At 51.0% G+C, this 55636-nt stretch overlaps 1 protein-coding gene across 4 annotated transcripts; it reads right to left on the reverse strand.

The window, feature by feature from the left end:
* Positions 1–9490: 9490 nt before the first annotated feature.
* Positions 9491–49467, reverse strand: Crhr2 (corticotropin releasing hormone receptor 2). Of its 4 annotated transcripts, none has more exons than XM_075955394.1 (13): positions 49171–49467; positions 41595–41688; positions 35374–35499; positions 22996–23081; positions 21076–21185; positions 20674–20791; positions 18489–18642; positions 17998–18058; positions 16881–16953; positions 12713–12798; positions 12381–12516; positions 11913–11954; positions 9491–10928 (listed from the first exon to the last, which is right to left on the reverse strand). In XM_075955394.1, the coding sequence occupies exons 1-13, from the start codon at positions 49237–49239 to the stop codon at positions 10788–10790; spliced, it is 1296 nt and encodes a 431-aa protein (XP_075811509.1). In that variant the 5' UTR covers positions 49240–49467; the 3' UTR covers positions 9491–10787. The 4 variants fall into 4 exon arrangements, with proteins under 4 accessions (XP_075811509.1, XP_075811512.1, XP_075811510.1 ...); XM_075955395.1 differs by having other exon boundaries at positions 10664–10928; positions 21076–21182; positions 49171–49323; XM_075955397.1 differs by lacking the exons at positions 41595–41688; positions 49171–49467 and adding an exon at positions 35641–35911.
* Between the last annotated feature and the right edge of the window lie 6169 nt (positions 49468–55636).

Here is a 55636-nt window from a genome sequence, read left to right on the forward strand (position 1 = left end):
TCCCCAGTGTTCTCTCACCACCCTTGCTATGATGCTGCAGGTGGCAGGGACTCAGCAAAGATCTTGGGTTAGTATTAGTTTTCTGAGCTGGGACTGGAGCTGGTGATTGTGTACTGAGCTGTACCCACAGCCCCAGCCCGCCCTCAGCATTGAAGTCATGAGCAGACCTTGCTGGGAAGAAACCTTTCACCAAGGTTGATTTGTCTTCTGTCTGCTTTTGTGAGCTCCTGTTATTACACTAGAATGAACTATACTCCAACTACTCATTCTCCAAGATCCCTCTTGCCTCATGGTCTTTATCCTCCAGCATCTCCCCTTCCTTCTTCCCGTGTACTTCTCTTCAGCAGATTTCACCATAACAAAACAGCTCAGACTGATGAGCTCATTAATACACGAAGATATATTAACTGCATTGTAGGATTTGCCTCCCTTGCACCATAAAGGGATTCCAGCTGAAGTTTTCTTCTCCGCTGGACCCTAGAGTTAGTCTGCACGTGATCGGCAAGCCCACCATTCCCCCGCTCTACCTCTAGTTGTCGCTGTACCATCCTCCCCAGAGAAGGTGTGCCTTCTCCAAGAAGATGGGTGTCCCCCCCCAGCCCCTCATGAGCACCATGGGCAACAGCACAAGTGTGCAGAGAGCTGTGTTCTAAGTGAAAAGGCCTTTTGCACGCTCATTTCTGCTCATACTTAGTGGTAGGTTAAAGCTCACATATTTCTGCCTTGATGCCCTGTAAGTCTTTTTTAGATTTGAAGAAAAATATTTTATTTAAAATCTGTGTATCAAGTGGCAAGCTGTACTTAGTTAAATTAGTCTGGCTCAGAAGTCCTCCCTCCCATGATGAGGTGGCTCAGACTGAGTGCTTCCAGGAAACTTAAAGAACATGGAGAAGGGTTCTTTACAGCTTAGGTTAGGCTTCAGGATGCTTGACCAGGCATGACGTAGAGTTATGTCTAGAGCGTGTGTCCTGCAGAAGGAGGGACACCTTAACTTCTAAAAACCACAGTAGCAAAGCATTGAATATAGAGGGGCATTCCAGAAATGGACTCGCCAGCAAGTTAGAAAAACAGGCGGATCTCAGTACCATTGGTGTTCTGTTCTCAATGAGAACAAGGTCACTCCAGCATGTTTCATTGGCCAGTGTGATCTCAGTGAGTAGGGCTTTGTAGAACATGCCTGAGGATCGGATGCCCAGGAGAAAAGTCCCAGTTACCTTTGCTGTATTAGTAGCTGCCTGGGATGAGCTTATTGTGATCAGGTTTCCCTGGTCATGGGGGTGATGGTGGAGCTAGCGTGCAGCCGTTTTGAAAGCATTGCTTACCACATAGCTTGCACCCTCATTGTTGAAAATCTATGTTTCAAGCAGGTGTTTGTGACATTTGGCCCACATGGACATGAAATTGAATTGAAGATTCAGTAAATGAATGAATAATCGTGCTCTGTCTCAAAATCCACCTCCTGTTGCTTACGCAATAAGTCTTGGTTATGGGGCTGCCTCTAGGCTGTAATCGTGTTAGGAGCATGTGGATGGACTAATGTCTCCTCTGGAAATTAGGATGCTAGCTTCAGAGCTTTGCCAGTGTTTGCCCGAGATGAGCACCCTGCAGCCCCACCCTCCTACCCACAAGCCCCTTCCCCAGGTGGACACGCTAAAGAATGTGTCTTTTTAACTCCATTGTCTCTGGTTGCAGTGCTCAACCCCTGCTGAGGATTGAACACCTTGAACTTGAAACATACTCCCTTCTGAGCCCCACCTCTCCCCACTAGGAAGTTTCTCTAGGGTGGGTTTTGGGTGTCAGTATTTGAGGACATTCTTAGGAGAGCTACTTCATATTACTGTTGTTGCTCTGGGGAAGCTTGCATTGGGAAGGAAAGGCTTCCTGGCAAGGGTCTTTGACACTAAACTTTAAAAGGACCTAGTGGGCTGAGGGGGTGGAATAAACAGTGGGGTTTTAGATTCCCTGAGAGCCTTTTGGAGCCTCATCCTTGCTGCGTTGGAATGGTGGAGTCAAAGAAGAGTGCTGGAAGGAGATCTGGGCCCCAAGCCTCAAGCACAGCAGCTCCCCTTAAAAAGTCTCATGCCTGTCACAGACCGGGAAGAGGAGCCCAGTTCTCAACACCGGACTTGGCGCTGAAGGGAGTTAGGTCTTAAAACTCAATCACTGACAATTAGCTGTACAGCAGTTATGCTAACTAAAACAATTTAGGCTAATTAAAACAGTTTTTGGCTCATCAGAACTCTCCGCTCTGCATCCAAGTGCATCAATTGATAGTGAGATTAAAGTAGAATGAAATTGTAGCAGGGCGGGGGCAGACCTTCACTGAAAAGCATTAAAAATGAAGAAATTTGGGGGCCTGCCATTCTGACACAAGTTTGCGAAACTCATGCGTTCCAGCAACCCGTTCTCAGTAATGACTCTCCTGCCTCAAGACCTTTGACCCACCTGTACCCCAGATACAGAACTAGGTCCCTTCTCACTGCCTCAGCCACCAATTTGTCTTGCTACCATCAGGTGTGCGCATTGGTGTTTGGGAGCAAGAGTTGTGTGAAATTCTTGCCCCTTTACGGTCTGTGTCACACCCAGTAGCTGAAGTGGTCCCATTCTACCCTTAAACTCGGTGGTTTTTGTGTCCCTCTGGGAGGAACACTGCAGACTTCACCCTCCCTAGCCCACCACCGCTCTCCCACCGGCCCTTTCCTACTGCCCCAGCACCCCACACCTTTTTTCTGCTGTCACCACTACTGGGGATTGCAACTCACCCAAAGGACCAAAGAAATCAAAAGGAGAAGTAATACACCGTAAGTCTGACACTAAATCACACACCTCAACCTTGCTTAGAATTCAATTTTCCACCCAGCAGAAGGCCAGAAGCCACTAGACAGATTATCAAACTTAGTGGAGACGACTTTTAAGGAAAATGAAATCTCAACTCCTCTGAAATCCCTAGCTGGAGAAACTTCAGCTGATATTATGAACTGTAAACCATCTTTCGGCTGATGTCAAGTACATTATGGTACTAGCAAGCCATTTTTAAAAATCAGCTCAAAATTAGGGCAGTAAATGTAAGAACCTCTAAAATGTGTACTCTGAGAAGAGAAAGTCGTGTGCTCAGAAGAGGCAGATTAATCTGTAACCAGGTCTGGCTGCTCACACCTGGACCAGATGTGGTCCTGTCCCCAAGCCCTTGCCAGGTGGGGGAAATGGTCACAGTACAGTGTGAGTATGGCCCTGAGTGTGCTCGCTCTAACCTGGGAAAGTAGGGCCACCTGGTGCAGTTGATATTGGCAGGTAATTGGGGGTTAGTGGGTGTCTCCAGAGATGTTCAGGTTCTTGTGGCAAGGAACAACTGGACAGTCGACTTGAGCCTCACCCCAAAAAATGCCAGGATGCCCACCTGGGTTAAAGATTCCACAGGACAGACAGACGGACTGACCTTAGTGACTGTGGACAGCTGGATGTTGGAGGTCTGAAACCAGATTGCTGTGATCAGTGTTTAGCTCCCTGGGGAGGCATTTATAAGCAGCGATGAGTCAGGATTATTCTGCCTTCCTGGGCAAAGGATCGTCTGTGAGGATCCATGATGCGGATGTGTGGATGGGAGCTGAGTCTCGAGGAACCAGAGGGAGGCTTATTGGTTCCCTGCAAGGCTAGTTAAGAGCACAGTTTGTCACTATGCCATCTTCCCAGCAATGGTGAAGGGCAATTTTATTTCCAGATAGAGAATCATTAGCTTGTCTCTGCCTGTGCCTACTTGTGGATTTAACCGGCGGATTCTGAAACGGGACTCAGGACTCTGCCTAGGAAGGTCCCTCTTATTCCAGCACTGTTCCCGAACTGCAGGTGCGAACATGAAGGGTTTTCTGTAGATCTGACCTTTGCCACTCATTTCTCCCAGCAGCATCTGTGATGCTCTCCGGGGTAGTGAGACAGTTTGGAGTTAAGTAGGGTGATCATGTATTTTATTGTCCAAACCAGGACACATGTGTAAGCCATATCTGGTCCCATCTTTAGGAGCTGGTGAAGTGCAGACAACACCTTCTGCCATTGGGAAGTCACGTCCACCAGGATGTCCTCGGTTGAGATTATGATTATGATGGAGACAGGATCTTACTGTGTAACTATGGCCTTGAACTTGCTATGTAGCTAGGCTGGCCTTGATCTTGCTGTCCACCTGCCTCTTCCTCCAGAGTGCTGAGATTACAGGTTACTACATCCTCAGGAAGGGCTTACACCATTTATTTTGTGGTGTTGGAGATCAGCCTGGGGCCTTAGATATTAGGCAAAGCACTCTACCATTGAGCTACGCCCCAGCCTTCTGCTGAAGATTCTATAGGATGTGATAGAAATACCCCCAAGATCTTCATTTCTGTCATTCCTGTGAAATGGAAAAGAGGGGATGCCATGTTGGGAACTGTGCCTTGGCCCTTATGGGAGGTCAGGGTAGGGATGGAATGGGAAAAAGAGTTTTTCCCTTTGCCGATGCTGATTGCTTTCTTTGTGCCCTTGTTCTGTCTTACTGGCACTGGACTCCTGTGGGCTAGGCCAGCCTTGAGTGGAGCAAATGAGAAGGGATTAAAGGTTCAGTGAGTTCTAGGGACAGACAGGGACAGCACAGTGCCAGGGATAACCAGCAGGGGCTTCTGTCATACAAGCACTTTGGTGTACATGTCTGGCTGACGCTGGCAGCGAGGCTCTCTGGAAGAGGCTGTTGGTCAGGCCTCACCAGCTAGAGGCAGAGGCCACTGGTGGTTCTGTGATGAGCACCATTCACCAGCCCGGTGTGGAGGGCCTTACGCTGCCTCAGAAACCCCTCCCCAACGTGCAGGAAACATGGAAGGATCAGTCACCCAAAGGTGGAGACATCTGTCTATCCCTCCTGCTAATTCGCATCTTTAAGTAATGCTGACCCCCACAAGAGAATAAGGGGTGACCTTGGGGGCAGAGCTTAGAAACCATACTGGCGATACCAATGGGTAAAGAAATTTACTTGTTAAACAGTTCCCCTCCTGCCCTGCCACAGCTGCCTTCTCTTAGAGGTTTCCAGAGACAGGTCTCACCTTGGCTTTCTACAGCATCCCAGCACACGCACTGGAAATAGGACTTGGTACGACTCCCTTGCCAGTTAGCCCACGCACAGGGCTCACAGCTGCCAAAGACGCTTAATGCCTTCCGGTTCTGCATCCCCTGAACCTTGAAACACTCCACTCTGGAGAGGCCTGTATCCCCATCTCTGGACGAGTGAATGTCAGGTCAGTTTTCGTACTGCCTCAGCTCCACCAGAGTCCAGTTTCTCCATGACTTGTCCACACCTTCCACAGGGTCCTGGTGCTCTAGAGGCTTCAGTAGCTTTCCTACCTGGACTCTCGCCACAGCACAGCATCCTGGGAAATGCTGTCCCCATCCCTGACTTCTGCCCCACGCCTGCCTTTATCAAAGCCACACTTAATATACCAGCTCTTACACCAGCAGGGACTTTCTGACCCCACTTTACGAAGGGACCTCTGGGCTTGGAACCAGACTATGGCTCGGTCTGCAGTATCATTGTGAGTGGGACCCTTGAATTAGGGAGAGAAGTTTCCCATGTACTCATCTTCCCCAGCTTTACAGGGCAGCGTGGGTGGAGGGTTAAACGAGAGCCCGAGGGCCAGCCTGAGTGCCAGCCCGAGGGCCCGCAGTGTCTGGGCGCTGGAAGCTGTTCCTACAGAGTCCACTAATGAGGCCTCTTTCTAGGAAGGCCGATGACGCTAATGAGGACTGACTGTGCTGTGGGGACAGCTGCTGAGTGAGGTTAACTAGTGGGGACCCAGAGAAATGGCCTAATGGCTCCGGTGGCATTTCATGGGCACCACTCAGCCAGCGCCATGACCAGGAGCTCAGGGAGCGGGGCAATGCGGGGCTGGGGTGGAATCTCTACCCAGCTGGTCTGTAACTTAATGCTTCTCATAGTGCTGGCATGGGTAGTACTGTCCCAGCCAGCAGAGATCACAGACCTGTGAGCCCTCCAGGTAACTCATACAGGAGAAATAATAAGCGCTACTGAGGGAGGTGGGCGTTTGAGGAGCACTCATGGGTGGACTGGGGGAGGTGGGCGTTTGAGGAGCACTCATGGGTGGCACTGGGGGAGGTGGGCATTTGAGGAGCACTCATGGGTGGACTGGGGGAGGTGGGCGTTTGAGGAGCACTCATGGGTGGCACTGGGGGAGGTGGGCGTTTGAGGAGCACTCATGGGTGGCACTGGGGGAAGTGGGCGTTTGAGGAGCACTCATGGGTGGACTGGGGGAGGTGGGCGTTTGAGGAGCACTGGTGGGTGGACTGAGGGAGGTGGGCGTTTGAGGAGCACTGGTGGGTGGACTGGGGGAGGTGGGCGTTTGAGGAGCACTGGTGGGTGGACTGGGGGAGGTGGGCGTTTGAGGAGCACTCATGGGTGGCACTGGGGGAGGTGGGCGTTTGAGGAGCACTCATGGGTGGTACTGGGGGAAGTGGGCGTTTGAGGAGCACTCATGGGTGGACTGGGGGAGGTGGGCATTTGAGGAGCACTCATGGGTGGACTGGGGGAGGTGGGCATTTGAGGAGCACTCATGGGTGGACTGGGGGAGGTGGGCGTTTGAGGAGCACTCATGGGTGGACTGGGGGAGGTGGGCGTTTGAGGAGCACTCATGGGTGGACTGGGGGAGGTGGGCGTTTGAGGAGCACTCATGGGTGGACTGGGGGAGGTGGGTGTTTGAGGAGCACTCATGGGTGGCACTGGGGGAGGTGGGCGTTTGAGGAGCACTCATGGGTGGACTGGGGGAGGTGGGTGTTTGAGGAGCACTCATGGGTGGACTGGGGGAGGTGGGCATTTGAGGAGCACTGGTCGGTGGACTGGGGGAGGTGGGTGTTTGAGGAGCACTGGTGGGTGGCACTGGGGGAGGTGGGCGTTTGAGGAGCACTGGTGGGTGGCACTGGGGGAGGTGGGCGTTTGAGGAGCACTCATGGGTGGACTGGGGGAGGTGGGCGTTTGAGGAGCACTCATGGGTGGACTGGGGGAGGTGGGCGTTTGAGGAGCACTCATGGGTGGACTGGGGGAGGTGGGCGTTTGAGGAGCACTCATGGGTGGACTGGGGGAGGTGGGCGTTTGAGGAGCACTCATGGGTGGACTGGGGGAGGTGGGCGTTTGAGGAGCACTCATGGGTGGACTGGGGGAGGTGGGCGTTTGAGGAGCACTCATGGGTGGACTGGGGGAGGTGGGCGTTTGAGGAGCACTCATGGGTGGACTGGGGGAGGTGGGCGTTTGAGGAGCACTGGTGGGTGGACTGGGGGAGGTGGGCGTTTGAGGAGCACTCATGGGTGGACTGGGGGAGGTGGGCGTTTGAGGAGCACTCATGGGTAGACTGGGGGAGGTGGGCGTTTGAGGAGCACTCATGGGTGGACTGGGGGAGGTGGGCGTTTGAGGAGCACTCATGGGTGGACTGGGGGAGGTAGGCGTTTGAGGAGCACTCATGGGTGGACTGGGGGAGGTGGGTGTTTGAGGAGCACTCATGGGTGGCACTGGGGGAGGTGGGCGTTTGAGGAGCACTCATGGGTGGACTGGGGGAGGTGGGTGTTTGAGGAGCACTCATGGGTGGACTGGGGGAGGTGGGCGTTTGAGGAGCACTGGTCGGTGGACTGGGGGAGGTGGGTGTTTGAGGAGCACTGGTGGGTGGCACTGGGGGAGGTGGGCGTTTGAGGAGCACTGGTGGGTGGCACTGGGGGAGGTGGGCGTTTGAGGAGCACTCATGGGTGGACTGGGGGAGGTGGGCGTTTGAGGAGCACTCATGGGTGGACTGGGGGAGGTGGGTGTTTGAGGAGCACTCATGGGTGGCACCAAGGTTCTGTGACATCAGCTCTGATCAGTCCCGCTGTCTCTTCTAATCTCGACAATCTTCACATGATCTCTTGGGCCAAGCCATTTATACCTCTTTGCTCTACAAGAGCATCTACAGTGCTAATCACTTCAGCCATTTACCTTCCCGTGGCCAGGCAGGAAGACTTTGCATGTCGGACATCTGTCCCTTGAGAAAGCCAAGCCTAGGCACTCTTGTCACCTACCTCCCCAACGACAAGAGACGCAGAGCCAAACAAAGCCTTGCCCATACCATTCTCCAGGGCATCGCCAAGTGTGAAGTTCCCCTTCCCCAGCCCCTGCCAGTACTGTCTGGTCCACTGAGCGGGGAGCAGACACTGAGCACACGCTAACTAAGGCCACAAAGCTCATGGCAGAATGATTTCCAGCTCTTTTTTTTTTTTCAGTCAGATATAAAGAGGGCTTAAGAGCAGTTCTGGTGACAGATTGCCTTGCAATCTGGGACGTACACCTCAGAAGCAGTACAGGAAGTGAGTGGCCTGGAAGTGAGTGACATGCCTACAGCTTCTTATTTATCTGAAAAACCTTAGCATATGCAGCTGTAGAAAAGGGGGGGGGGAGGAAGGAAACTAATGCTGAAATCTGACTCATTCTTGCTGCAAGATGTATCCAAGGATTTCTGAACAATCAAATTTCTATTCTTTTGTTTAAGGTGTGGCTTCAGTATCCTTTCCATTTTAGGTTTAACAATTACTCATAAAAACTGTCTATAAATGTCCATATCTAGGGCTAGCAAGATGGGTCAGCAGGTTAACGCCCCAAAGCCAGATAACCTGAATTTAATCCCGAGGACCCACATGGTAGAAAGAGAAAACTGACTCCCCAAAATTTTCCTCTGACAAACAATGGAACACATGCACTCCCCACAAGGAAGTAAGTATAAAAGAAAACCTTTCAATATCTAATGTGGCTTTAATAAATTGTTTATATTTAAAAATAGACTTAAGTATGTCTCTATAATCCTAGCACTCCGAATGCTGAGGCAGAATTGTAAATTCAAGGTGAGCCTGAATTACTCAGCAAGTTTGAGTTCAGCCTGAGCTAAATAGTGAGGCCTTGTCCAACAAATCCAGCAAAATAAAAAGCTGTGATATCCCAATCTAGAGAACTCTAAAAAAAATCCCAAGAGTCAGGCAGAGAAGTTCCATAAGGGCCAAAAAGTGTCTCTAAAAATAGAATCTTCTAGGGATAGTGGGATGAAGGCAGGGGCTGGGGAAAAGGGGGCAACAGAAGCCACCTGCTAACAAAGGGTTTTTTTTCTTTCTTTTTTTTTCTTTTTGAGTTTTTTTGAGACAGGGTTTCTCTGTAGCTTTGGAACCTGTCCTGGAACTAGCTCTTGTAGACCAGGCCAGCCTTGAACTCATGGAGATCTGCCAGCTTCTGCCTCCCAAGTGCTGGGATTAAAGGCATGTGCCACCACTGCCCGGCTTGACAAAGTGCTTGAAGACAGGTAACAGCAGCCCTGGAAGCATGCACTATCTACGTGTGTTTTGGTGTGCTTTAAGGTGCTGTGACAGTTTTCTTCTAAAATTCAGATATTTACCAAAATGTCAGAAATCACATTTTCCATGCTTGAAATGTATTCAATGCCAAACTAAATATGTATAAAAGTGAATAATTTTTCAAAGTTTATTTTTGTGGGGTACTTAGACAAGGGGCTCTTTTCAAGCCTATAATCTGTTGGCTTCTCCCTCCTCTTCTGCTGTGGGGGTGAGGGAGGCAGAGGAATAGAGGTGGAGCCTGAAGCCAAGCTCTGTTTCCTCTTGTTTGTGGCCCCTGAGGGGTCTTGCCTCCCCTCCCTCCCAGTTCCAGAATCTCAGTCCCTGACACAAGCGGTGTCTGCATTGGGGATGGGGCAGATGTCATCCGCGGGGATAATAAAAGGTCCGGCCCTTTGAACCCGAAGACTCCAAACCCCCACACACACCAGAGGAAGGCCTGCTTGAGTCCAGGCCATCACCTCTAAGGAGAGGGACATGGCTCTGGCCTATAGACATTCTGCCTTCATCATTGGCCCACTTCATCTCTCCAGTGTCCAGCTGTTCAACTTGAAGTTTGCCACCCCCACAGGTACCTGGCTGATGTCGCAAAGAGCGATTTCCGCAGCAGAGGCTGAAGCAGTCTGAGGAGAGATGCTCGGATTTGGGTGAGCCTCCTCACCGACTCCCTCTGGCTCTGGTGTTCTCCTCTTCTGTCCAGCATTGTGTGTCTGATTGGCCCGAGAGTGTGGCTTTCCGTCTGTCTCATCTCCTGATCCCCAGACTGAGCCCAGGCTGAACGGGGGGGGGGGGGTCCCAGGAAGGACGGCAGACTGAGCATTCTCCTAGAGACACAGGGGCAGGAGGACTGGGAAAGGAGCGGAGCGGCAGCTTGGTGAAGGGTTGCTTCTGAGGAGGGAGGCTTCTCTGCTAGACAGTCTCTGTGATGAAGCCAGATAAGTTAATTCTTGTCTCCCCCACCTCCAGAGGGCACCCTCAAGGGAGGGCACCATAAGTGTGGAACCAGAAAGCAAGAAGCAGAGCCAACTGTAGGTGCTGAGGGTGGTCCAAGTAACTGGGTGACTTGGCCAGCCCTTGCCTGCTCCGCACCTCGGTTTTTTTCCTATATAAATGGTGCTTCAGTGAGGATCCGCAGGAGAGGCCAGGTATGCAAAGATGTGATGAAGTGAGAGCCCGCCATGTCCCTCTGCTCCCTCTTGCTTGTAGACTTGTGGCTGCCCCGGGCCCTAATCCTTCAGAGCCCCCTTCCATAGCTTTCCTTTCCTTCCAGACTGGAGAGTTGATCTCTCCCCTCCTTCTCCTGCACCCCAAGGGCCAGTGGAGCAAGGAGGACCCAGGGGAAGGCTGTAGAGGATGGGGAAGCTGCCTCAGTGGTGCAGTGACGCCAGAGAGACGACAGAGGGTCACACGGCAGCTGTCTGCTTGATGCTGTGGAAGCTGATCCTGGTGGGGGATGTGGGGATGGACATGGCCCGGGCCACAGGCACTCGGAGGGAGTGATGGTCCTGCCAGCGGTGCCATCTCTTCCTCAGGGCTGAGCGCACCTGCAGGGAGGGAGAGGCTCAGTCACCTGCTGGGCCAAGCCTCTGCCAGTCCCCCAGCTCCACCTCAAGAACCATTAAAGGAGTCTGGGGTGGCCCTCGGCCTGCCACCTCACTCCAAGAGGCTGATGAGGTCCCAAACTGCGGTCCTCCCCTGAACACCGTTGCCTGCCCTGCAGTTTCTGAGGGAGCCATTCTCCCTCTCCTGGAGAGGCCGTCAGCCTGCTTAAGGTTTCAGTTTCCTGTGGCTACCCCTGCCACCATGACTTAGGCCTCTCTAGCTTTGTAAATCAGCCCCTCAGCTCAGTTCAGCCCCTGCTGGACCCGGCATCAGGCCCAGCTTCCTCCTCATCAGGAAGGGCCTCTCCTTGTCCCCTCTGCAGACCAGTCTTCCCTACCATTGTCTGAGAGGAAGCTCCTGGCTCGTTCTCTACACCCCACTCCCTTCTGTTTGTATGGTAATGGCAAACATCAGCTTCTTTCTGTGTTTCCAGTGAACACTATGGTGTATGTGTGGAGGTCAGTTTTCATTCAGGAGTTGATTCTCTCTTCCACCGTGTGAGTTTCCGGGGTTGAACTTGGGTGGTCGGGTTTGGCATCCAAATGCCTTTATTCACTGAGCCATTTCACCAATTCTGCTGAGTTGGTAAAGAACTGCTTGAATGACATTTTTTTTTATTTCTGGAACCTTCCATCTGTCATCCCCTCTGTGTGGCTTTTACAGGCCCTGCTATCTGGGCATTTTGCTCCCTGGCTCAGAGAGCATGCACAAGGTGCTGACATGTTACTTCTGGCTTGTGTAGTGAGCTACACTGATTCCACAGATTTGCCCAAAGCTGAATGCTTTCTCAGCTCCCCTACCGCCTGGAGCTGAGCAGAGCCGGCAATGGAGCTCGTCTGAAAGGCTTATTAGCAGCTTGACCAGATCAGGCACGAGTACAGTGTAAAAGCTGAGCCCCTAGACTACAAGGGAGGCCCGTCTCCTACCTCTCCATTGAAGAAGCAATAGAAGACAGACACAAAGAAACCCTAGAAAGGAAGGAAAGATGTCAGATATCGGCTGGGGAGTCATACCCGCTGGAGGTGTGGGAGAACACAGAATGGCTGGAGGCACACCTCCCAGGACTTAGGGCTCAGGGCTGGGTGGGACCTCGGAAGTTCTGGGCCCAGACAAGGGATGCAGTTACAATAAGGTATGTAACTACGTGGCTGCGGTTTCCAGCCTGGCCTTGGCATCCTAAGCTCATCCTAGGTATTCTCAGAAGTGTTAATAAAACTGAACGCTGGGATGAGAAGGTGGGTGACAAGACCAAGGCAACCTTGTCAGCATCTGGGGCCCAGTGGGGTTCCAAGTGCGCCAGCACTTGGGTTCCGGTGCTCATATAACTGATCCTAGTGCGCAGGCCCATTGTGAGCATCCGGAGCTGGGAAGTGTCCTGCCGCTGGGGTGCCTACCTGGAAAGACTGCAGGAAAGAGTTGAAATAGATGAACACAATCTGTGACAGGTCGTCCTCCCCAGGGTTGACAAAGAAGAGCATGTAGGTGATGCCCAGCAGGGGGAGGAGGACCAGCGTGGCCTTCACTGCCTTCCTGCATGGGGAAGCAAGAGGGCAACGGCAAAGTTGAGTTCACCTACTGTAGGCAGCACTCACTCAGGTGGGGAAAGGGGCTGCCCTGCTTGGCTTCTGGGAGCTGGAGCAAACTCTGGGGTGAGGACTTCCAGAGCTCTGATGAGAGAACCTTCTTGCCTCTTTGCTGCCTGTCAGGGCTCTAGGCATTCCCATACCTGTACTGGATTGTCTCGGATGTGGTTGATGCTCGTAATTTTGTCATCAGGATCCTGACGATGTTGAAGAGGAATATAAAATTGATCTGGAAGAAAGCAGAGAGGGACAAAGGGAGGTCTGTGGGGGTGACTCAGAAGCAAACCTCCTCCCCGGATCCCTGACATCTGCCCCCGACACATGCCCCAGCACCAAGCACCTGCTGTGACTGCCCAACTTCTGCTCTTCCCTAGCCTGGGCAGGAGGCATCCATTGACCCCAGGTCCCAATCTCCACCAGTGGCCCAGGCAGTTTGTAAAAGCGGTGGGTGGGAGAAGTGACCACTCCTCTGGGGTCACTTCTGAGAGCCTCAATTCTTGCCCTCCTCTGAGACTACACAGAACCACACCCCAGATCTAGGATCCATCTGTCTTCTCTCGGTCACAGGGTTCCTACTTATTGATGGAAGATCTCAGAGGCCCTCAAACTGTCACCAGCTCTAGGTTGGTCAAAGGTCCTTTCTGCTCAGCTCTGGGGGGAGAGGCACACAGTCCAGGTGGAGTGGTTAATCTCTACCCTGGCTCCTAGGCGCTCCTAAGCCTTCAGACACCCACAGGCGTGGAAGATGAATGGGCTCTGGGAAGGGACTAATTTATCTTCATTAGTGCTTTCCCTTAACATCAAAGACACGCCCACCTCTCACTGCCGTGGGCCTGCTGGCTCCTGACTCAGCTTCGTGCTGCGTGGGTCTCTGTGGATCCCCAGGGTCTCTTGGTCTCTGAGGGACTCTTAAGGGTCAGTGAATGGGTCAGCTGGTCCCCGAGCTGTGTTATCACTCTGTGTGTGTCGCCCTGTATGTGTGTCCCCCGTGTGCTTGTCTCAGAGTGGGTCTTGTGCGACCATGCGTGTGTGTCTATCTGGGAACACCGTGTGCCTGCATTTCTCTTCATGTACTGCCAAGCACAAGCAAACAGGAATGGGACTGTGTACAAGCCTGCTGGGACTCCTTCCTCAGAAAATGTTCACAGGCTGGGAGGCATGTAATTAGCCTAGGGATGTCTGCTGGCCCGTAGGTGGAGACACACACATGCCCCCCACTCCAGTCTCTGTCTAGAAAAATCCATTGCTTCTACAAATGGAGGCAGCCCTTCTCATCCTCCTATATGATAGATTCCAGGCAGGGTGTGAGGGGCATGGTCAGCCTTGCTGCCCCTGTCTCCCAAGCTGTAGAGGGACAGGAGGATTCGAACTCTCACCTCCCTGTCGCCTCACCACTCTCTCCCACGTATACAGTATACAGTCTAGTGAGCCCACAGCTGAGGGGGAAGCCTTCCAGGAGGCTGTGCACGGCCTGCTGCCTGCTTTCTCTAAAGGCTCACCTATCCTGAAATAACACAAACTCCTTGGTCTTTTTCCAGTTCTTTCTGACTTCTCTGAGAGCAGAGACTATTGGAATAAAAAAATACTCAAATTTCTATATCGTTTTCTTGCATTAAATATTTAGTTCACTAATTAGTTCATCCAATTATCTACCCAATGTTTCATCTATCCATTAATTTACCAAACATTCATCCATTTATCCATCCACTCTCCCACAAAATACTTCATTCAATTGTCCACCTATTGTTTTTGCCCATCCATCCACCCACCCACCCACCCACCCACCCACCCATCCATCCATCCATCTATTCATCCACCCACCCACCCATCCATCCATCTACCCATCCATCCATCTATCCACCCACCCACCTACCCACCCACCCACCCATCCATCCACACACCCAGAGGTCGGTGAGTAGGCAGGAAAGGTGGCCGATATGGAGCATCTAGGAGACCTGGCCTTCTCCTTTGACTAACAAGCTACCCCCACCTGGATTTCTGCCTCCAGGAAGCTACCCTTTTCTTCCCAGTTTATTTCCCAGGCTCCTCCTTTATGGTGTCTACATCAGACACCTTCCTTCCTCTCTAGGGAGCCTGCTGACCACTCCAGCCCACACAGACCTCTTCAGGTCTCCACCTTAGACGCTACCCTGCATGCCAAAGCAAAACATACCATCTCCTCCATGAGCTATCATACCCAGACACGGTCCAACCTGGATCTTAGTTGTATTTAACCATTCTTGCACTCAACCAATCATCTTGCCATGCCAGCCTCTGTGCTGGGTACCAGTGAAAGGTATGTGGACAGGCAGACACAGCGCCTGCTCCCAGAGAGCTATGGCCTAGTTGCAGATGGGGAGGGACTGCATTTTTCCTACAGACTCACTAGAAAGGTCTGGAGAAATGGCAAAACAGTAAGCTGAGAACCAATGACAGCATTAGCTGTGAAAGTACAAAGCCAGATCACCGCCCTGCACCCCCAGAGCTCCCAAGCCTGCTGGAGGGGAAGTACTTCTTAGTACGGCATGCTGCTTGCTCACGGAGCCACGTTGTTGCCAGATCCTCACTGAGAGGGAGGCAGGGGTTGACGTGGCAGGTAGGGGAGAAGACAAGATAACAGAACAGGTGACTTGGTTCATCTCTCTGTGGTCTTCAGATTTGCCTTTTGCCGTCTTTAAGCTGGCCGCCTTAGACCTAGGGGACATCTCTACTCTGCCCTAGCTTGGTTCTGAGCAGGCCTCTCCAGGCTTTTTGCATTTGCCTCATCATTTTGACTCTCACCCATCTTGTAACCCCCTGCACCACACCTACGTCAGGACCACACCTCTCTGCTCTCCATGGGTCTACACAGCCCAGGAACCCCTCAAGATAGACTCAGTTAGCAGCTACAGCCCCTGGGAGATTGGTCCCCACTAGATGCATCACTACATGCACGGAGCTGATTAGCACAGGGAGGAAGTTCTGATAGCACAGGTCCCCTGCCAGCAGCTGTGCACACCCGACTTGACATTCAAGACCTGTAGAAGGGCTCAACTCAGATCCTGGAAGCCTCTGCTAGTATATAACTAACTGGCTCCAAAGGAAAGGTGTTCACAGCAGGAGACGTGGGCAGACTTGGGCAGTAGGAAACCGGACTCCAAACTCCCCCTCCTTCCTTCTTTATGGTTCCCCTCACTACCTGAACAGCAGCGTTAGGCAGGAGCTCATTCCCAAGCTTTTGGTTCCCGTCCAGGCCAGCCTCCTTGGCTGGGTCCCAGGTTTCTCAAAAGCCCCATCCCTTTACACGAGCTCCTGGCAGCTGGCTGGGAGGTTTTTGTTCACACTGAGGGGTGAGTGAGTCACTGCAGCTGCCAGTCCAAGGACAATCCTTCCCTCACAGCTGACAAAGACCAGCCTCTGCCTCTTCAGTGAGTGGTGCCCTGAAGGTGGGTGGAAGACCTTTCCAGTCAGCTTCGGCTGATGTCCATCAAGGACACTCCAAAGATGGGCTCCAATGACTCCAACCGTCACAGGAAGGAGAGAGTCAGGAAAAGGAAGAGATAAATGGTACTTGTCGCCATGGTAGACAAAGGTAGGCCCCACTAGGCACCTGCTGTGTGCAAGAGGAGGGCATCCTCTGAGTTTGCCAGAAGGCGCCATGACCCTTTAAGAGAGCTGGTATACACAGAAGCCTGAAATAAATCTTATGTAAATGCTAATTTCTTATGGGGCTTTTTTTGTATATATATATATTTAATGTATGATATATAATGGACTCTTTTTTTCCCCCTAGAATGCAGCCCCTACTTAAACTCTATCTTAATTAAAGCTTGTTGTGGATTAAAGATGTGGTGGCAATTATATCCTAGATGCGAATACGCTTGGCAAAGGGCGGGGAGGAGCTGGCCTAGGAACAATCGCTCATTATGCTGTATTCTGGAACCTGCTGCCAGCCCGAGGGCGGGGGGCGGGGCCCTAGAGGGTGTTCCTGGGGGCCGAGGAACTCAGCTCTATGCTGAACCCACCTTTCCCTAGTACCAGCTGCTTGCCTACCTTCCCATTTAGGCATTGTACCTGGCACAGAGCTTACAACCCAGAAAGGCACTAGTACCGACCAGTCGGACCATTTCCAGAGAAGATGCCAAAGAAAGTCTGAGGCCATGTGCAGGTGGCCCCCTAGAGAACCCTTAGAGGATCAGTGGGATGGAAGCTGGGTGCCTTGTGCAGGGCACGGGAGCAGTACAGGGTGCTGCCCAGGCCAGGTCTTTGTCTGTGTCTCTGCCTGGGTGGATGCTCCTATTGCCCCAACCATTTAATCCCCCGAGGACGTACCAAGAGCACGAGGATGATGGGGCCCTGGTAGATGTAGTCCACCAAGTCACCAGGTTCCTTGCCAAACCAGCACCTGCAAAGACAGGGCAGCTGAGGTGACCTGCTGGGCGATGCCCAGAGGGCCATTCTCAATTCAGAGCTAGGCCCCTCTGGAGGGACCCTTCCTGAGCCCAACCTCCAGGGAAGTTCTTGGTAGACGCTGCCCTTGCAAGGCCCTTCCCCGTCTTTTGTTGTATCTGGAGGGACTGCGGCTGACCTTCCGGGGGGGGGGCAGTCTCATGATTTGCCTGTGGTCTCCTCTGCAGTCTCTTACTCGGCTGCAGGCTGTGGGGACCCAGGATGGGGAATGCAGCAGGTATAGGAAGCAAGGAAGAGCTGAGCTCTCCTTCACTGGTCTAGGACCGAGTTGTCCTGTCCCATCTGTTGTTTATAGAACACGAATGCCAGACACTCTTGGCACAAAGCTGCAGGTGTCCAAGTGGGGTCTTCTCTAGTCCTGGGCTTCTTACTCTCAGTGAAAGCAACCTACTGCCTGGTCAGGCTCGCTGACTGCTGGAAACTCTTTGGGACCCAGAAGAAAGGCTAGGCTAAGTTCCTGACTCTGTCCGCAAGTGCCAACCTTCAGAGGTCACCCAGTGTACGGCAGTCTCAGACAGCCATCTCAGAGCACCCCAAATTTCTGTTCTGTTTGACAGCTCCTCTGAGTGAAAGCTTATCACCTACCAAGACAGCCCCCCCACTTTCTGAGCAGTGTTTGTCTTTATGAGCCTTTCCTAGTGCTAGGGTCCTTAAATGGGATCCTAGTCTCGTTCCACACCCTAAATGCCACTTGCTCCCTCTTGCCCTGTGATCTCATGGGGAGCTACTGTCGTAAGGGCTGTGGTCTGGTGTCTCAGCCTCGGATGGAAGGAAGGCTGAACTGAATTCCACAGAACCACTGTGGAAGCCTGGTGTATGCGGACTCACGGGGGAGGACTTATTTCTTTCTGCCTGAGGACCACGAAGGAGAGGTCTGCTCAGGTAAGGGTTGCGATTCCACCCCTCCCAGCGCTGGACCAGAGCTAAGGCTGACTGAATTATCTTAACTGAAACCCCCATGCTGGCCTGTCCCACTTACTGTTCATTCTCATAGTAGAGTTTGCCGAGTGCCCAGGCAATGATTATTGGGCAGGGGATGCCTGAAAGGAGAGACATGGGCTGCACAGGGTGAACAGACGCATAAAGATTCTCTTGTATCAAGGCAGGAGATCACAAGGGGCTTGGGAGTATGTGTTTGGTCTTCTAACTACAGGCCACCTGTGACACTATGGTGCCTGTCTCAGCTCCTGCCCCAAATCTCAGCCATTCTTCCCAAGCAGAGGAAGGCTTTCCGGAATGCCCTCTGGAGGGTTTTGGGGCAGAATGGAGAAAGCAGATGCATCCTAAGGGGGAGCAGGGGTGTGGCGGGCAGAGCTGTATGGGGCATGGGTCAGGACGGCATAGGGTAATGACAGGAGCTGCGGGAGTAGCAAGGCAGCTGGTTCGAGTCCTTGGTCTCAAGACAAAGGGGGGGGGGGTTATCAGCGGTGCCCCTTTCCCCAGGAGGTCCTCCTGCCCAGGGACCCTCACACCATCCAATGAAGAGGAAGAGCCACTTGCGCAGGTGCTCCGTGGAGTACGTCATGACGATGGCAGTGTGCAGGTAGCAGCCCTCCACAAACATCCAGAAGAAGTTGGTGACCACGAAGTAGTTAAAGATGGTGGTGATACAGCGGCACCAGACCTGCGTGTGGGGCGGGGTGGTGAGAGCTGCTGGGACAGCAGAGCGGGTCCCACAGAGAGGCAAGGGACCTCCCACTTTGGGGCTCACAGGCAGGGTTCCAAATAATACCAACTCTCAGTGGGGTAGCTCAGCCTCCCACCCTCATTTCTGGGCAGCTCTTCTCCCCCCACCCCCACCTCTTCAGTCTCTTTTTGCTTATGCGCTATAGGGGACAGAACCCAGGTCTCCCTCCTGCTTGGCAAGCATTCTGAGCTACAGTCCTACCCTTTTAAGACATCTGAAAAGACTTGTATTTTCTATCAGTACCTCACAAAATTGTCCAGGCTGGCCGTGGACTCACTATGTGACCCAGACAGGCCTTGAACTTTTAAAACTCTTTCTCAGTTTCCCAAGTAGCTGAGATTAGAGGCTGACATCACCATGCCTGATGTCTCTTTTCAGTCTAGAAAGGGAGACTGGTTGGCTTCCTGTAAACAGAGCTGGGTCAGAAGAGCCCTGTTCTCAATCAGAGTGTTCAGATCACTCTGGCTACACAGCTAGTCAAATTGGGTCCAATTAGGGATAGACTTTGAACTTTCCCTTAAAAAGAATGAAAACAAGCTGAGCAGTGATGGCGCACACCTTTAATCCCGGTACTTGGGAGGCAGCGGCAGGTGGATCTCTGAGTTTGTGGCCAGCCTGGTCTACAGAGTGAGTTATAGGACCACCAGGGACACACAGAGAAATCCTGTCTCGAAGAATCAAAAGAAACAAACAAAACCAAGAAATGAAAAGAATGTGCGGGAAACAAGTCCTCAGAACAAGAGTAGTGGGGGCCTGGCCACTGAGGTATTAGGTTGGCTCATGGGGGTGGGGGTAGTGCAAGGTCTTGCTGGTTTTGTGGCCTATACAAAGCTGGCACTTCTCTGAGGCTCGAGGCAACCACTTTGCCAGTGGTGAGGAGAAAGGAAGGCACTGAGACACGAGTGGGAGCTGTGGTCAGGGAGCTGTGGTGTGGCCTCTCAGCAGGGTAGCGTCCTTCCCTGTTCCTCTGAATGAGGAGATGCCCCTGAGAGCATATTTCATGGATGTAGGAAGGATGAGCACTGGCCCAGACTCACACAGTAGACCCCTCTGGGCCAGGGTCCCAGCCATGCGTTTCCATCCCTGTGGCTTCCTTTATCACAGGAGTCTCTTATGGGCAACGTGAGCAAGTGAAGAACGTGGGTGCAGCAGCTGACTGGGTGAGGGGAGCCCTGGGCAGCCTACTTCCTCCCTGCCTGGCCAGCCACCTGACTCCTGGGTACTGCTCCTAGGCTGAGCTGCCTGCTGACCCATGGCTCTATCCTATAACCCCAGCACTAATCCTGGATTCATGGAGCTGCTGGCTCCTTTGTTCTCGAGAGTGTTAGTGGGTGGGAGGCTATGAACCCCAAACAGTAAAGCGTCCCTTTTTTGCAGGTGAAGTGCGGTCTCAGTTCCAGCCAGCATTGGGCCGGGAACATACCTGACACCTCATGACACTGGCCCGGCTCTGAGGGCCCTGAGGCAGACTTCAGGCCAGGCAGAGTTCAGGATCAAACTAGTGTGTGTGTGTGTGTGTGTGTACATGCGTGCATGTGTATTTTCAGGATCAGACCAGCCAAAAAAATGTACCGAGATATGCCAAAGACTGGGGTTGGTCCTCTTTCAGTCTACAGTTGTACAGTGCCTTGGACACCATGAAGTAACAGTTGACACAAATCTTAATTGGGACCACGGTGTGGAGGTACCATACCAATGTGCAACCTTCACCTTTTTGGGCTTTGATTTCCATGTCTGTGGAAGGGGAATCAATCTCTCCAGCCCTATGTTAGAAGTTAGTAGCATCTCCTTTTCCTCTAAGCTACCTGGACATGCAAGATGGATAAGGGCAGCGGGTAGGGGCAGGGAATCGGAGATGGTTTTAGCTGGGAGCAAGTCCCAAGGCCTGGCCCACGGTGGCTCACTACATGAGACAGACTATCAGGCAGCAAGACAGGCATCCCCAAGTCTGCGGCTCCCGGCAGTGACCTCATTGCCTTCGTGAACTTCGTGGTCAATGAGCTGCAGCAGGAACCACGTGACGTTCCTCAGGATGAAGGTGGTGATGAGGTTCCAGTGGATCACATTCCGCAGGCAGCGAATGCTCCTGTGGAGGCCCAGGTCAGGGTTAGCCAGTCTGGCTGGGGCTTGGGCTGGGGGTCAGCAGGGTAAGGACCCCCTGTGAAAGACTTGGGATGAGGTGGGTCTGCACCAGAGCCCAAGTCCCCCCTGGTGGTCACAGCTGTGCCTGTTCTCCACCCTCCAGCACCTGGCTTAGCCCATCTCTGTCCATTCTTCCAGGGCCCCAGAATGGAGGAGACAGTGAGGTCCTGGAGGGTTGGCTCACGGAGCAGGGGTGCAGAAGAGAAAGCAGGGTGGAGATGGACTCACCGCAGGAACAGGAAGAGCAGGAAAGCGGCCACTAGGGCTACCACGGAAACACAGTGGCCTAGGTAGTTGACAATGAGGGCGATTCGGTAATGCAGGTCATACTTCCTCTGCTGGACAGACAGATGGGCATGGGAAGACAGAAACCTGACTATGTGGGAGTAGGGTTGGTGCTCCAGTCATTGCTGTCCTGACCTTGCGACAACAGAGGCCCTAAGTACCTCCTCCAATCCCGGCTTCTCGCTCTTCCCCTTGTTGGCCTGGTGGTTCTGATATTATAAATGGCCGAAGCCCGGAGGTGCAGACCTGTAACCCAGTTACTCGGGAGGTTGAGTTAAGAGGACCTACCTGGTCCTTAATGACTCAAAATAAAATAGAGGCTGGAGCTGAGGATCAACGGTAGAGAGCTTATCCTGGGCTCAGTCCTCAGCAACACACACCCACACCCCACAGAAGCCGTGGTCAGGCCTCCCAACATGAATTTTTTTTAAAATATTTATTTATTTATTATGTATACAATATTCTGTCTGTGTGTATGCCTGCAGGCCAGAAGAGGGCACCAGACCTCATTACAGATGGTTGTGAGCCACCATGTGGTTGCCGGGAATTGAACTCAGGACCTTTGGAAGAGCAGGCAATGCTCTTAACCTCTGAGCCATCTCTCCAGCCCCCCCCCAACATGAATTTTTAAGAGCACATTTGAACATGGTCTTTGATAGGGTTTCTTTGTGTAACAGTTCTGGCTATCCTGGAACTCCTTTGTAGACCATGTTGGCCTCGAACTCACAGAGATCTGCCTGCCTCTGCCCCCCAAGCACTGGGATTAAAGGCGTGCACCACCACTGCCCAGCAGGCACAGTTTATTCTGAAATGCCCTAGAGCTGTAGATACAGACTTAAATTAACACTTGAGGCTCTACAGTGCCACATCTGGCTGCTCAGACCCCAGCTGGCTGAGCAACCGAGGGTGAGATGGCCCTTACTATACTATGTCATATACAACCTTCCCTCCTACCTTAGAAGCAGTGACCTACGGGAGGCCCAGAGAGGTAGGTTGGGTTTGGTCCCTGAGCCAAGCAATGACGATATGCATTGCAGGACACTTCAGAATAACACTTAGCTGGAATATAAGTCAGTCTAGCTTATATCACCACCCAAGGGGCTGTAAGGACATAGAGGAAGGACAGAGGGTTGCCGAGAGAGAGATTCTTTCTATCCAGGTTGTATGGCTTTCCTCCTGCTCCCCTGAGTCCTCTGTGGAACACCTGTGTACTACTTCTCAGAAGAGGCGAATGTTCCAGTCTCTGCACTTGAACTTTATCTGGGAAAGAGCTCAGACCAACTGGGGACTTCCTTGGAGGAGTGATGGGGGGGTGGATGGGCCTGGGACATACCATTTTGGGTCAGACGTGAAGCACAGCTTGCTGAAGGTGGAACTCAGAGTTAGGGTGTTTGCCTAGCACAGGTAATTCCCTGGGTTGGGTCACAGTACTACACCTGATGATAAGGGAGGTGAGATCGTTGGCAGCACTGAATCCATTTCTATAGCAAGAGTCAGTGCTGGGTGGCAAGGGCCAGGCAGGCCCAGCTTCCTGCCAGATGGTCCTGATGAGGCTGCACCTGTTTTTCCATGGAAAAGTAGAAGCTAAATTCCAGGCGGGGAAAGTGAGGTTCGGTGGAAGAGGAAAGGGCGCGCTCACAGAACCCACCAGCTGCAGTGGGCACCGACTACATGGCTGTACCCTTTCCAAGTTTCATGCCACCAGCTCAAGCTCTCTCGGAGGGGGACTCTGTGGAGGACAGGACATGCAGAAAAGAGGGTCTGGGCAACACAAAGCCTGGTCCTATTGGCCACAAGATCCTTGTGTTCACCCTGAGTCCTAACACTATGCGAACCTGGGTGGGGGAAAGCAGGGTCACTCACCTTGTCGTCCAAAATGGGTTCACAGTGTGAGTAGTTGATCCTTGAGGCCCACGTCCCATTCTCCAAGCATTCTCGGTAGGCACTGCCTAGAGAAGATGCCAACCACTGAGACTCAGGTCACGCTTCCTCCTCAAAAGCCCTCCCTGCCTCCCTGGTACCTGCAGGATAAGGTCCACATTCTTTAGTTCCCCTGGACCTGAAAACACAATGCGTATCTGAAAGCTTACATGAGTCATTTCTATGAAAATTACATAAAGGGCTTTATCTTACACAGTAGCTGCAAGGCATGCTAAAACCCACTTCAGGCATACTCTTTGACCAGCTCTTTGTGCACCTCCTTTCATTTTCTTCCTCCGCTACAAAACTGAACCCAATTGTGAGTCCTGGGTTGTGGCTGAAGATTGGCTGCTTTTAGCACAACAGACAATTTCCGTCCCAGCTTCCATCATTTCCCATGTGCACCCCATACCCTTCTCCAGTAGCAGCTTCTGCATTCCAACAATAGCTGCCACTTACACGGCATGTGTTTGCCTGCCCAGGCACTCGCCTAAACTGAGTCTAATGGACAAGACACATTTGCCACACAGTCTTTGTTCTGATCCCTTTTCTACAGGGGAGGAAACTGAGGCATAGGAAGAGGCAAGAATACCAAGATTGCAAGGTCTGGCTCTGGGTTTTGTGTTCTTGACCTCTAGGTCACCAGGTTGTGGTAACACAGAAGTTTGGCGATGTGAGGCTGTGCTCTTGCCCTGGAACTTTGACCACTTTGCAGGTCACTGTGTGCTGTCTATGTTCAGGGAGCCGGTATTCACATTGAGACTGAATGTGGTATCCAACGGGATACTTTGGAGCAGCAGTGTCCAGGAAACAGAAGCTTGGGCTTCATCAGGCATAAAGCATGAAGGCCGAAAATACTCAGAGACAAGGTTCAATGGAACTCTGACCTGTGAAGTCTCGATCTGAAGCAGCTCTCTCCATAGCCCACCTCTACATCCTCCAGGCAGGAGGGGGCCTCCTCCCTGAGATCCCTCAAAGCCCTTCCCCAGCCTCTTCTCTGCAGCACACTGTTAGCAGGGAGCTCAGCTCCCCTTTGATTGCAATTCCGAACAATCCATTGTTTGGGGGTGATTTGTTCCAGGGCACTGCTTACGGGCTAATGGGCAGCTGTTCGTGGGTTTTCTTTTTTGGCTCATGTTAGATATACAATATAAAGCTAATTAAAATAAATAGCTCAGAGCACAGAGTCATGGGGCTGCAGGGGAAACTTTAGATTGTTTGTGGATGCATTGAGTTCTGAAAAAAAAAATATTAAGTTACTTAGAAACTCACTTCCCCTGAACTGACAGTGAGCTCAGAGAGATGGGATTATTAAGGAGCATTGCCAAAGAGCAGAAAACAATGGAGGGGGGAGAGCCTATTAGCTTAATTATTCTTTAATCTGGTGCTCCAAGCCAATAGATTTTTCAAATTTAGGGTTTAAAAAAGTTTGCCTCTGGTCTATCAGCACCAAGCCCATGTCTGTCAGGATCCTGCATCAGCCTGTGGCGCCTCATAATGATTGTAAGCCTCAACGAGAGGCCCCAACACCTCCCCAGTGCTCAGTCCCCATCAGAAAGAGATCAGTGGTTACCAGCCGAGGACCCGGATTCAGTTTCCTAGCACCCATCTGGTGGCACACAGTCACCCCTAAGTCCAGTTCCAGGAAATCCAATACTTGGCTCTGACCCCTTTCGGCACTAAGCACACACATGGTGTATAGGCATACAAGCAGGCAGAACACTCATACATATCAAATGTAGAAAGACCCGGAATTCCAATGTCATGCACTCCTTTATTCAGTGATATCCCTTACCTGGCATATTGTGGGGACACCTCCGTCACTGTTGGTAAGAAAGGTGGTACTGATTGATTACATGACATGCCTGCTTAAAAACCATCAATAAGTCTCTCTTTATCACTCTAAAGAAGGAAGTTCAACTTTCTTGGCATGATATTAAGATTCTCTCTACCCCTGGACCCCACGTCTGCCTAGCACTCATACACACAGCTGACGTTTGCTTTAGCAGGCCTAGAGCATGCTCAGATCAATGCTGCCCTAGACCCCGAGACATTTCTGCATGTGCTTTGTTCTTTAACCAACTCCCGCCTGTCCTCAAACTGGCCCAGTGCTGTCCACAGGGCCTGTCTAATGCTCTATATCCGAATCCATCATTCCGCTTCCTCTAAGTACCTCTTCTAGAGAGTCTCACTTCTTGGAACACAGCACGTCACCTTTTATTGCCCTCAGACTCCATTAACACATACATTTTTGTGTTATCGAATATACACACACGCGCACACGTGCACAGGAGTGCTTGGATCCAGTTGCACCAAGGAAAATTTAGTCTGACCACAGCCATCACGTCTTCCATTCCACTCTGTTCTAATGTATCCATCTACTTGCTTCATATACAAATGCCAGTCATGACCCACCAAATCAATTTCACAGTCCACTATTGTCACACAATTCGTAGTTTGAAAAACAAAAGATCCATTTTAGAGTATTCGCCATGATTCAATGTGGGCTCTGTCTCTTTGAACCTATTCCTTCCCTTTGCTACTATAAGCATAAGCTCCCTGATGACAGACAAGTAGGCAGGGCTCGTATTGGGGCTACTGTGTGCCTCTGGAACAAGACTCGGAGTGCATGTGGACAGCACTGAACTGACTTAGATTTGCTAAGCCTTGAAAATTGTTATCTGAAATGTGGCATGTGAGAGTGTAAAGGGTTCCCTCCGGGGCCCACTGCTGTCTGGGGATGAGTTTCTGGCTATCAACACTGGGTGCCAGAAGACTGGAAGACAGGTGTGCTTGCTCTTTGAGGGAGCTGTCTGCTGCAGCTAATGAGGGCACCAAGCCCTCAGGCACAGCCTTGGACAGGAGAGTGGAGGAGCCCTGCTCCCTCCTCCCCCTAAACCACAGGAGGATGGGCACATGCAGTTTGAGGGCAGATGACCAAGCCAGAACTGTGGGGCTGGAGGCAGTGAGGTAGGTACCGGTTGCCATGGTAACACAGGTGCACCTGCTGAGGATCGATGTCAATGGTGTGTGGTGTGGCCTTCTAGGGGCATTAGGATACGGATGCTACAGGTGGGGAATCCCCAGAGTGTCATTGAACTGTTGAAACTTAGACTCTGGATGCTACAGGCAGGGATCCCCAGGGTGGCACAAGACAAAGCAACAGGCTCTCCCCATTTCAGGTGGCAATGGTTGGCTGATAATTCCTTGGTCAAAGGTTCACCCAAAGTGGTTCAGAAGCCTGACTAGGGGATGGGAGCCTATCATTTATCTCTAATTTTGTTTTTGGTGGCTAGGTGATCATAGCCAAGTCTTCTCCCTTTTGTCTCAGCTTCCCCTCTCAGAAAAAGTCATCCCCATTGATAACCCCCCCCCACTCCAAGTCATTGACATCTTAGGTAGGTTGTTTATCTACCTAAACAACCTAAATGGAAAGGTTGGTGCGCCTTTCCATTTTGTTAAATGACAACCATGAAGCCACTCTGACAGTCCCAAGATTCCATAATCCAAATGCTCCCTATAATACCACCTCTATTTCTCATATCCTCACTGATAGACGGGGACTTTGTAAAAACAGACTGCAGTGAACCATTTTGGGAAATAATTAAAGAGGCAGGTTGAACATAGGGGAAAGAGTGAATGAGGATGTGCTTCAAGGAGAGATGTTGTCATTGGCTATTTGGAAAGGAGAGCAGGTGATGGCAACAGGGAGGTAGGGACTAGAAGAAGTCATATTTACAGAAGGCAGGACTCAGGCTTGGCCCATTCAGCACCACGGACAGCAAAACCCAAGGCGCCAAGTGGATCACCAGCGCTGTAGGTGTGAAGACCTTGGAGAGCTCCTGATCACGTAGATCAGTGTCAGCCTGGTTCCCACAGCAGCTTCTATAGCTGCTGCTGCCCCAAGGGTCCAGCTATTCACCTCTGCCTGGGACATACTGGGCAAGGACTGTTCTTTTGCTAATTCCTGTTTTAAAGGGCCCTTTGCTCCGACCCTGCCCACAGGCTGCCTGGAGTGAGATACTTCATCTCCAGGCTGAGATTCCTTAAAGCAAGGCCTATATTTCCCTCACATCTGGCCCCTTCTTGAATGCGGAACAGAACTGAACACATAGGGATGGGCCAAGACTGACGTTGTTGCCTCGGATACTGGGAAAGTAAAAGAGTGAGGCTCGTAAAAGCCAAGAGAAGGATTGACAAACCCTACCACACTGAGCAACCCTTGCAAAGGAGACAACTAAGGATCTCACAGATCCAATGACAGGCCAACCCCACTGCCTAAACTTCAACCACCAAAGTCCAAGCCCCTGTCCTGCGGAGCATCAATCTCAAAAGGCAAACACCGTGGGCAGCATCCTTTATTTGCCAGATAGTCTTTGTTGCTCTGGGGGGAGGGGGCGTATTAGAAACCGAGTCAGTGGGCAATTCCTTGAGAATGTAAGAGGGGAAGGAAACTTATCCCTCATCTTGCTTATTGAGATCCAAAAAGGGAAAGGAAGTGACATATCTGTGGTCACCCACAAGTGTGGGCCTTCCCTGGGGAACACATCCTCCTGAGATGCCATAGAGCCAGTTTTTTGTTTGTTTGTTTGTTTTTCTGGAAATAAGGAGCCTTACCCATTGTGCCTAAGTTTCCTGCAGCCAATTGTGCCATCTCTGAGGGCTGCTGGGATTCCTAGTGACCACATTCATAGAAGGAAATGCCTTAGGGACCACATAGCCCACTTCAAGCTCCCTGTTATCTGATGTCCAAGTGCCACAGATTAAGGCATTTAACTGAATCTCACCAGCTTCTCCCACCCTAGTCTCCACTGCCTGGCACAGGCAGCAATAATGAACGGAATGACTGACTACCTGCTGAAGAGACTGCTGTGGAGGCATCGACAGAGCTGGGTGGTTGAGACACAGTCACGATGCCAACAGAGGGTTCCCAAGCCTCCCAAATGAGGTGGACCTCCCCAAAGAAGTGGTTCTGTACAGGACAGTTCGGCTGGGCTGGATCTAGGGTCAGCTTACATATTTTCTTGGTCTTATCATAACCTTTGGGAAGTAGGTGACCAGAGATCAGGTGGCTGGTGATGTCTGCACTTTCTCAGTCCCGGTCTGCCTTAAAAAGCTTGTTGGGCTGAAGTGCTAAGGCTGGGAAGCTGCCATTGCCCAAACTGGGTACTGGATGGGAAAGAGCCTCTCGGAGCCATCTGCCTATGACACCTAGGGCCAGAGGATGGCCACCCTATTGTAATGTGTGGATACTGATCTCCAGGTTTTGGCTATCTACACTGGGCCACAAGCTTCCTAGTTCCACAGGGCTTTTCACCCATTGAGTCCTGCCATTCCTGAGTGGACAGAGTGGGGACAGCTGCCTGTACTTATAGGGGACAATGGGCAAGCTGAGTTATGGACACACTGAGCAATTTAATGGTGATCACACTCGGTCCATGAAGGAGGGCAGAGTAAGTGGGATCCACTTCACTGTGGATATCACTTCTTCCTCACTAGGCTCTGCTTCTCAGTGCTCAGTGCTACTCATTCCAGCCATCCCTAGCAATGCTCAATGGGCCTGTTTCCATGATATTGGCCGGACATGATGACAGCCTGTGAAGAGATTAAAAAAGGAGGTGAGTTGGGGACCTTGAGAAACAGGCTGCTTTAGAACCAAGGACAGGAAGGGAAAGGGGACCCTCCTAAAGCACAGAACTGGAGGTTCAAAGAGCTTGCCAGAGGAAGACAAGCAGTCACTGCGAGAATTAGGCCTGGATTTCAACTCAATGCTCTTGCAAGGTAATGGCTGCTCCAACCCACCCTTCAAAAGCAGAGAAGCCTTCTGAAGGTCGAAAACTCTGCCTCCTTCTGGCAGCCTTGGGTCACCAGATATTCTCAGGTGGGATGGACAGACTGCTTCCTTCCAAGATACAATGCAGAGGCCACACCATCTCGGAATAACAACCTCTGTGGTGTGGGATGTCCCCATCATGGCCCCAAACAAGGGTGCTCCTCCTTCCAGGCCCCAGATCACTGCCTACTGCCCCACTCCTCCTGCCCCTTGCTGACTGTTCCCTAGAGGCCACAGGGAACTCTAACGCGGACTCGAACACTGTTCCCTCTTCACTTTGACATGTCCCCATGAAGTCAGTGTTTTCTCTTCACGCAGATAAGAAAACTAAGAGAATTCAGTATCAACAAAGGCAAGGAAATGAAACCAGCTTCGATGTCCATCAACGGATGACTAGATAATGAAAATGTGGTAAAATTCAATAGAATTTTACTCAGCTGTAAAGAAAGGCTGAAACTATGAAAAATGGATGGATCTGGAAAGCATTATATTAAATGAGGCAACCCAGACTCAGAAAGATAAAAATGTCATATTTGATCCTAATTTTATTGTTAGTGTACGTAAATAAGAGAATATGAGAGTGGGTATAGACTATAAAACGGCATGGGAGATGAGGCGAGGGAGCAGAGGATGTTAAGGAAGGTGTGTGAGCCTGGTAGCAAAGGAAGGACGGATGCGACATGAAATTGGAAAGGAGTTACTGGGGGCAGCAGTGTAGTCAGGGAGAAGGAGAAAGATAAACAGCAAAACCTAATTATTTGTGGTCTCAACAAAACAAAACAAACATATGCTGCTAACGAAAACATACTAGGGCAGGAAGATAGCCCAGAGGGAAAGGGAACTCACCCAGACGGCTTGCTAACCTGATTCAAACTCTGGGATCTTCGTAAGGAACGTTTAACTCAGTCAAGTTGTCCCCTGACCTCCACACGTATGCTGTGGCGTGTGCCCCGCCTCCCACATCATGTATACAGTCGAACACATAATAATGAAACTGTAAAATCCATAAGGTGAAAAAAGGAAAGAGAACTAAGGAACAAATCAAGAGGCGGCCAGTCACCAAGGAATCCTAGCTCTGCACTGAGGCTGCCTCCCACGTCTCCCCAGGCTCCTTGCATCCCCCTGCCTCTGCAGGTATTGCAGAGGCACCACCTTTCTGATTGTGGAGCGTGGCTGGAGGCGGTCAGCAAGGCCCAAGTGACAGAACTCAAGCACTAAGAACAGGCCCTTTGGTGCTGGAGGGTAGGCGTCTTCCCTTAGGAAGGACTCCAGGGCTCCAGCCTTCTGTGGTTGTGAAGAGAGAAGACAGGGAATGGTGCTGAGGGGAGGAGCAGGAGAGCAGCACAGGCCAGGTTCCTGGTGGTCTTGGACTACATTGCAGATGGCACATCCTGAAAACCAAGCAGCATCCCTCCAGAATTCTTGGTCCCTCACCACGGGGCTATGGACAACGCTCAGCATCTTTGGGTTTTGCAAAATGAAGACCTTCAGTGCCGCCAAGGTCCTTTGCTTTCCTGCTCACATACCTTCTCTCTACGGGATGCAACACTAGCTCAATTCTTTCAGCTCCAGTGAAACACTTCCTCCAGGAAGCCTTCTTCACTTACTCTCCATCCTCCCATTGGCTCTGGCAGCCTAGGAGCCAATGCTACATTCCCTGGCAGTGTCTGCTGCCTTACTCACTAGAACAGAAACCCTTGGATAACAGGGTGAGCAGGGTGAGGTCTTTTTTTTTTTTTTTTTTTTTTTTGGTTTTTCAAGACAGGGTTTTTCTGTAGCTTTGGAGCCTGTTCTGGAACTAGCTCTTGTAGACAAAGCTGGCCTTGAACTCACAATAATTCACCTGCTTCTGCCTCCCAAGACGTGCGCAACCACCGCCTGGCTGCAGGGGAACTACTTTCTCAGTCTTACATGGCTTTGGGGAACTGCTTTCTCAGCTCCTCGGGGACTTCTCGGGGGTGGGGGTGGACTGTGAAGGGCAACACAGCCTGATGTGAAGTGGAGATTCAACAATGTGTAGTGGGGCTGCTCCATCCAAGGGTGGGGGAAGGAGGGGAGTTCGGAAAGGCAGATTTGTCTGTCTCCTGGCCTCCTTCCACACAAGGTAGACAAACGCTAGAGCATGACTGGCCTTTTCCTACAGGAAGTGACAGGGGAGGGTGGCTGGAGGCAGGTAGACAGGTAGTTCTGGTGGCCAGAGGATCTCCCTACCTGCTCTTTCTTCGCTCTGCCCCCATTTAGCTACCTTGTGTGATGGGGAAACCTGCCCTGATTTCCTTTTGTCTCTTCAGGGAAATGGTCCTCACACAGAGGACTTCCTGACTGTAGAAAAGGAAAGTCTGGGTGTGACCATGTCTCCCTGGAGACAGACACAGCCCAGGTTCTGGATCTGCGGCTTCTAACTCCTTGTCTAGAGCCAGTGGTCTGTCTGGGACCCTCAGACCATGGCATAGATGAAAGGAGGGGCCAGTAGCACTTAACGGTCTGTGAACACAGAGAGATCAGTAGTAGAGAAGAAAAAGGAAGAGATGGGGAGAGGAGAGAGCTGGAAAGAGAAGACAGAGCAATAGAAGAAGGAAGGAAAGGAGAGGAGGAAGGGGAGGGAGAGAAGGGTGAAGAGGGAGGAGGGAAAGAATACTTGGAGACGTGTACTCAGAGAAGTCTGTGTTGTGGGAACTTCTTTCCACCATAGCTTTTTGGGTACCAGCCTTAGGGCAAGGCTTTGGTGTGGGGATGTGATCTCTTATAAGGGAGAAGAAGGGTCTCACTTGCTTTCTTGGGAGGTCAGAACAGAAGCAAGCTTGTGCAGTTGTTCATATCTCTCTGGGGTAGAATGCTGGGATATGGGGTCTGGTATTTTGTGTCTGTGTTTCTCTTTGAATCCCACTACCTCTTGTATCCCCATAATAAAGACAATTTGTAACTCCTGCAATATTTCTCGCTTTATCTGGCACCCAACATGGGGTCGAACCCATGACCCTGAGATTAAGAGTCCCATGCTCTACTGACTGCACAGAAGGGGAGGTGGAATAAAGTGGATTTTAAGTGCCCTGTCTCCCCAAAAAGTTGCTGTTGAAAATCCACTGCCTTTCTCGCTATAGGTGGGAGACTGAGACCCAGGAAGGATGGGGGCTCACCCCAGCTTATATGGTGCATGGACATTTTAGGATTGGTTTTAGCTGCCCAGGACTTGAACCTAGTTTGGGGAAACATAGGGGTGACAGGGGCCACCTCCTACTGGAGTCTTAGGAGCCCTGGCAGTCAGAACTTGAGCATGTGAGCAGGATTCGCCATGTCCCCTAACCATCAGACTGTCTACCCACGAAGTATAGACGAAAGCCCCTCCCTCCAAGAAGCTCTAGACACAGCAGCACGAGATTGTTCAGCTGGTGGTCAGGAATGATGGCATCAACCACCCAGGGAAAGCAAAACCACCAGGGTCTTCTCAGTGGGTCATTTTTATCCTTGCTCTATTAGGAGGTAAGTTATGTCAGGTTTTCAAGCCTCTGTTTCCCCATGTGTAACATGAGGACAGCCCCAAGTCTCCATCTGGGGCATGGCAAGTAAAGTGGGCACCAGTATAGACTCACCAGGGTTCAGGGTGCTAGAGGGGACACAGGCACTAAGGTGGTTCTGCTATGGACTCAGGTGTGTGGCCCTGCCCAGGGCCCTTTCTTTGGACCTTGCTTTCCCTTCCTTTGGTCATTGTCGGCTGGGACATCTAGTGATAATCTCTGCATAGGATCAGTCACAGCTTTGGTGTGCTCTCAGATACCTGTCCCCAATCATCCCAACAGCTGCCCCAGACCTCACCTCCACTCTGGTGCCCTGCGGCTCTCTTGGGCTGTTGCTATCCCATCAGCTAGTTCTTGGATGCCTCTGCTCAGAGGTTCCCTCAATGCCTCAAAGCCAGCACATCCCCCACTGCGTTCAGCCATTTCTTTTCGGCAATTCCTGGTCCTTGCCATCTCCTCTCCCTCTTGCCCAAGGTCACTGGCCTGGAAACCCTCTTCTGCTCCCAGAGTGCCTTCTCCACCAGAGGGCTGATGGAGTGTTCTAAGCCTTCCTCTCCCTGCCTGAGAAGGAGAGGACCTCAGCTTAACCCCTCTCTACTCACAATCTTGCCCAGGGCTCCATCCTATACCTGCAATAAAGTCCTTTGCAGCACTGTGCATCTTCAGGTCTCCATGCCCCTCTCTGGGGTCTTATAAGCTTTTGTCCTAATACGTTCTGGGATGTTCCATAGCCTCAAAGCACTAAGCACGCCCTATCTGTAGGCTTTCTGTTATCTTTTTGGCCAGGTACACCTCCCTCTACTTATCATATATCTACCTGCCAAATCAAACGTGCCTCAAAAGAGCAGTTCAGAAGGTTGAGTCCTCCCTGAGCCCCCAAACTGGAGGCTTGCGTCTTCTCAGGTCCTCATTGCAAACTGAGCTGTCACTCCTGGAGATGGTGCTGCCCTGAGGTTGCTGGGGGATCATGGCTCCCTGCCTGGCCTGGTCCACAGGAGCTAGCTAGCTGTTCCCCACCTCTGGACTCTGCAACCAGGGCCTGGAAACAGCTGGGCCTTTGTGGGGGCAGGAGTGGGATTGTGGGTAATAGGTGAGCCTGGCACCTGGCAGTGATTAACACTTAGTGGTTCTGTGGCGGGTCCTCTGTGCTCAGCGAGTTAACAGACCACAGAGATGTGTGCAGACACGGCCATCCCCACAGGGCGTTTCCTATCCTCAAGCAATTCCTCTGAGAAGCTGGGCTTCGGGGAGGGGAAAGGGTGATCGGGACATGATGAGATTAGGGCGCTCTTCCCTCAGGCTTCTCCCTGAATGGTTCTGTCCCCAGCCCTTTCGGAAGAAGGATCCCACTGAAAAGGCCGACAGAAGGAAGCTGTGGTGCCAGGCTGGCCGGAGGTAGGAGGAACATCAATCAGGTATTTCCATGGCTGTCACATGCCTCTTCCGGCCAGGGTGACTGCACCCTCCCAGCTCCAGGTATCTCTCTAAGCTAACACCCCACCCCCAGCTCAATGTTCCCCAGGAGCCAAGATGCAGGCAGCACTTTGGTCCAGTGAAGAAAATTGTTCATTAGACACCAAGGTCTAATTGCCACCATATTTACCAGCCTCAGTGGTATCTTGATCTTTTTTCAGCTTCTCATTTGGTTTGATAAGAGGGTTCTGGTACATGCTGTCCCTGCCCCTCCTTCTTCCCATAATCCCCTGGCTTTTTCCTGAAGCAGGGCAGTTATCACTGTGCATCAACCTATCTATCTACAATTGCGAGGGCAGCCTCAACACAGTCCAGTCGCTGTAGCTGGTCCATAGTAGGTGTTCAATATATCAGTTATATCATGCTGCGCTGGGCTCTGGTCTAGAGGAAAGGGTCAGGCACTGCCCTGAGCAGGTGGGCTTACAGGTGGGTGGAGGGAACAGGGCCAGGGTAAGAGCTGAGGCAGAGCTTTCTCAGGCTTAGTCACCCTTCTGCATTAGGTACCTGATCTCCATTGTCCAACTCCATGGAGGTCACATCCTAAAAACGCGATTTTGTTTGTTACTCCTGGGAGGGAGCTTGCGGTCACTCTTTCTTCTGGCATACTTCCTGGGTTGGGATCCTCACTACCTACCCGTGAGATGTGTTTTAACCGTGCTCAGGAGGCATTTCTCAGGTGGTGGGGAGACCTTCCTCGTGGTTCCTCTACCTCCACAGACTTTCCTTTTATTAGAGACATCCACTTGTGTTGACATGTACATTCCTCCCCCCAATTGAGTCCCCCCCACCATCACCCCTGCCCCTGGCTTCCCTCTTCAGGAGCTTGCCAGCAGGAAGGAAGCTGCAGGCTGTTCTTCCCGGGAGGTGGGGGTGTTGTCCTGATTAAAAACCACTGTTATCCGAGGTTGCACAGAGGTAACGCTGCCCAGGGCTCCAGACTCACAAGCCCAGTGAGCGAGTCCCAGAGATTAGGGGACAGATGACACTTCATTCCCTCTGACCTCCCAGAGTCTAGGCTCCCTAACATATGCGCTCACCTCCTTCTGATTTCTCCTCTCCAGTGCTAAGGTCTGGTTACCTTAGTCACAACGTGAGTACAGGATTGGGGCCTTAACATCTATAGGCTGCGTCGCCTTAGAGATGGAGAGCGCTGTATCTATTCATACAATGCTCTCTGTATAGACGAAACCCGAACGGTAGAACTTCAGGCACCTGAACAAATAGTGCAGGGGACACTTGACCCAAAGGAGAAGAAGTGTTTCCTACTCTCTTGCTTGGCTCTTTCCAAACGTATAGCACAAAAACTCTGGGCAAACCACTGCCTAATCCGGGTTAGAAGCGCCATAGGGTTAGGAACAGAAGGCAAGCCCCCACGTTTGCAGAATCCCCGGGGTAATTGCTACAGCGACACGAAGGCTCTGGGCAGGTGTCCGATTCAGGGTCCAGAGCCCTTCTTCACAAACCGCCTTTCTGGGAAGCGGGCAAGCGAGGGGTACTCACGGGTCGTGTTGTATTTGATGCCATTGAAGTACTCGGGACACGGTCTCTCCACTAGGGCTCCGGGCGTGCTCTGGGGCCAGCAGGTCCCGATCTGGTCCAAGGTCGTGTTGCAGTAGGAGTAGGAACCTAGTGACAGGAGGGAGCGCAGCGGGGCTCAGAAGGATGGCCCAGGAGCTACACGGGGTGCCGGGGTGCCGCTCAGAGCCGCTCTAGGAAAGCGCCGGAGAGCTAACCCACGTGTGGCTAGTCTGCTCGCCTCCTGCCTACCCTCGGGGTCCGGGGGCAGCCCCCAGCCGTCAAGGAGCAGCTCTTCGGCCAGCGCCAGGCTGCAGTTGGCCTCCAGCAGGCTGTGGAGCAGCGCCGCGTCCATTGCGCCCCGGAGCCGCGCGCGGAGGGAGTGGGAGTGCGCGCCCCGCGTGGCTGCGAGGGAGCGGGCGCGACGGGGAGCGGCCAGAGAGCGCAGCGTCCAGCTCCCTGCCCGCCTACCCCGGACCAGTCGGGCAGCTCCGGGGCGCCGCAAGCGATCACGCCTAGCTGCGGAGCCAGGACCTTAGCCAAGACCAGTGGGCTCAAGAAGCTGCGGGGCCGCCGGCTAGACCACGGCCAATGGCGGCGTCGGGGGCGGGGCTCTGTCTCTTGCCCCGTCGGACCCCTGCCCCCAAGCGCTCTCAGCCCAACAAGTCGCGAGAATACTGGCGTGGTTGGCTATCTACTATCTGGGTTGACAGAATATCCCCTCTGAAGATCAAGGGTCGCAGGCTCTGGAGCTGCAGGACACCCACTACAACATCCTATACTCATACCCGGCCCAGTTGGGTGGCTCTTGACCAGAATTTTTTTTCTGAAGGACATTTAGAATTGGGTAGAGGCAACCAGTCAGTACAGAAGCAGATTTGAGCCCTCGGATGGAAATGAAATGAAGGTGCCCGGGAGGGTAGCAGCAGAGAGGTCACCCGACAGAATCTAATAGAGGTCATCAAACGGATGGAGTAGGTAGGCGGAATTCAGATGGAGCTAGGAACCAGGAACAACATCCGGTTTCACAATGACAGATTTGCCACCAGTAATGAGATGGGGCTATTTTGGAAGAAATTAATGAAAATTATCTGGAAGACTTGAAGGTCTTAGTGTCCTGGGCACCAGATAGAGTAAGTTAGAGGTGAGAAAACGGTCTCTCTTCCTCCTGGGTTATGCAGGGCCATCTGATGAGAGGAGAAAAAAGTCGTCAGTCTTCCCCACCAGGTGGGAGGAGTGATCACCCCTGTAGAGAATCTGCTGGGTCCCCCAGCATTGCTAGCCTGGGGATTAGTTGGACCCAACTGCTTCAGAGTGCTCAAGATGGGCCTGTGAAGTAGGCCTAGGTTCTGCATACGTGTGTCTAAATTTCTGCTTTGTCTCTCCTCTCCGCCACATTGCTCGAGGCAAGAGTTTTGCCTTTTTAGGTTTTCTCCTTCAGTGGCATGTTCTCTGTGATCCTCCACTGCCCACAGAGTCCGTGGTCTTAGAGGCTCTAGAACCATTCGCAAGCCCCTGCACCCTCCATCGGAAACCAAGTGCCCATGAAGAGCCGGTGCTCCAGGTGGGGGAGGCCAAGAGCAGACTGGTGCCTTCTAGAGTCTTCCTAGCCTCCATATTAATGCTGCTGTCACCCCTAAGCAGGGCAAGTGAGTGTGTGAGAGAGGGACTGAGCAGCGAGACCAGGAGGAGCCCTGGAATCTCTCCAGGACCTGCCAACCGTCAGGGAGACCTACAGAGCTACCCGGTAGATGTATCCTCTGCCTCCTGAATGGACAGTTAGGGCCCTGGCCCAGCTCCTGGCAGAGCCTTAGGTCAGAGCATGACTGGCTGGGTCGGTCCTCCCGGAGATGTAGTCTCCTTCACCAGCGAGGGATGACCCTTCACACAGCATGACAGCACAGTCAAAGAGAAATACTTGGTTCATCACCAGAACTCAAGGACACATACCGTGTTAAGGAGGTAGCCAGCCCAGCCACATGCTGCTTTACATGTAGATTTCTGCAGAACATGGATTGGCCTAGGTGACCTGCACCACTTTAGAGTTTCCTCGGAGAAGGGACCAGTTCAGTGTCAGGGTCAAAAGTGACCGTGCACCCTAAATGTGTGAACAGCTAAGATCTCTAGGTTCCCAGAATTTGGTACCATTTCTTTATAATCTCATATTTCCATCATCTAAGATGTAACAGAAGGAGACCAACTGACCTCGCAGCTCACTTTAATGTTGGCAAACGGGTGGACATAGCGTCCTAGGGCTGCCAGCCAGTCCTACCACTGATCCAAGAGAGGCATAAGGGGACAAGTATTTAGAAAGTCTGTGTGTCCTTGGCTGGTGGGGTCACGAACATTGGAGAGTCAGTTCGGGGAAGTGCGGCAGGTACAAGAGAGCAGCCTGCAGTGAGGCATGAGACCGCCACCGATACCAGCTATGGTGGTGATAACCACAGCCAAGCCAGCTTAGATACATCTACTGCGCAGCCTCATACATGCCATCAGATAGGCCTATAGAGTACCACAGAAACACTCAGCTGTCACAGTCCCGCACTCAGACAAAGTCACACACACTGGCATTTATCCCCCCACCATGCAAATGCCAAGGAGACAACAAGGCTTACAGCGATGGCCATTGCTTCTCGGAGGGGCTGTTTTTCATGGGACTGTGCAGACAGGGAGTCTGTTCAGGGGTAGCTAAGGACAAACAATAAGGTCCCCCGTTTCCTCCACAGGGCAGATGAAAAGGACATCTCCAGTTGTGATCATGTCATTTGACTTCCATGGTGGGCTCTGCATACCCTCCCAGGCGGAGTTTGTATCTTTGGCTTGGTAAAGAAGAAGCTTTGTGATCACCCTCCCCTTCCTCATCCCGTTGCTGGCTGAGATACCCTTTGGAAGACCTCTGTACCTCTGTCATGCTGTGCCCATCATTTAGAATGCCTTTCAGCTCTGCAGTTCAGTCCAGCCTCTCATCTTCCTGCAAGCATGCATCTGCGCTCCCACCTCTCCTGTCCCTAGTACTCAAGATGCTTCCCTGATACTTCTGTGTGTAGGGTCTCGTGTAGGTCTCACTAAAGCTCTACCAACCTAAGACTCCATGGTTTCCCCAGAGTCACCAGCACCCATCAGAATGTTCTAGGGATAGTAGCCATTGCATGGGAAAAAAAAATAGAAACCAAGTTCCTTGACCTTGGGGCTAGGGAAAACCTACGGTTCTGTCTCCCTGACCAGACTTTCTGCTCCCTTGACTAACACTAGTATTTCTATCTGTGCACACATGAGTGTGTGTGTGTATGTGTGTGAGTGTGTGTGCATGCACCTTGGACTGGAAAATTACCTCAAAGATTCCTTTGATGCCTTTGGACCCTTATATTTTCTTTTTTTAAAAAGATTTATTTATTTATTATGCATACAATATTCTGTCTCCATGTATGCCCACACGCCAGAAGAGAGCGCCAGATCTCATTACAGATGGTTGTGAGCCACCATGTGGTTGCTGGGAATTGAACTCAGGACCTCTGGGAGAGCAGCCAGTGCTCTTAATCTCTGAGCCATCTCTCCAGCCCCATGAGCCATCTCTCCAGCTCCCCTTATATTTTCTATGAATAGAAAAACAATATGCCTCCCAATAATGCCCTAGCATTTTCAACTATATGTAAATGCATCTGTGGTAAGTAAAATAGAAATATTTTATTAAAAGCAGCTTGCTGGAAGTTATAATTGTCCCCTGACTGTGTGTATTTTTTCATTTATTTGGACCACAGAGGCATACAGCCCAATTGGTCATAGTCTTTGATTCACGGTCTCTGGTCATCATCAGCCCACACATGGCCTAACTTTATTTTACGGTCTTTTCTCTTATGGAGGTTTGTGTATAGCAGTAATCACAATGAGCTGGCCGCCCAGTCTGGAGCAGATATTAGCAGTCATTCCCATGTTTATCTGTGCCTGCCTTCCCGGAGGGAGCATTCTCTTGAAAGCGGCATTTGTCACTCCTGGTTCTTCTTATTGTCAGTTCTTTACATGGAAGAGTCTCGGAACAATCGTGAGAGTGGTTTTGCTTGGTTGCACACATTTTAGTCATTGTACACTCTCCTAACTAGTGGGAGCAAGATAAGAGGCACTCGCAGGTGAGGAGCAGAGAAGCAATTACTGAGGCCCTGCCGACATCCTAACAGTTCCCAAGTCTACCCCAGGGCCGTGGCTAATGAGGAATGATGTGTCCCCACAGTGGCTGCTAGGCAGCTTCACAGCGACGTGCTGGATGAATATTTAATGACACAGGAAACATCCACTCTCCATTATTAGAGAAAAAACAGGTTAGACAGCTATGGACACAATCACAGATAATTTCTGGTGAAAAAAAAATACAAAATGAAAAAAATCCCCAAATCCCAAAAAGCAACATGAGACTCTGTGGATGATAAACTCCTAAAGGACACAAAACATTGTCAAAATTGTTGGGCAATAAGAGAATGTGTTCTTATCTTATGAGTCAAAGAGATTTGCCACCAAATTTTTGCGTAAATAGCATGGGTGCCTTTGGTCAACAGAAGGAGGCCTTAAAAATTAGGCAGAGGGGGTGGGCGTCAAAAAGGAGAACCTTCTCCCTGAGCGCAGGCTGGGGTGGGGCATCTGTGCTACCTTTTCAAACAGAGAGATGGGTGAGGAGGGCAGGGAGAGGCCAGAGTGTCTTTGAACAGCAGTTCTGCTTCAGTTGATACAGTGCAAGAACGAATGGCCCTCCTGAAGTAAGCGACCTCTGCCCCTCGCTATGCCTGCTAGGCATGGCCCATGTTGTATGTCCCCACTGCCAAAGTGTGCCTCGTACACAGAATGAAACCTTATTGCTAATAGGTGAAGAAACAGAGACATAGACTGAGAGGTACCCCTCCAAATTCACATGCTGAAATCCAAAGTCCCAGGACCCCAAAATGTGGCCTTAATTGGGTCTGGGGTCTTTACAGAGGTGATTCAAATAACATGAATGCAATTTGGCCAGTAGACCCAGTCCAATATGTTGAGTGGCCTTCTGAGAAGAGGAGGTGGGACAAAGTCTCAGAGGGAAGACCCTGTGAGGACAGGAAAGGTCTGCAAACCAGAGAGAGAGGCCTCAGGATAACCAACCCATGCCAACGTTTGGCCAGGCCCTTCCAGACTCCAGAACGGGGAGAAAATGAGTCGGAACCCATCAAGCTGCCCAGTAGAGTGCTTTGTCACAGCGGTCAAGGAAACTCTATAGACAGGTGATCTTCCCAAAGTCCCATAGCTGCTAGATGGAGGAGCTGGGACAAGGGTGGCCTGTGACTGATTCTGAAGAGCCCCACAGCAGAGGTGTAAGTGGTAGGGTTTAACTCTTTTGATGCCTGCCTCGGCTTCTATTTGGATGTCCAGGGCTGGCTAGCACTCCTGTCCACTTGGGCCCTGACAGAGACTCTGAGCCACAGAGCACCCTCACCCTACCAGCCCTGGCTGTCCTGAAAAAACACTCTGTAGACCAGACTGGCCTCGAACTCACAGAGATCTGCCTGCCTCTGCCTCCCAAGTGCTGGGATCAAAGGCTTGTGCCACCACTGCCTGGTTTACCTGTTCCTCACTCCCTGCTGTTTCTGGAACCCAGCCCTTGGAAGTCCAGGAGAGGGGGTGAGGCCCTAGAGATCTCTCCCAGGAAACCTCCGCCCAGCAGTTCTGTAACACTTTCCCTGACACTGTGAATCAGCTCAGGAAGCCCCAGAGGGGCAGACCCCAGAGCCTGGCTGCTGTTTTACAGGGTCATACTGGGGTGAAGCCTGTAGCCACGGCAACCAGAGATGTTTTAACGCCTTCTGATAGTCTTGTCTTTTGACTGACTTTGAAAGCAGAAGGGTCATCCTCTCCTTGGGCTCCCGAACACACCAGTCTAAGCCAGTTCTCTCTCTCTCTCTCTCTCTCTCTCTCTCTCTCTCTCTCTCTCTCTCTCTTTCCTTCTTTCTTTCTTTTCTCTTTCAGGTGCCCATGTAAGAAGAGCCTCACTAGCCAAAATCTTGTCATCGATCAAGAGCCTAAGGCTCAAATGGGGAAGCAAACTCTGCAAAGACCACAAGGAAGAAACCGAGCCAGGCACTGGAGCCAGGTCTCTGCAGACTACCTGAGCTTCCTTGCTCAAGCTCCAGGTCTCCCTTCAGCTTCCAGGGGTACTGCAGGATAGGGTGGAGGTCGGAAAGCATACATACCCGAAAGGTTGATGAGCTTTGTCGTCCTGTGGCAGTGCTGTTCCAAAAGTGCCCACAGGGGCTGGTCCTGGAGCACCTGGCCTGGTCTGACCACCTAGGAGAGCAGAGGCGAGGGTTATTGGCCAGGCCTGGATGGCCATTGACAGCATCTGCCTGCTCCCACCCAGGTGAGGGACAGCTGAACAGGGAGATGCCCAGGCTCCTTTGGACAGCAGCATTTCGGCCACAAAGGCTGTGATCTCGGAAAGAACAACTTTGAGGCAGGAGCATCCTCCTTCCATCAGCCCCAAAGCTGGTTCCTCCCCTGCTGGATGAAATGCATCAAGTCTAGTGCCCTGCTCTCTGTCACCAAAGTCCTCAGAAAACAACTTCAAAAGGGGCTTTCTGCGTGTTAGGCCCTGTGATGATGACCTTAGGTGTCCCAGCCAAGGTGTATGTATCCTAAGCTTATAGAGAGAAAGGAGGCGGGAATTGCAGGCTGCAGCTTAGCTTTTCTATCCCAGGTAGATGGGAGAGACATAAAGGGCCTGAGGTTAATACATGGGAGAGAAAACTAAGCAGGCCCTGGAGGGCTTCCTGCAAGAGGAGGAATTGGATGATAACGGAAGGTAAAAAGAAAGGACTACGGCGCCTGCTCAGTCATCCATCAGGGAGCAGATGTGACAGTGGAAATCTAACCCAGAAGACAAAGTTGTGTAGGATCCCATCTTCCAGAAAAGTCTTCAGCATGATTGCTGGGCACAGTGGATAAAGCAAACAGGAGGGCGTTTTCTGGTGAGAACGATGGATTAATGACTGGCTTTACGGAGGGAACTAGGGTGGCAGCAAGGAAGGGATCATGATGAAGTGGGTTTTGAAATGTGAACAGACGTTTGCTTAGCTAATACGGGTCCCTACCTACATGGGGAGTACAGTGTGAGCAAAGACAGAAGTAAAAAAAAGGCATTAGACTAGACTAAAGCAAAGCATGCTAAAATGCTAACCCTTGCCCCCAGCTCCTCCCATGCTTCTCTTACTCTGCAACTGGCATGCAAGTGCATGTTCTCGTGTGTGTGTGTGTGTGTGTGTGTGTGCGCGTGTGCACACGCATGAGCATGTGCATGTGCGCGTGTGCTTTTGGGTTCCTCCCAGCCCTGTCACCTTTGATTCTGCAGAAGGCATTGTTCCCTTAGCAGGCAGTTGTCTTTCTCTTGCTTGTCAGGGTTTCTTTACTGGACAGATGAGCACATGTTTGTCCCTGGATGCCCCCATGGTCTGAAGCCCTCAAACATCACATTTAGCATATTTAGTCTACTTCCTGGGCTGGGGCTGAAGGCTGAACACTCGGTTTCCCCATGCTGGCTTGGAACTGCTGATTAATAACCCCACTACTCAGACGGCAAGTTTATGCCCATTTAGCTTAACGAACCTCGTGGACAGTCCTGGGAGCCCGGAGAAATTTGGAGCAGGGAAAGAGGTGAGTGTGTGTGTATGTGTGTGAGTGTGTGTGTGTGTGTGTGTGTGTGTGTATGTGTGTGTGTGTCTCAGATGTCCAGTTCCAGGCTATGCTAGGTCTCTTGATGAGCAAAACACATGGGGATGAGCACAGGACTGCTGTGCTCAGCATAGGGGCACATTGCTCCATACTGGGCAAGAAGAGCTGGCCAGAGTGGGCTTTGAAATCTTCCCACACCTTGGCTCTGTCTCTCTTAACCCCTCCTTCTGTGGGTTCAAAGTTGGTATAGCCAAAACCTTTCCCTCCCTTCCTTCCTTCCTTCTTTCCTTCCTTCCTTCCTTCCTTCCTTCCTTCCTTCCTTCCTTCCATCCTTCCATCCTTCCTTCCTTCCTTCCTTTCATTTTTTTTCTTTCCTTTTTCAGGGTCTGCCTGATTACACTTGATTCAGTTCAAGCCCACAGCACACCCGGCAGGTGCCCATTTTGAGCAGAGACCCTGGTGGCCGTTGAGACTGTGGACGGGTAGGGAAAGGGGCAGCATTGTGGGTAGTATGGATGGAGTTTCAGCTATCCCTATATTCATCCTTCTAGGGGATATTGCTTCTATACCACGTGGCCTTGGCAAGGCTACTGAACTCTCAGTTTAGTCGTCTCGTCTCTTCAAGGGACACTGAGCTCCTGAAGACATGGCCTCTACCTCCTTCACCAGGCTTAGTCTTAGTGTATAGTGAATGGTGGTCCTGTCTTGTCAAGACTGCCAGCGCTCTGGGAAGCCTGGATTGAAAGCTGAATCCAAAGGGGAGGTGAGTGCGGAAGTGTCAGGATGAACGGTAAGAAAAGAAATGACCTCATGAAGCAAATGAGCAAAGGTTCAAGGTTGCCAGCAAAACCTGGTTAGGGATGCTGTTGGGGGATGGGAGGATGCAGATGAGAGGAGGATACAGGCCAGCAGAACCTGGTTAGGGATGCTGTTGGCAGGGTTGGAAGCAGTGGGAGATAAACACTTTTCTGAGTAGTGCTTGCTGTGTGCTGGGCACAGCTCTAAGCTCAGCCCAAAAGACAGCTCTTTTGCTCCTTGTCACAGCTTGGGAAGATGCTGTGAATAACCCCACTTCACAGAAGCCAAGGCCACACAGCAGGTAAGAGCCCAGGGCAAGATTCCAGCCCAGACAGCCTGATGAGGTATGCATTCTGGTCTATTACACATAGAGAGTGCTTCTATATAAGAATGGTGGCGTGATATCTACAGAGGCCAATAGGACATTAGCCCAAATGTGGCACCCAGTTGCCCCAGAAGTAAGAAGCCTCTCTCTGGCCACGCAAGAGCAGATTGGAAGGTGGGAAGACCTCACAGACAGCTCTGTGGACAGGAGGCAGGCAAAGCCTTCTCGGGCCAGAGTGCCAAGCGGGAAGATGAGAAATTTGCACTGTGATATCGGGAGATAGAAAGGAGCCTCTGTTTGGCTTTGGTCCCTGGCCCACCATGACATGGCACTCCTGAAGACCCATGAATTCCCGAGTGACAGGTGCCTTTCCCCCCTTCCTCCATGTCAACTGGTATCTGGAACAGTTTTCCTGGGGTCTTGAGCTGTTCTAGTTCAGTACTGAACACAAAGAGGGGTCAGAGGGCCTGAGTTGCCCACAGGCGGAAGCCTGGGAGCCTGGATCTATGCAACTGTTACCCGAGAGGCCCAGCTAAGCCCTCAGTGAAGGCTCTGTGCCACCTCCACAGAGTCAGAGAAGAATGGCATGCAGAAGTCCAGAGAGGGAGTCCAGGGAACTAGGGATCTGCCTGGTGTGCACAGAACAGCCTTTGTTTTCTTTGGCCATCACTCTCTATTCTGACGGGCCAGTTTTGACTTCTACACTATTCTTGGCTAGCCTGGGACCAGAGAGCTGTCGTTGTCCTCACCTCTATTGCGGGAGTCCCAAGTAGGTCAGGGTCCACATCTGTACCCAGGGTTCCTAACCATGGCCTGGTACATAGCAAGTGCACAACAAATGTTTGCTGATTGACTAAGTGACTAGATGGATGGATGGAAGGATGGATGGATGGGCCCTGTTACCTGGGCTGGGTAGAACCACACCCAGTTCCAAGTTTGTTGCTTCTCAGATTGCCTTTGTTTTGAAGTTTCCTCAGAGGTTAGCCTGTGGGGCCCATTTCCTGTCTCTAGGATATGCCCTGGCGAGCCAAGGCTCCAGCTGTTCCTCCTCTACCTGGGCCTTATCCAAGCTGAGCTTGTGCCCTAGGAGCCACCTCACAGGAGCCAGGGGGTCTGGCTGGACCTACTCTCCTCCTGGGTCTGGTGACACGTTCCCTCTAAATTTAGGCCTCTGCCTAAGCCTGGCAGATTTATGGACCTTGAGTCTTGGGCCTGCAGCCGGGAATCAGCCCCTCCCTGGCTGACTGACTCTTCTCTCTGTTGTCCAAGGTCAGGGAAGGAACTGGGGAGGGAGAGCTCCTCCCACTATCTGGCTCATTCAGAATGTTCATTGAACTACGCCCAGGGAGGCAGTCAGGGAAGAGAAGAGAAGAGGAGGAAGGAGGGAAGGAAGAGGAGAGCAGAGTAGGGAGGAAGGGCAGAAGGGGGGAAGGGAGGGGAGAATAGGAAGAAGGAGATGACAGGGTAGAGAATAAGTGAGAGAGAAATGAAGGAGGGGAAGACAAAGAGGAATTTAAGCGGGGATGCGGGGAGAAGAATGGGAAGGGACATTGGCATTCAGGGAGGCAGTAATGGAGCTATACCTCCTGAGGATGAATGTAGAACTGGACAGTTTATAAAGAGGTCACTGTGTTCTCGAGCATCAGGGCCAGGGACCGAAAGGAGAGACTCTAGATGATCAGATATCACTTACAGGGGATGGGACTTCTAGTGAGGACTCTGGTGATCTGATCAGCCCTGCAGTTCTGCCAGTGGGCCCCGTGGTAAGCTCCTCTTCCTAAGAGTCTTGATGTCTCCTTTTAGGTCCCAGATCACCTGCCAGGCCTGGGAAGGACTCTGGCCTCCTAGCTCTGATCTTCTCTATGAGAGCTGGAGAGGGTCTTTCATCCCTCCTGACCCTTGTCCTCATCTGGGCTTTGGCCCAGAAGTGGAGGTGGTAGAAGGGAGGCGTTCCTGGCTGCTGTGTGGAGGGAACTGGCCAGCAGGAGGCCTTGGGACAAGTTGCTTGGTCTCTCCTTATTTATCAACTCATCTAGTACCCACTTGGTCTAATAGCTTCTGACCTACAGCATCTGTCTGGATGTCACAAAAATAGCTTGACATTAAAATTAAGGTTTTGTTAAGGTAACAGAGTCAACCACTTATTTAGGGTTAGAGCCGTGATCTTGAGCCCTGACCTCCCTCCTCAACTGACAGAAGGAGATGGGAGGGTCTTCGGTCTGGCTTCCCTGGTGTTTTGGAGCCCCAAGCAGGGAAGTGTGCTGCACCTAGCTGGAGCCTCACATGTTCTGTGCAGGCCAGCTGCACAGAAAAACAAACAAAACCAGGACATGGGGCAGGCCATCCTCCCCACCACTCTAGACCTAAGATGCCATCTTCAAAAGTTGGGATTTTGAGTAGCCATGCCAGACAAACCGTGTCCGGTCAGAGGACGTAAATGAAGAGGGTGCTGAACCACGCTGTCAATCAAGAGCAGCAGACTTAGGGCTTCCAAGTTCTGCAGAACTCAGTAGGCAGTGCCCACAGAAAAATTGCTTCGGGGAAAAAAACTTAAACATTGGCAAAATGGCCAAACCAAAGAGACTAAATTAGCTGATTAGGTTAGGAAACACTCAGAAGGGAGCTCAATTTTTGGTGGAAAGTCATTAGCTGACAGAGCTTTCTGGGAAATGGCCTTGGGTATGCTGTGCTCTTGGCAAGGGGTAGTGTAGGGGGAGATGCAGAAGGGTAGGATGAACTCAGTTTCAGGAGAGGATGGAGTCGGTTATGTAAGGTTCAGTTTTCTACAGCTGTGTGGACACAGCCAGACCTCTCTGTGTCTCCTCCCTTTGCTGGGCCTTCTCTGGGCAAACATTAGCACCTGGGGCAAGGGGCTCAAGAGAAACCTGTTCTGAGGTGAGGGACTGGAACTGGTTGAGAGAGGCGGGACTCCTGAGGCCTTCACAGAGGTCAGATGGAAGATGTGGCAGCTACGGTGTCTTTATTTGACATGCCTAGGACTACAAATATTTCAGGCTTTGGAATTTCCCTAGAATTTGGAATATTTATATGAACTTCCCTGGCTGAATATCCGTAATCCCCAAATTTGAAATCCCAAATGGAAAATTTACTTTAAAAGCTTGGGATTTTGGAGCATTTCATCTAGTGTGCTTGTCCTGCCTGAATCCAGTCTGGGGACCCGCACAGGACCCGACATGCAGGAGGCGCCATTTCTCTGAGGCCTCCGGAGGCCCTTGAGGATAAGCTGGAAGCGCTACTTCGAGACCAATTATAGTCTCCAGGCTGTGGAAGAGTGGATAGGGAGAGAAGTATTCTCCCTTCTCTTATGCTGACCTCCTCCTGTAAATCAGACCCGGCCCCCTCCTGTTTAGACGTCTCCCTGTGCACTTAGGAGGCAGAGCTCTTCTGGAAGCAAAGCTCCTAGGCCTGGCCCCTGAGAACCTCCCCAGCCTCCCCCAGGCCGCTGGTCTGCCTCTGTCTCCTCCCACTAGACTCCTCTACTTCCTGCTGGGTCTCTCACACCTTTTACCTCTTTCTGCAGACCCAATTTACAAAGGTTATAAATTGCTGTTCTTCCTGCCAGGGCCCCTTCTGGCCGTGAGCACACCAGGACAGAAGCCCAGGGTGGGTTTCAGCAGCTGCGTCCTTGGTCTGTGGGAACTTGTGAAGTCCAGACTGGATAAGGGCGAGAGCCAGGAGCTACAATTCCTCCTGCTGCTTTTCCTCCACTCTGTTGCCTCCCCTCAAGTTCTCATTTCCCTGGGGGCTGACATCTCGGAATAGTTGGCCAAGGACCTAGAAATCAATCCTATTACCAAGAAGGCCTGGAACAAGGAAGGCGCTAAGGGGGTCAGAACGACCCAGACTTGGTTGGCATCTTCTCATTTGTTCTTTAGGATAACTCTATGGAGGAAGTACCTTCTTTTTCCCAATGAGGAAACTGAGGCTGGGGAAGTTGGAAGAACCTGCCTAAGGTGACAAAGCCATACTGCCATCTGATGGTGACATGGACCTTTAATCCCAGCACTCAGGAGGCAGACGCAGGTGGATCTCTGTGAGTTCAAGGCCAGCCTGGTCTGCAAAATGAGTTCCAGGACAGCTACAGCTGTTGCACAGAGAAACCCTGTCTCAAAAAACCAAAAACCAAAAACCAAAACCAAAATAACAATAACAAAAACCAAAAAGTCATAGTAGACAATCACTAGGGGTCTATGGAGTGACTGTCTAATGAATCTGTACTCACACACCCGGGAATATTTAGGTCCTGAAGATACTCCAGGGCATGCATGACTTCTCGCTTGGCTCTGTTTCTTGGGGTCATTTGCACATAGTTTTTCATGAGAAGTGTGGCCTCAGGAAGGCCACCTTGCTCTCTGAGCCTTGGTTTCCCCATATGTAAAACGAGAAGACAATTGGAGGTAGGTGGCCTCCACATCTCTTCTGGGAGCCCCCCACCCCCTTCCTCAAGCTCTTTCTCTTTTTAGCTGCCCACCATCTGTCTCACCAACTCCTCAGCCAGTAGCTTTTCTCCTGGCCCTCTTGCCTGTGCCTCATTTGATACTGAGGGTCAGCCGAGGTGGGGGGAGGCAGCAGGGAGTGGGGGTGGCCCTCTGGCCATCTGCTGGAGAAAGGGTGGAGAAGAGACCTGGGGATGTCAGAAGAGGTATAAGGGCAGTGGGGGAGGGGAGGCTGGGCAGCAGAGAGAGAGAGAATTGCTAAGAGAGAAGGACTGGTTCTGCACTTGATGCTGTCACCTCAGAGCCCCATGCTCATCCACACAGAACTTCCTCTCCTAGCTGATGTCACTCTCCTTCTGTTTTTTTCCTGCCCACTCTGGGTATGAGACTCTGTCCCATTTTCAGAGACATAGATTCCAAGTGCTACCAAGTCACCAAGTCTGGAGACTCCCTTCCTGGGCTCGGTCACAGAGCTGGGAGCTCCCATTCGGATACCCCCAACACACCCACTAATCCACTTACCTGGAGCAGTAGGAGCAGGCAAAGCAGGCAGAGGAGCTGTGCACTGGGAGGATGGTCTGGAGCCCCCATGGGACACCAGATTCTGCCGCTAGGGGATGGGGACCAGAAGAGGCTGCTTCCTTCCGAAGGAGGTCTGACCCGGTCCCTCCCCCAGGCCTGTCCTGCCTGACCTACCGGCCAAGGTAAAGCCCTGGGCACCAGGGCATTCTTCACCCGCCTCCCTCAGGGTAGCAGTGACACCACCCCATAGCCAACCGCCTCCAGGTTATTTATAGCTGGCTATGGGCAGCAACTTCTGCAGGCGGCCTGGGGACAAACTCCAGTTCCCAGAGCAGGGCTTAATGCACATGGTCTTCCCACCAGCGTTGCCAGGGCGGTAGTTTCTCAGAGCCAGGAATCAGGAATACAGAGGCAAGATGAGCCTAAGGATTTTGCGGGGAGCTACCTGAGACCACCTGGACAAGTGCTCCCCACTCATTTGAGAGGTCCTAATTACCCAAGGAGCTTCAAACTGGCCCACAAGCCCAAGAACGGAGGCCAGCATGTGGATGTTGTGCATACAGGGAAAGGTCCAGAAAAAGGGATGTGGGTGTGATTTAATCACAGCACACCTTTTCTGTACATTTGGAATTCCATCAAAACAAAAACGCTCAGAACCAAAAACGACTGAAGCAATGAGAGCAAGTGGGGAAGGGGAGTTCCCGGGAATTTGGACCTCAGAGGTTAGGAGAGGGATCTAGAGTCCTAGAAGCAGGTAGAGCTGAGCATCCCTGCTCTCCCTGGTGACAGGTGCAGAGATCTTGGGAGCACAAGCCATGCTCCTGGCGAGTGGGCCTTTTGTGCAGGGGTTAAAAGCTTAAGCAGTCTTGTCCTTAGCCTCCCAGGGGTAGGCATTCCAGGAATGTGATTAAGAGGTAGGGCCAAGCTTTTCCTGGAGGTGCTGCCTTCCATGGAAGCTGTGGAGGTTCAAGACACTCAGGCACCGCCTGTGTCTTTTGGCTTTTCTGCCCATTCTCCCCTCCCAGGGTCTCTACTCCATCTCTCTGGGTGGGTTTCTCCCCTGCTCCTGTCGGAACCCCAGCTCCCTCCCTGTAATCTCAGGACCTCAATGGGAACAGCCACTGCTGACTGTGATTTCCCTTTTTGGATGAGTGTGGCCTTCCGTTGCTTTTTCCTCTTCCCCCTTTCCCCTCTTTTGGCATAAACTTGAACCTATGGTTGGTGCGAGAAAATCCCCGTGGGAGAAACTGAAGAAGAATGGACCAGCATTCTTGCTCATTTTGGAGATTACAGGGGGTCAGGGAGGCAACTTCTTTCCCAGACCCTAGGCAGAAAGTGGCTTTGCTGGACTCAGGCAAACAGCCTTGAACAGAGAGGGCTCTGGTAGGAGGTAAGGGCTTCTCAGGACCTGGGGTGGTAGACTCTGAGAGAGCAGAGGGGGCCAGCAGGACAGTGTGAAGCTTTGTTGAGCCCACTTTGTGGAGCGTGCCTGGGACCTAACTCACAGTGAGTGGCAAGATCAAAGAGGGTGTCCTGGGGACAAACACCACAGCTGCAGGGGAAGGGAGGGGACACGCAGGGGAGGGAGGGAAGGGAAGAGAGGGGGCTTAGAGAAGGGGCGGGGTAGAAAATTAAGGGAGATGAAGGGAAGGGATTGCAGGAGCTCTGGGCAGTTAGTGGGGTGCGACAGGTGTTATGGGCACACTTTGACCCAGACTTTGGACAATGGAAAAGGGGAGCCCTCCAGTCATTTGTAGGGAGGAAGATGAGCAGTAGGCTGAAGCTGGGCAGGGCAGGATGGCTAGAGCATGGCCGGGGTTTAGCTGAGGCGGGGATGCTGTGGCCCAGAGTGGGAGACAGGCAGGTGCTGTGATACTCAGCACACTTCCCTTCCTGGCAGGGTTGCCTTGTTGTTTGGCTGCTATAGCACAATGCCACAATGCCACATGAGGAGTGGCTCCTCAACAGAAGGACTTTCATGCGCCCCACCCCCACCCCCAGGGCTGGGGGGATCTGAGATGTAATTGCGATTGTTGTCGGTCCCAAATGAGGGTCTTCTTGATTTGAAAATGGCTGCCTTCTTGCATCTTCTCTTCTTATAAGAGGCCACATTCGCACAACTTAATCTAACCTGGAAACCTCTCAAGGAGCCGACCCCAAAGACATTTGGAGTAGGCTAACCCCATGAATGTGAGGGCACACCCCTTCAGTCCTTAGCAGTGCCGCTGTCTTGACTTTCCTGCATTTCCAAACACGTGTCCACACCCAGTGTGGATCCCTGTTTGAAGAACTGCCTTCAGAAACTAGATTTCCTTATTTACCAGTTAGAATCCCCAAGTATCCAGCAGTGCATCCCTTCCAACCTCCGGGGCAGCCCTAGCATTCCTGACAAAAGACCCTTTGCCTGGAGGAATTATTGACTTTCCAGAGCTCCCTGAGGGACCAGGCTGGAGCTTTGCCTAAGATTTTTCTGTTGGCTCTTCTTCAACACCCTCTCTCTCTTTTTTATTGCTTTTTTTTTTATTTTTTGAGGTTATTATAATTATTATACAATTACATCATTTCTCCTTTTTGCTTTCTTCCTCTCAACCCTACCACATACCTCATCGTGGCCTCTTTCCCATTAACTGTTATTACATATATATTCTTAAATACGTAAGTACAACCTGCTCCACCTATATAATGTTATTTTTATGTATATGTCTTCAGGGCTGATCATTTGGTACTGCATAACCAACTGGTGTCTGGGGGAAACAATTTCTCTTGCTCTCAGCATTCCTTAGCTGTCTGTAGTTCTTTGTGTAGGGTTGAAGCCTCCTGGTCCTTCCCTCTTCCACTTGCGTATGTCTTTTGTTGGTGTCCCTGTTCAGCTCAGGTTGAGGCAGTTACCTTGGTCAGACTTTATGGGTGTAACGTTTGACATTAATAGAAAACACAGTCTCAGAGCAAACTCCCCGATTCTCTGGCTCTTACAATCTCTCGGCTCCCTGGCCCACAATGTTCCCTGAGCCCTAAATGTAGGAGTTGATTTGTAGATGCTGAGACTGGGCTCCAAAACTGCATTTGGATTGGTTGTGGTTTTCTGTAATGGTCTCCTTCTTAGGCTTTCTATTGCTGCAGTGAAACACCAAGACCAAAATGCAAGTTGGGGAGGAAAGAGTTTATTTGGCTTATACTTCTAGACCATAGCCCATCATTAGAGAAAGTCAGAACGGGAACAGAAACAGGGCTGGAACCTGGAGGCAGGAGCTGATGCAGAGGCCATGGAGGAGTTCTGCTTACTGGCTTGCTTACCATGACTTGCTCAGCCTGCTTTAGTATAGAACCCAGGTTCACCAGCTCAGGGATGGCACCACCCACAAGGGGCTGGGCCCTCTCCCATTGATCACTAATTGAGAAAATCCCTTACAGCTGGATCTCATGGAGACGTTTCCTCAACCGAGACTCCTTCCTCTCTGATGACTCTAGCTGTGTCAAGTTGACATACAAAACTAATCAGTGTATTCTCTGTCTGTAGCAAAAAGAAGTTCCCTGGATGAGGGAGGGATGAAGGTTATGCTTACCTGGGGGTATAAGGACAAATATTTAGGATGTAGTTAGGGATTATGTTGGTTGAGTAAAGTGGTGGTTATAGGTTCACTGTCAAGATACATGGCTTCCCTAGCCCTGGGTTGTTGACTGGGTTTCCAGCACCAGGCTTGGCTTCCTTCGTGTTCACAGACCTATTTAGAGAGATGCTTGTTATCACCAAGGTGTGTGTGCCACTACTGCACCCTTAGGATCATGGTGCCATGCTGCCGGCTGATGTGATCCATAGGTGTCACAGTTGAGTAGGATTGTTGGTTGCTTCTTGCATGGTACTTTTTAGTGCCATGAAATCTAGTCCTCAGGGAAGAGGCTTCAAGTCAGTTCTAGCTCAGGGGCCCCTGGGCCTTGTGTATGAAGTGCATGGTGTCCTTAGCAATAGTAGCAGACCTTCCACTGCTGAAGGTCAGCCAAGGGCAAGAGCAATAACCTGTAATGTTTTGGGAGTCTTTTATACAACCCTGATCAATATCAATAGAGGGATTCTCATTTGGTCTTAGGGCCTTGTTAGATGGTCACTGGCTCTTAGAGGAAGCATTGTTAGTTCCAATGGGAAATTTAATTTAAACTGTATATGTGTATTTATATACTGACTTGATGCGTATTAGCAGGTATTTTAAAGTAGATAGTTAATAATACGACATGACTTTTTTAGATATCCTTACTGTTATTTTACCTTCTTTTATCCTTCGTCTGTATTATCTTCCTTCCTCTCCCTAATTAGAGTTCACCCATCTTTCCCATTTCCTTAATCAGATCACCTCTACCCTGATATTCCCTTTTCTACCCCATGCTCCCCATGCCAGCAAGGGTCTCTTTTAATTTCCCTGGTTTCTGCAGTTACTCCAGGATATATACTTGCACCTGAAGATTTGAAGCCAGGACCCTTAGATGAAATAGAACATGCAGCATTTTTGTTTATGGGTCTAGGTTCTCTCACTCAATATGATCATTTCTGATTCCTTCCATTTACCTGCGAGGTTTATGATTTAGGTTTTTCTTTTCAGCCAAATAATATCCCATAGTGTATAGGCACCACATTTTTACTATCATTACTTTGGTTGAAGGACATTTGTGCGGCTTCCATTCCCCCTACAGTGAGGCAAAGGTAACAACCACTACACTACAGAAACAAGCTCCGTTTCCTACTAGCTGTTGTGAAGACAGCAGCAACGGCAATGGCTGAGCAAGAGCCTATGAAGTCGGTGTTGAGTCCTTTGAGCATATGTAAGGAGTGGTACATCTTGGTCATATGGTAAATTTATTTTTAACTTTTTGAGAATTATCTACACTGATTTCCTTAGTGGCCTCTCCAGTTTGCAGTCCCACCAACAATGAAGGGGGGGGTCCCCCTAAACCCACAACCCCTCCAGCACTCGTTGCGAGTCGTTCTGTTGACTTTTGTCATTCTGACTGGGGTGAGATGAAATCTCAAAGTTGCTTCTACTTTCGTTTCCCCACTTGCTTAGTATGATGATTATCTTCTGAAATATTTCCTAGACAATTTCTTCTTCTACTACTTCTTTTTCTCCTTCCTTCTGCTTATTCTTCCTCTTCCCCCTTCTTTTCTTCCTCCCCCTCTTCCTCTTCCTCCTCCTCTTCTTCTTCTGAGAATTATCTGTATTCATGACCCAGGCCCAATTTTTGAATAGGACATTTGTTTTTTCTACTCTTTGTTTTTGAGTTCTTTATAGATTCTGCCTGTTAGTCCTCTGTCAGCTGTAAAGCTGGCAAAGATAAGATCCCATTCCGTCGGTTTCCCCTTACCTGGTTGATAGTTTCTTTAGAGGTGCAGAAACATTTTAGTTTTGAATTTTTGTCAACTTTGGCCTTAACTCTTGGGCAATGGAGTGCTCATCTGAAATGCCCCCCCTACACCTCTACCCTCTGGGGTACGGCCTGCATTTTCTCCTAGCAATTAGGCTTTTAGGTTTCAGGTTTAGGTCTTCTATCCAGTTGGAGCTAGTTTTTGTGCAAGGTCTGATTTCACTCTTTGGTTCGTAGTCATCCAGTTTTTCCAGTACTATTTCTTTTCTCCAGCATATGTGTTTGCCATGTTTGTCAAATATTAAACGACTGAAGTTACATGTACTTGTGTTCAGGTCTTTAATTATATTCCATCGGTCTATGGGCTTGTTTTATGTTTATACCATATTGTTTTTATTACTGTGGCTCTATAATAAATCTTAAGATCTGGAATGCTAACCCTTCAGCATTGCTCTTTTTGCACAGGACTTTTTTTTTTTCTATTTGGGGGCCTTTTGTGGTTTAATATAAATTTTAGGATAGTATTCTTTTCTATTTCTGTGAAGAATGAGATGAAAGTTCTGATTGGGATTACACTGAATCTATAAATAGTTTTTAATGAAAAAGTCATTTTTACAATGTTAAAATTACCAATCCTTGAGCATGGGATGTCTTTCCAATTTTTAGTGTTTTTACCTATTCCTTATTTTTTTGCTTATTTTTATTTTAAAAAATATTTTATTTTATTTTTCAGAATAAAATTATTTGTCAAATATTAAACGACTGAAGTTACATGTACTTGTGTTCATGTAAGTCAGAAAATAGACTCAACATTGTTGTCTCAGAATGGTGTCTTCCTGGAAGTACTCCATCACCACTCTTCCCTTGTGGTTATTCCTTTTTCAAGACAGGGTTTTTTAATTTAAAAGTCTTGGCTGTCCCGGAACCCCCTCTGTAGACCAGACTGACCTCAAACTCACAGAGATCTGCCTGCTCTGCCTCTGAGTGCTGGAATTAAAGGCATGGGCCGCCACTGTCAGGCTTCGTGATTATTCTTCTAAAGAGGTGTTGTGGTTTAACTATACCCACATCCCAACTTTACCTGTGGAACTTGGTAGTGAAGGTGACAGCCTGG

The sequence above is a fragment of the Microtus pennsylvanicus genome, chromosome 21 (assembly GCF_037038515.1).
Source record: "Microtus pennsylvanicus isolate mMicPen1 chromosome 21, mMicPen1.hap1, whole genome shotgun sequence".
NCBI lineage: Eukaryota > Metazoa > Chordata > Mammalia > Rodentia > Cricetidae > Microtus > Microtus pennsylvanicus.

Coding starts and splice junctions, on each gene's coding strand:
- Crhr2 (XM_075955394.1), bottom strand. CDS start 49,239: ATGGGGGCTCCAGACCATCCTCCCAGTGCACAGCTCCTCTGCCTGCTT. Junction 35,500..41,594: donor AAAGCTCATCAACCTTTCGG/GTATGTATGCTT, acceptor TCCTGTCACTAG/GTTCCTACTCCTACTGCAAC. Junction 12,799..16,880: donor CCATCATCCTCGTGCTCTTG/GTACGTCCTCGG, acceptor GCTTTCTTCCAG/ATCAATTTTATATTCCTCTT.